Source organism: Cucumis melo, chromosome 4 (genome assembly GCF_025177605.1).
Source record: "Cucumis melo cultivar AY chromosome 4, USDA_Cmelo_AY_1.0, whole genome shotgun sequence".
In the NCBI taxonomy this organism is placed as follows: domain Eukaryota; kingdom Viridiplantae; phylum Streptophyta; class Magnoliopsida; order Cucurbitales; family Cucurbitaceae; genus Cucumis; species Cucumis melo.
Window position 1 is genome coordinate 15381495 of NC_066860.1, and position 70298 is coordinate 15451792.

Below are 70298 nucleotides of genomic sequence, written 5' to 3' on the forward strand. Positions count from 1 at the left end.
GGGCTACTTCATCTAATCTTGGTCGAGATTCATGATCATAATTGGCATAGTGGGATGGAGTTACCAGCTTTCATTGAATGAAACCAATCTACATAAGATAAAAACACAAAACATGAAAGGAAAAAAAACCCAACAATGTAGCCCATATTTCTCAAAATTCGCAAAAAAAAAACTCTAATTAACCATAACTCAAATGCAAACCAAATAAGTTAATTCTAAGTGGAATATCTCTATAAACTAAAGCTTAAAGGATGTACTACATTAATTCGTGCAAAAACAGTGGACTTGAGTGATTTTGTGAACAAATAAATGAAAAACTTGGTCGGAATGAGCACATTGATTAGTAAACTCGAAAATGAAAGGGTTTTAATTCAAAGGTAAATTTGTCAATTCATATAGGTAGTCGGTCATATATATCATTTTTTAGTTACATCGTAATTCCTATTGTTTTTAACCAGATATTCAAATTTAAATTTAACTTAATATTTATTTTATAACAAATCTTAAATTGTCGTATATTATTTTGTTGAGAAGAATACCGTATAAATTAAAAATAATATAAACTGTATTAATTTAAATTAAATTCAAATTGATAAAAAAAAGACAAATATGTTAGGACAATTGTAAAAAATGGCAAAATTGGCAAAACTTAATAGATACCGGTATGTTTCTATCAATCATATTGATAGACAATAATAGATGATTGGAGATACCAAACACTCTTGATTTAGATAATTGAAACATCCAATTATTAAAATCTTCTTTTAATCTCTTATCTTCGTACATCTTGGATTGATCTGGAAAAGAAATCTTTAGAGATTTACGGTTTAAAGGGATTTGTGGATTTGGTTTTTAAAGATTTTGGTCAAAGATGTTGAAAATATTCTTTGAAGAAGAAATTAAAATATCTTCTTGAAAAAATCTTTTAGTGAGAGAATAAGAATGGGGTCAAAACAATTGGATTGATACTTTTTTTCAAAAAAATAAACTAAATAAAATTTATTGCAAAAAAATAACAATATTCCACAACCAATGAAGGAAGACTACTTTTAATGGTTGACGAAATGGTGTATTTGTTTCACCTAGCTTGTTTACTCGTCAATGCAATAAGGATATTCATCCTATATCCACCAACAAAGTCCTCACCTCGCTATGAATGTAGAAGATGATGTCATACGGTTTGTTCTTCTGTTTTTCAATTCTTACCATGTATAGTTAGTTTTAGACCATTTTATCATTTTGGTTTGGTTTTGTGATTTGTGCTTGTGGGAGAGGAAACAAGTTACACCATTACCCTTTCTGACAAAAGGGTTCTAGTTTTTTTCTTTAGAATCTGAAAGGGAAGAAGTAAAGATTCAAAATTGGGTTTTCATATACATTTGTGTGCTATCCTCTTTGTTTGGGAATTTCTTAGGTTAATTGAGTTCATTAAGTAATACAGCTAAGTTTGTTTATGTTTGTTCATGTGTCTTTTAGACAGGGCATTTATAAATGATTATTTTACTTGTGTTTTTTTTTTAGGATTCAGTCTTTCTCTCATGAACATTGGGCTGAGAATCTTTCTTCCCATAGAGATATTCACTTGACGAATTCTGTGGGATCGGTGCCAATAAGACTTCAGTCTCCTAGTGATAAACTAACCAATTTTGCAAACATTCATTTTGATGAAGAAGTCAAGAGTAAAGGATTGAGCTCTATAAAAAAGTCTATCGAAGGAAATTTGCTATTCCTTCATGTGTGGAACGATGTGCTTGTGTTGTTGTGTGTAATTGCGACTTTAGTGGACACTTTGTTCTATTACATCCTAATAGTTGATAAAAAGAAAAGCTTTATAGAATTTGACAATAAGTTAATGGTCACGGTTGTAGTTTTAGTTCGCATGTTGATTTTGGTTACATACTTCTCATTGTTTTTCATTTTTGTATTGGTTATACTACCTCGAATGATGCAAATAGTGGAAGACTTTGCACATTAGCTATAAGATATATTTTATCTTACTTTACTGTTGACGTTTTTGTTGTTCTTCCTCTCCCACAGCTTTGGACTATTATTCTACCAAAGTATAGTATTCGGAACATTAAAGTTATATATGTTATCCAGTGATATGTGAGAAAACATGTGTACAGGTGGTGGTTCTATAAGGTCATTGAAATTTATCCTTATATTTTAGTATTTGCCAAGGGTGTCTCGAGTTTAGTTTTCTCATTCTTGAAGAAAGTTAGATGGAGTTCTGGAATTTTGTCCAACTCTGCTGAGGTCAAAGTTGTATTCAATCTCTTCCTGTATATGCTTACAAGTCAGTAAGTTCATCGCCAATCTTTATCTTGTTATTTTCTTGCATACCATTGTTTAATCTCTACTTATGTTTAAGGATGCATCTCATCTGTATTTAGTACAAAAACAACTTAAGTTGAGAGGCTTTCAAAGTGAGACTGGCATTATTCAAAACTAAAAAATTTGGAAAGCATTGATCTTATAAGTGGATATTTTTTTCTATTAGGTTAGTTAGGCGCTAAGTAGGAAAGTTTTGTGTTGAGTGATATAGTGTAGTTGGTTTTAACCTCTACTCTAGTAACAAGAGTTCATTATGTCTCAATAATGTTTGTTTCTTTTTCTCAAATTAGAGGATACTTATAAGTTTCTTTGGTGTTGGAAATAACGTGTCCTTGTACTTTTCCATCTTATCTTATCAACTTCGAATTTTTCAGTGAAAGTAATGTGGATTTCTGTTCGAAAGTGGAAAATCATTGGTTTTACAGTAGGTTCTAGCTAAAAACACTTTTTTTTTGCACTCGAACATATTTTTTAAGTACTTGGAAAATCATTCTAAACATGTTCTCATTATTCCAAACATGCCATCAAGTCTTCTAAACTTTTGTACCTTTGCCCATATCTTAGCATTAACTCAGTATCTATTTGTTCCTTCCAAGCCTTTGGAACCTTTTAGTACTTGTTTTCTGTTTCATTCTTTCAAGCGCAACTTCAATCTTTCACTATTCTCAGAAGAAAGGAATGGAAATGGTCAGGTCCTGCGGTCCAAGGGGGTCATCTAAAGAATTCTTAGTTTCAGATGTCATGGAAGAGAAGTAGAAAGATCATAATCAAGATAAAAGAGGTAGGGCTAGGCTCAGTTCGAGTTCTTTAATTAGACTATCAAGCTCAACCTCTTAGAAGTACAAAAGGAGAAGAAATTGATATGTATGGGCCTTGCTCGGTTGTTTTATTGTGGTCACGTTTATGTCTTAACCGTTAATAAGCCAACTCAGACTCTAATACCACGTGTCACAATTGCAATCTTTCAAACACGGGACGAGCGATTGTGCAGCACTTGTTTTACTCAGCCAACAAGTCAGCCATGTAAAATCCAAAAATCGCAGACAAACTTGTGGTATGATGTAGCCTTCCTTCACGGTTCTTGAGAATTTTTTTTTGAAACGTGAGAGAGAAATAAATTCATTGAAAATATCATTAAAGAACGAACAATAAATTTCATGTAGGAGTAATCACGGACGACGAAGGCTACTAGACAAAAATAGCCTTACAATCATAACAGTGGGTCCAAGTCGTCGTTTATACAATGACAACATGAGCTTGTTTAGCAACGAGGTCAACCAATCAATCATATGAAGTTATTCAAGCAAACACACGTTTGAGATGGCATGTCGTTTCGCAGGTCGCTGATGATGCGTATGTAAGTTCAAGCAATACTTTTGTCTTATTATGTACTTTTATTTATGTCTTACTAACTTAATTACGAAATTTGTTGCATAATCAAATGCCAGAACTTCAGTCTCAGCCTACCCTAGAGGGTTCTCAGCCACTCTTAGGGATGAGATATGTGAGACTATTTTGGATAGATGAACCGGTTACTTAAAAGGAATTGGTTGGGGACCTAAGCCCAAATCCCGCAAGACAGCCAGTCTAGCAGTTCTTCGACATTATTTTTGCAAGCTAGAGAGTACGAATTACAACAAGTCATGATTGAGTAGCAACGAGTCGAGCTTGATGAAACTAAATGCATGATTGAAGAATAGAGAAATACATCAGAGATGCTAACTTCACAAATGGTACAAATACATAAGCTTATAGAAGAAATGAGTCGGGCACAAAGGAAACCATGATCCCTTGCAATACATATATATTTTTACATTATTAAGTTTTTTACATTGCATTATTTAGTGATATGCATATCTAATAAACTTACTTTTGTGTCATTGTAGGTTTAGGGTTGGTGTAAGGCGGCTATTAGGAGACGTACGTAGTTTTTTTATTTCTATGCATTTTTTTCGAACATTTACTATATTATGTACTTTTTCGAATATTCGTAAACATATGAAAAAAAAGAATTTGGATTTGATATTTTATATAATTATTTACTAATTTATTGCTCATTTTCTATAATTTGATTCAATTTAAATCAAATTAGAATCCAAAAAGAATAAAACGATTGAACAAAAAAAAAAACAACTCAAAAAAAAAATATTTATTTTTAAAATATGCTTCGGCAATTGGAAGTCATTTCTGACACACTTAAAATAGTGTCAGGATAATAGTTTCTGACATTGCGTCAAAATGACGTCAAGGATAACAGTTTCTTTCAAAGATATCATTTTTATATGACTCAAATTAATTCTTGTTTGTTGAAATTATGAGATCACTTTTCAACTTCCAAAACTCTCATCTAGTACAAAATAACTTCCTAGTTTAGAAGATAATGAAATGTGATAGTATCATCTTTGATCAAATACAATTTCCAGCTTATTTGGGTCAAACCTGTTTCAAATAGCAATTCATCCGAAAACATCTTTGTGGCCCTCATTACCATTTTTGCGATACTTCTAGTTGTTTATCTTATCGGCAACTTGTAGGTTTGTTAAAAATCTTCTCATCCAATATGTCAACCTTTCATTTTCTAAATCAGTAACAAATAAGTGGCTGCATCACTAAACAATATATTTGTAGTCCTCAACTTTAAGATTAGAGGAGAAACGGAGGACGATGCAAAAGAAAGATGTTGAAATAGATTTATGGACAAATTATTATAGCTTCCAGAAGAAGAAGGAAATCAAGGAGTTTGTGAGAGACAAGTTTGAGTGGACAAATGATGTTAATTTGAAAACACTGCTCAACATGTTTTCGTCTCCATTCGTTGAGGAGATAAAGAAAGAACCTTGTAGGAATATCCTAAAGAGGGTGAGTTTTACTTGGTACATTTGTGAAGTAAATTGTTAGAATAGAAACAAATGACCTTGATCAATGTTTCATTGGCAGGTTCCAATGCTTAAAGTATTTGAAGAGGAGAAGTTAGAAGAGATGATGAAGGATATGAAGCCAATGGTTTTTAGAGAGCAGAGCTATATTATTCAAGAGGGGGAGCCTGTTGAGCAAATGCTATTGTTCACAAAAGGTATGATATTGGCATTTAGCAAGAGCACTAAAACTAGAATAATGATTAACGCTTTTGGAAAAGGTGATTTGTTTGGGGAGCAACTACTGAATTGGGCAACGGAAAATCTTCCTGTATCTGAAATTCCTTTGTCCAAATGTACTCTTAAGACACAGACCCAAATAGAAGCCTTCGTCTTAAGCCTATTGATCCACAATATCATACCAAGTGGGACACAAATATGTATAGGTTAAGTTAAAGTTTAATCTCCCTTGAACTTTATGTTTATGTTCCTATGTTATAAACTAACTTAAGACGACCGGGAAAAGTATTTATATGCATCTTGGACAATCCAACATCTATCTTTGGACATCTTATCAAATTGTTCAACTTTCTATGATACCAATTGAAAAAGTGAAATAAATTATTTTACTTTAGATTGTTATTTTAGTTAAATGTTAGATCATTAACTAAAGGAACAATAAGTAAAATGAACATTGATAATCCACTTCGATGAATATCAACTACTGCAGAGCTTTTAAGCTTAAATAAAGAGATTTATTAATCAAGATTCAAATGAGTACAATATTATAAGAGTGTTATATATATACATCTATATTAATTTAGATGACGCTCCCCTAGATTGGTACGCTCTTTAGTAATTATAAATACTAGCCCCTTGACAAAATAATGATATGATTTCTACATTTGTCTAGAATCATAATATTAACTAAATTGATAAATAATCAATAAGTTTTGCTAATTTATTTATAAATCTTTTATGAACCACATGAAACCTAATCAACACGTACACTTGAATCAAATAAACTCGAAAAACTAATTTTTTTTCTCACATCTCCTCCATCTTTATTTTAATTTTTAATGTAAGACCCGCACCTAAACTAAGAGAAAAGAAGTAAAATTTGGCTAAGTGTTTTAAAGTAAGAGTAGGCGAGAAAAAGGGAAGGACCAAGGTAGTTCGAGTAGAAGATTTTCGAAGTCTAAGTGTTTCTATGTGATCAAGGCATTACACGAGAAGAAGGACTAGGCGGGAAGAACTAAGGAAACTTCTCAGAAATTTTCTAAGTTATAGGCCACGTGCAGATATTAGGTTAAACATGTTTAGGATAACTCTTAAGCTTACACACGTGCACCATTATGTTTAGTAGCTGACAAAAGGACAAGAGTTTAAGGGTGACTAAGCTTGGTTGAGAAGTAGTATAAATAGGTTTGAGGTCAGAATATTGGTTATTGTTGTTATGCAAATTAAAGAGAAAAGTTAAAGTGTTGATGTGCTGCCCAAATAGCTACGCGAGAAGAGGAAGGAGTGAGGGTTTTGAAGCTTATTTGCAAAACTGGGTTGTGAATGTTTTCTTTTAAAATGTTTAAATGATTTCCAATTCTCATTAATGTTTGATATGAACTAATGGTTTTCATTGCAAATGTTTCTAAAGAGTTATGATTATGAAATGGTATTTAAACCATTAGTTACTTCCTTTTAAATGAGCTAACTTTTATGTGCACATAAAGAGTAATGGCCACCATGGGTGTACGGGTCTACATAGTTATGAGATGCTAGTTAATAGGTTGAAAGGAGCGTGTTACACTTAGCAGCCTAGGCAACAAGGACGAATCTGTAAATCCTCGGATACTATTGTTACAATAGTCTAAATGCGAAGTTATGTGACCTAGCGTAGAGGATGATTCGGGATCCTTGGCGAAAAGAATGTTGACAATTAATGAGTGTTATGCGAAATGAAAAGTTTAAATATGAAATTGTTATTTGATATGTTTGGCAAAATGATGTTTATACATGGTATTTCGTGAAAAGATTTTCATAAAACCTCACCGAGTCTTGTAGACTTGTGTTATAAAATCCATCTTCTACGAAACAGGCATTAAGGCCAAATAAGGAGGGTGGAGGGACTTGCTAGGCAAGAAGGCTGCCAAGGTGTTTTAGCTTAAGTTTAATTTGTTGTAATTATGTTTATGTATGTAAAACTGTTATATGTATTTGGACAAAGTTTAATAAAGATTAATTTGGTTTACCTTTTTTTTTGTTATGTTCCATATCGTCTAAAAATGTGTATTAAGTTATAATTTAAAATTAAGAAAGATCATGAGGTGATTAAGCAAAGCTTAAGGAACTCAAGATTAAGTGTCTTTGGTGTTTAGACGCATCAAGGATGCTCAAGTCACATCGCGTCTCGTATACCAAGCAAAGGCATGTGTGGGGTGGCGTGAAATATTTAATTTTTAATTTTCAAATTAGATAACATTGAGTAGAATAAAAAACAAAATAGAACTCACATCGTTGTTGAACATTCACGACAACGTAAAGTAAAGAAAGAAAATAAAATAAGTACTATAAAAATAAAATCTATAAAATTGTAGATAAACTATATTCTCACAGTCAATCACAAACCCTTCAAAAGAAAAAGAAGAAAGAATTGGAAATAAGACAAAAACTTCTAATTAACTTTTTTTAGTATTTTTGGTAAAAAAAATCAATTTACCAACTAACCTTTAATTAATAATTAAAATTCTAGATTTTTAAAAGTAATTATTTTATTTGTGATTTAAATATAGAAGTCATCCTATCATTATATTAAAGAATGAACACAATCCTAAAACAAAATATGCTCTTTTTAAAACTTCAAAGACAACCGGAAGTCGTTTTAAAAGTTTAAGGGACCAAAATATAACATGATACAAAGTTTAGGAATCAAAATAGGATTTAAACAAAAAAATAAAATAAGAACAACCCATATAGAAAATAAACTCTAAAATCGTTGATAAATATTTTTGCAATGAATTAATTTAATTAATATGATGAGTCTAGAGAATGATCATCCAAATATAAAAACCACATATTAAAGTAGTTAACCGAATATGTCAAAATAAGTTAAACTAAAACATATTTTTCTAAGGGTGTGTTTGGGCCTCGGGTTTAGGGGGAAAAGAAAAAAGAATTTGGGCCAAACAAGGTTTGGCCCAAGTATTTTGTTGAAAGGCCTAATCCCCCTTTTAACCTATCTTCTCTACTTCCTTACCCGTCGTACGCCTCTCCTAACCCTACCATTTTCCGATCTGATGTCGTCGTTCTTCTCGCGATTTTCGTGACGTTTTCCCCTCATTATCTTCCCTTTTTTTTCTCTGATTACTTCCCTTTTACCGATCTCTTCTCTTTCCCTCTTGAAATTAATTTACATCTCCTTCGTTGAATTCGAAGGAGATGTCCGTGTTCTTCGTCCTCCATTTTTTGCCCTACTCTTCCCGAAACCCTTCTTAATCTCTCTGTTTCGATGATCGGTTGCCACCAACGTGCGTGACCTTTGAAACGTTTCTCATCCTCTCTCCATATTTTCATACCCTTCGTATTCCGAACAAACCCTTGCCGCTCCCCACTCTTGCCAGTCCTAGAACGAGTTTACTACACTTTTTTTATACCGAACAGCCATTTATGGTAGATGCTACACTAAATCGGTGAAAGGAATTCGAGTACGGGCATGGCGGAGCACGGCAGGGGTCCTTGGTGTGCACCAAAGGTATGGTCAGCCTATGATGAGCATTGTGGTGGTCAATCTGATTGTTTTATGCAATTTTTGTTCTTATTGTCGGTCCAATATTCATTCTTGTTCGCGGTGATGAGTTTAATTTAGGCCTTATGTTGAAATTTTGTTTAATGCCTCGTCTGTGAAGTTCATTAATCATCTGCGCTCTCTGTTTTTCACATGTATTCCGAATTTCTTCTATCATCCGCACTCTCTGTTATTCACATGTATTCTGCATTTGTTTACTCATCCTGACTCTCTGTTTTTCACATGTATTCCTTTTTTGTTTTTGTCCATATGTGATCATAACTTCTTCTGCCTCCTAATGTGCTAACTTTTGTTGTAATTCCATATGTTGAACATGTTTTTATTTGTTTTACAACATCTTTCATTTCAATTGTTGTATTCAATTGCTCTCACATCCTCAATTATATCTATTCTTCTAGGCTATGTAATAAAATGTCATGCCTACTGTTCAAAAAAATGTCATGGCTACTGTGTACTTCTGTTGAAAAAAATTACCTACTTCCTTGAAGTTTGACTGAATTTGTGAAATCCCCTTTTTTATGGGATTCTTGTTCGGTTTCTTTACTGCTGGTTCATACTCCCTTTAGTATATAATGGAGCCTTCCTCCTTCCATTCCATATTTAACTAACTTTCCTTCTTGGTATACTTGCATTTGTCTTTGGTATGTTATTCAAATTCCATTGTTATACTTGCATTCCATTCTTTGTTCTATGGTATGTTTATCATGTTTCCAACGACAATTGATATTTTTTCAACTATGCTAATTTTTATTTTCAATTCAGCCCCTGTGTTTCGCCTTCTTTGCCTTTGTCTGTATTTTACAAAAGACTGCTTTTGTAAATTTGTTTCCTTCTGCACTGTCACAAGTAATGCTTTGTTTCCTTCTGCACTGTCACAAGTTAATGCTTGTTGTTTTCAATGCTCCATTTTGTTCCCGTACTATGTTGTGACACTGATGATTGTTTTCTAAATATGTCTCCATGAAACATATTAGAAGGATCTGTATTTTATGTTTGTATTTGGTTGCTTCTGTTTTACATATGATGTTATGAACTCCACCACAAAAAATGGTACCGTAAATGCGTTCTTCTTGAACGTCTTTGCGGTAATCAAATTAACTCTGAGGCTACCTTCTTTTACATACATTATGTACTCACACTTTGTTTGATTTTTTGACCCGTTCCATGGATTTGTGAAGTTTCGTTTCGGTTAAGGTATGTTTCATTTTCGTTTTGTCATTCATTTTTTTACAATACGTTATCCTTACCGGCACGCATATGTAATAACAAACTCATTTTTTGTCTATATCTTCAGGTTGTAAAGGTTGAAGCATTCGTAAACGAGGTACTACGGTTATAAAACTCCTTCTTTGACGAAGTCGATCTATATATTCGTGTACTTAGTTGTTTTATTACATTTTTGTTTGAGTTATAAATCCTCAGACGTTTACATTTGTTTAACTCTCTCTCTATATCTCTCTCTCTGTCTCTATATATATATATATATATATCCAATAAACCATCATACGGAATGTGTCATTTCTAGATTTTCAAATAGTCCTCTCTTTTCTTTTTTCTTGTGTTGGTGAGTGATCATGTCTTCCAACCACTGCATGTTTGGAAGTTTAAAATCATTTCTCATATTTTCAAAATCAGTACTTTTTAAATTTGTACTACAAATAAAATACATTTTAAATACTATAAATAAAATTGTTTTTAACTAATTAAAAAGCATTGCTCGAGTGTTTTTAAAAATCCACAAGAGTGTTAAAATTTTTAAAATCACAATCAACGTGCCCCTTCTTCATAAAGGATGAAGCAACAGGTAATAATTTCATTTTATTTAGGGTATGTTTCGACCAATAACAATTCTTCTAAAAAAAATAAGAAACCAACCACATAAGTATTTTCCATTTCTTTGTAATCTGTTTGTTTTTTTTCAACCTAAACTTGAAATTTTATTATTTTCGAAATAAAATATTAGTTTACTTTTGGAAAGAAAAAAACTATTATTTGTACAAGTTGTAGTCACATCTAATTTTGAGGTAGATTAAAATTTGCCTAATTTGACTAGTTTTCAATTTTGTGAATTTTTATAAAAAAAATGTTATTTAATTACTTTTGTAATTTTGAATTATTTAGAGTACATTAAAGAATATAGAAAAGTTCCAACAATGAGACGCTATAAAATACAAATTGAGTGGTCAAATTGGAGACATATGAGTGGATGATGCATAATAACGAGAATAAGGGAAAGTACAAAAAGAAAAAAGAATTGATTTCATGAATCCTACTATTTATATTAATTTTAGAAGCTTGTTTCCTACAAGCAATATAATTTATATTACTTTGAATTTTTTTTATATAAATGTCACGTTAGAAAAATTATATGGATGATACTATTTAGCAATATGTTTTATTTCGCAAACTAATTATCACGATAGATTTCAATTGATAATTAGCAATATGTTTTATTTCGCAAATTTAAATACGTATACTTCCATATATACATAAATCGAAACATAAACATAAATCAAGTTTGCACAAAAACGTATTTTCAAAAAAGTAGTAGAAGTCAATTACTTAATTTGTAAACATATTAACTTAGTTTACCTTTGAAGATATTTCCAACATTTCAAAACCAACATTGGTATTATGTGATTAGGTTAACAACATTCGAAATTAACGCGTTGTTAGGGTTATTTTCCAACAGGGTGTCAATCTATAATTTATAATGGACGAACACGAGTTGGCGTCTATTGTAAATGCGTTCATAGCATCCCAACGACAGTTGTTACTAATGTTGGAGCTCTTGAAGAACGATACAAAAAGGATAACGCACATCCCGTATGAAACTAGGCATAGGATTAGACAGTTAGCTTACTTTCGCATGATTCATGGCTCAGACCTAGTCTGTTGCCAAAGTACGAGAATGGACTGAAGATATTTCGCCATTCTCTGTCACCTACTAAGGACCATTGCTGGACTAACGTCGACGGAAGTCGTCGATGTTGAGGAGATGGTAGCAATGTTCCTCCACATTCTTGCGCACGATGTGAAAAATCGTGTCATTCAGTGAGACAATTTCCCGCCATTTCAACATGGTCTTGTTGGCCGTCATTCAACTTCATGAGGAGCTTTTGAAAAAACCACAGCCAGTGCCTAATGAATGCACAGATCAAAGATGGAGGTGGTTTGAGGTACACATTTATCTCGAACTACGTACTTCCAACACAACGACGTTAGTTCTTCTCAATAATTCGTAGTTATGCGTTGCAGAATTGCCTAGGTGCATTAGATGGAACGTACATAAAAGTCAACGTTCCAGCAAGTGACCGCGCTAGGTATAGAACACGCAAGGGGGAGGTGGCCACAAATGTACTTGGCGTGTGTGACAGGAAAGGAGATTTCGTTTACGTACTTGCCGGTTGGGAAGGATCAGCTGCGGACTCACGCATCCTCCGTGATGCCCTTTCAAGACCTAATGGGCTTAAGGTGCCCAAGGGTAAGTAACAACGACATTGTACCTATGAATGCAATTTTGCAAGTAATAGCTGTGACATTTTAATCGTGCATTGTGATCACAGGCTATTACTACTTGGTTGATGTCGGGTACCCAAATGCGGAGGGTTTCCTAGCACCATACAGAGGCCAACACTATCACTTACAAGAATGGCATGGCCCTGAAAATGCACCTTCAACGTCGAAAGAGTTCTTCAATATGAAACATTCTTCTGCTCGTAATGTAATCGAAAGAGCATTCAGTGTCTTGAAGGGTTGATGGGCGATACTGCAGGGAAAGTCATACTATCCTGTAGAAGTTCAATGTCGCACAATACTCGCATGTTGTCTCCTCCACAACCTTATCAATAGGGAGATGACAAACTTTGATATAGAAGACAACATAGATGAGGTTCATTCCACCCACGCGACTACTGCCGCGGATGACATACATTACATAGAGACGTCGAATGAGTGGAGTCAATGGAGGGACGACCTTGCAGAAGAAATGTTTACTGAATGGGAGTTGCGTAACCAATAGAAAAATTAATGTTCCCCGTTCATTTTCATACTTAAGTAGTGATTGCAATAAGTCTTATTTTGTCATAGTTTTTGTAACATGATTATTTTGAATGTATTGGTTACGCAAGTAACTTACTGTCAAACTGTTTTTCAGTAGGAGTTCATTGTACTATGAAACTAATCATATGTATGTTATCTAATCATACGAAACTTAATGAAACTAATATGTTTGCGTTTTACGTCTAGCATGACAAGTTCATCGAGACTACCTAAACATACTTGGACTAAAGAGGAAGAGGCAGGCCTCGTGGAGTGCCTCGTGGAGTTGGTCAATGCTGGTGGGTGGAGGTCCGACAATGGGACCTTTCGTCCCGGGTACTTAAATCAGCTGGCGAGAATGATGGCCTTCAAGATCCCAGGTTGTAATATCCATGCTTCAACCATCGATAACCGAATCAAATTGATGAAGAGAATGTTTCATGCACTTGCGGATATGCGTGGCCCAAACTGTAGTGGTTTTGGGTGGAATGATGAAAAAAAAATGCATCATCGCTGAGAAAGAAGTCTTTGACGATTGGGTAAAGGTGCGTTACTAGATATTTGAACACTTGTTTGATTATTTCAATACATGGACTAATAATTTATTATTGCACTTATACAGAGTCATTCGGCGGCGAAAGGCCTCCTTAATAAGTCGTTTGTCCACTATGACGAACTGTCGTACGTGTTTGGCAAAGATCGTGCAACAGAAGGCCGGGCTGAGAGTTTTGCTGACATTCACTACAAGAGATGTGGGTACTCCCGACGCACAAATACGTCGGCGAAAATGCAAAGTACGTCGGGAAAGGATATCCCGACGTACAAAACGGCGTCGGGAAGAACGTCGGGAGAAATGCGTCGCGAGAGGCTTTCCCGACGCCGCACCAAATCGGCGTCGGGAAAGGCTTTCCCGACGCTGGGAGGTGCGTCGGCATCGACGGCGTCGGGAAAACCTTATTCCCGACGCCGTCTATGCCGACGCATCTCCCGGCGTCGGGAAAACCTATTTTTTTGACGTTTTTTTCCCGACGTTCATATTTTTATATCGACACTAAAGGCAACATCTTTGCCTTGTTCTGGGCCCATTTTTTTAATTTTATTTTTATTAAAATGTTTCATTATTGTCCATTTTTTATAAACCGACATTGAGTCCATGTAGATAAATATTTTTTTACCCCAATAAATCAATAAAATTAATATTATTTTAGAAACTATAATATTTGTCTTTTACATTTGTATACACAAAATGGAATCTTATATTATGTTTATATATTCTACAATGGTACATGAAACAAGATCCTAATACAAAACTTAAATAAGAAATCTTAAACGCCTTCTCAAACCTTCAACGATCGTCTGACTTTCTACACAATCGCTTAGCTTTCAGTTTGATATGACTTCAATCATTCTACAAGCAATATCAAGAACACCCAACACGTGGATTTTGAATCTTCAACTGGCGCAACTATGATCAGCCCTGTTGTGGAACTTGGTTCAGTTCGTAATAATTGCAATTTCCCCGACTACTGTATCAAACACCTACAACACCATTCAAACATTTTCTTTCATCAAACTGAATTCTCCTACTTAAACCATTAAAATCAGTTTGCATAAGTAAATCTCACCCTCTATCAAACACTTTTAACTTTACCCAATTGAATTCCACTTTCATTAGAGCCAAACACTTTACCTATGGGTGAAAATGTAATGATATTCCCATTTTCTTTAAGAAATTATTCACTGCCTTTCCAACAATCCATACTGAATCATAGCCAAAAATCAAGGCAAATATTTAAAATAATGCAAGGAAATAACAGGAACCTTAAATTTTGCAACAAACTTAATCCAAAAGAAGTAAAACTTGCAGAAACTATAATCGACAATGAAAAGAAAAGAAAGAAAGAAGAAATTGCTCACCGCTCCAAGAACAAACCGAAGCAAACATAGAACCAGAACCAATATTTCCCGATACTTCATCTTCCTTTCCTATTTCTGCAACATTAACCACATAAATCTCAACCAGAAACAACATCCATGCAAACAATAAAATCATCAACAACGAAATAGAAAATCAAGCCAATTTTATAGCAATTGCAACAGAATAAAGAAGAGAAACTGCAGACCCTACTCACATTTTTTATTTGAACAATGTAAAACAGAGTTAATCCGATCATAGTATTTTTTGGTCAGCATGATCTAGCACACACCTAAACTAATTTTCATAAAAAAAAACCCTAAACTAATTTTTATAAAAAAAAACCTTAAAACATAAACTTAAACTAAATAAATTTACATATTTCACTTACCTAAAGTGGCAGACGGCGACGAGGAACAACGGCGAGGGCGGTCGGTGACAGACGGCGGCGGAACAAAAGGATTATGAACGGCGGCGACTTCTTCTTCTTCTCCTTTCTTTTTCTCCTCCTCTCGGTTTCGGTTCTGTGAATACAGAACTGAAACGAATTTAAAGGGGATTTCCCGACCCAGTGACGTGGCGTCGGGGAATCCCTCAAAATGCGTCGGGAAAAGGGGAATTCCCGACGCTCATTAAACCCCTTTTCCCGACGTTTCACGCGGCGTCGGGAAAAACCCCTATTCCCGACGCCTCTCCCGACGCACTGTTCACGGCGTCGGGAAAAGGGGTTTTTCCCGACGTATTCTTGCCGACGCCTTCGTGGTGCGTCGGGAAAGATGGTTTTCCCGACGCAGCTCCCGACGCGTTGTTGAGGGCGTCGGGAAAGCCCTTATTCCCGACGTTCTTTATGCCGACGTGATTTTCAGCGTCGGGAATGCTCCATTTTCTTGTAGTGATTGGGTCAAACGATCCTGCTGGGTATGACGCATTTGCTGCTGATGCTGTGCCAGATACAGACTTTCCGCCAATGTACAGTCCGGGATTGAACATGTCGCCTGATGATTTGATGGAAACAAGAACCGCTAGGGTCAGTGAACGTAGGAATGTTTCAAGCGGGTCTAAGCGGAAACGTCCAGGACATGCCACAGATAGTGGGGACATAGTTCGTACTGCCATTGAGTACGGAAATGAACAACTTCATCGCATTGCTGAATGACCTATCCTACAACGTCAAGATGCTACCCAAACACGTCAAGAGATTGTTCGACAGTTGGAGGCCATCCCTGAGCTCACACCGATGGATAGGTGTCGCTTAATGCGTATAATTATGCGTAACGTCGATGACATGAAAGCTTTCCTTGAAGTTCCCGACAATATGAAGTACCCGTACTGCAGCATCATTCTTCAAGAAAACCGATGACTAGTTTGTTTGTTGTATTTGTATTAATTAAACTTTTCTTACTTGGACTATATGTTCTTCTTCTAACTTGTTATGTCTTATTATATAACGAACTTGAAATTCTGTTGAAGTTAATTAGTTTGTATTTTCGTTTCGCTTTCAAATGTAATGGTATGAATTGTTGTATTATCCTATTAATGTAGTGTTTTCGTTGAAGTTTTTTTTTTACAATATTTATAAGTTGCGTATACGTGGAAATAATTTGGTTTAAATACGCTAATGAATTTACGGATTTACGAATTAATTTTGGACGACATAACGTAAGAGAATTATATTTTCAAAAACTATTTACAAAATTATGTTTAGGTTATTCTAATTACATAATTGAATATTGACATTGAAAAAAAATTATATATTTTTTATTCTTATATTAACATTCCTTATTTAAAAAAAATAACATAAATCTAATTAACGTAATCTTTGCCCCAAACAAGTTTTATAATAATACTACAATCATAACTCTTACTCCAAACACATTTTATAATAATACTATAATAATAATCTTTCCCCCAAACACATATTATAATAATACTACTATAATAATTCTTTCCCCAAACACATATTATTATAACACCACTATAATAATCCCTTTCCCAAACACATACTATTATAACACTACATTTCATATTTCTTCCCCCAAACACATATTATAATAACACTACCAATATTAACTCTTCCCCCAAACACATATTATCATAACACTACCAATAATAACTCTTCCCCCAAACACATATTATCATAATCCTAGGATTATATAATCCTTTTCTCCCATAACTCTTTCCCTCCCCCAAACACACCCTTAAAGTTTGAGAACCAAAATAAAATGAGATAAAAAAATTTAGAGAAAAAGTAAGATTTAAACTTAAAAAATTAAAAAGCAATCTAAAGATTAAAGCAATTTTTTTAGGGTTGTTTGGGACAAAGATTATTAGGACTATAATAATCATCTTGACGTTATTTCAAAACTTTTAATTTACTACTCAATTTTACTTTATTAACATTTTTACGATTTGACATTCATCCTTTTTTTTAATTATTATTTGCTCGAGTGTTTATATTTTCTTCTCAAACTAAAATAGTTTAAATACCAAATGCATACTATTATAATCTAAACTAAAATAATCTAGACCTTGAACATAAATTATTCTAATCAAATTATAATATTATAAGATTATTGTTGAACAGGAAATTTTGACCAATTAAATCACGCCACGTCATCACAGCAAAATTGAGATAATTATAATTTGATTGGATTTGAGTCGTCAAGTTTTCTCATACCCAACCTAGTTCAAGGCCCTAAAAAAAATTGGGCCAAAGAAATAATGGACCCGAGCTTGCGCAAATAAGTGGGCCGAGTTCGAGCCCACCAAGCAAATGGATCCAAGCCCAAATCGATCGAGCAAATGGGTCCGAGCCCAAGCCTGTCAAGAAAACAGGTCCAAGCTCAAGCCCAACAAGCAGATGGGTCCAAGCCCAAACCCAACAAGCAGATGGGCCCAGGCCTAAGCCCGCCCAACAAGCAAATGGGCCCAAGCCCACCTAAAGCCCATCGAGATTCTCTATAAATAGAGACCTTCTCATTCATCTTGAGGGGACCTTTGATTGAAGAGAAGAATCGAAACTCTGAAGAATCTTCTGCAAGTTATCATCAACCTTGAAATCAACCTATCAAACTTTCCTTGAATTCCAAAAAATCGAAGATTTGGAAGATCAAACTTTCCTTGAATTCCAAAAAATCGAAGACTTTGAGGGAAATTCCAAAAAATCGTGACGAATTCCAGAAGATTGAAGCTCGAACTGACTTGTAGTTACAACTTCTTGAAGATCGAAGACCACGAAGTTTTAAATTTTACTTTTTGTATCCGAGAGAAAGAATCAAAGGAGTAAATATTAGAGATTGTATCCGCAATACATCAATCAATACAAAGTTCGATTCCACGAATTAAATTTCTCCTGAAATCTCGTGTGAACAATTATATTAACTTACTCGTGGTTTCAAATACATAAGGAAATATGTAATTAAGAGATCGCGAGTTCGATTTATTTTTACCAATTTTTTTTAAACCGTAAGTTACAACTTACAAAGATTAAGTTTATGGGGAAGACACGTGATTCCTCACGATTAAAGTCTTTTGGCGATCAATAATCAGACGGTAGTTATTTGTTTCCTCCAAAGCTTGAGTTTGACGGCTACCCTTTCTGAAATCCTCTTCGTCTTTGCCTCCATCCACCACTCCTAAAACCCAAGCTGATTTCTGTACCCTAAATTTCAGCTTCTTACTCCTCTCCTTTTCTAATTTATCTTTCTCCTCCCTTCTGAAATTAAGGGTATTCAGGTTGCGATTTGGATACGAGGGTTTTGTTTGTATGTTTTCTTCTATTTTTGCTTATTTATGGTTTGATCAAGAGGTTTTCAAAGATTGACAAATGCTTGTATGTTGATGTTTTTAGGTCACTGAGAAGTTAATTTTTGGCACCATTTGATTAAATGGGAGACCCAACAGTTTTAGATACTATACTCCGTCATCTTCGTTCGACATGCAAGTATGTGATTTTTTTGTTATTTGTCAATATTTCGCTTCATTTTTCTTTCTTTGAAAACAACCCTTTGTTTATGTAAGTTTGGATCATTTCATCTATTAGTTTCTGTTGGAGGAGGCTATTTGGAGTTCCATATCCATATGTTCAATGAAGAGCATTTTTGTTCATTTTAGGCCAGAGCAATTTTCTGAGTGGTGTTAGGCATTATATAATGGTCGAAGGTTCACGTTTAGGATCAAGTTTCCTCTCAAACTGGGTTTTACTTTTGTGATTTATGACTCTTTGTGGTCTGCTTTTTTCCCCACTGTTTTGCTTATTCCACGTTTCTGTACTTGTTACAGGTATTATACCGGGTTCCCAAAAGATCTTGGGCCTTCCAGGGTCATACATTTTACATCTGAACGTGAGTTTGTCCAGCTCCTTCATGAAGGCTATCCAGTTGTGGTTGCTTTTACGATCAGGTACATTAATATTGTGCTAATTATCTATAACCTAGGATGCACAAATACAGATACAAGACACAAATACACAGGACACGAACACGGTGACAATTATATTTTAAAATCTAGGACACAACAGGAAAAGGACAGACAAATTTGTTTAATATACATTTTAAAAAATGTCATTTTTTCTTCTCTAAAAAGTATATATATCATTTTTCTACCAATAAAAACTTGTAAGCGAATGAGTTTAAGTGTTCGTGATTTTTACTCTATAACCTTCCTTTTGTTCTCTAGTTTTGACTGCTCATGTTTAATTCTATAGGAGTAACTACTCAAAGCATCTTGACAAAGTATTGGAGGAAGCTGCGGTAGAGTTTTATCCGAATGTGAAATTTATGCGTGTAAGTCATTTTCTTGTAATAGGAACACCTGATATGTCATAATTTATTGGCCTTTTCCTTTTCTCATCTTTTAACAGTTTCATTTCTTTTGAAGTATAATTTAGCTATAGAACTTCTATAACGTTTTGTTGTTTTGTTTTAATTTTTATAATTATTTTAACCGCACAGTTGGTCATTTGCATTGGTTTTTTCTTTTCTTTTTCTTTTCACTCTTATTTTTTTGTTTTACTTCAGAGATTAGAATTGTAATAAAAGGAAACTTGCACTCTGTTTTTTCTTGTTTGACATGTCTCTGGAGCATGCTTGTGTCTGGTGGTACGTCTCAAACAATGCTTCCTCTAAATTGATCACCTTCTTGGTGCTGTTTAACATACATTTTCTTTAAAAATGTATGATCTGAGGTTTCTATCCAAATTAATGATTTAAGAATGAACAAATTCATATTTTCTTAAAATCGGATCACCTGTGAGAACTCATTTAAAAGAAAAATGATCATTTAGGTTTCTATCCAAATACTTTTTACCACTTCTGCTTTGAGAATGGAATTTTCTTTTGATCGGTTTCTTGACAACTGTAAGCCTTTCACTGTACAAGATATCCGTATAAGTTCCTTAGTCTCCTTTAAGGAAACATTTTCATATTCCAAAGGTTGTTTTGTTAGTTCCATTTTAACACGTCCTTTTATCATTGTGCTTCTATGATCCATGGGAATCCTTATTTCGGGCCAATGGACAATTTCATAAAAAGCCACTGGCCCACTGTATTTTTTCGATTACTTTCTTGTGATTTCTGTCTCATGATTAAATGCCAGGTTGAGTGCCCAAAGTATCCCGGTTTCTGCATTTCACGGCAGAGGAAGGAATATCCATTTATCGAGATGTTTCATAGCCCAAAACAAGTAGGACCACCATCCAATCGTGTTTGGTCTTGGTTTGATTTCCAGTATAACCGTCTTTGATCATGTTATTAATTCTTGATTTCTGGGAAAATAAGCTATTATGTCTTCAGCTATGTTGTGCTTGGTTTTGTCAATACTTATACAATTAACTAGAATATTAATTGGTCGCAAAATGTGATAATCTATTATATATATGAAACAGACAGAAGCATATTCGTATTGGCAAAAGAGTTCAAGGGTAAGGGGTAAAATGCGATGATGTAGGCTGTCATTGTTTTTTTTGCCTTGATGGTTGATTTATTAATTTTTGCTTTTGGTGCAAATCTCAGAATTTACTCAACTTAGGTTTGAAGCTGCTGATTGTCATTGCTTCTGATTATATTCTTTTTTATTGGGAAAGGCAGTGAAGATTTCTTGTTTTTTCACATTTTATTGTCTGAAGTATCAAAGATTTTTTTTTTGTTTGGTAAAAGTAACGAGGTAATTCGTGCTGGTTTGGTGGCTTTTGGCTGCCTTTTTTTTTTTTTTTTTCATGTTTGTATTCAGAACGGAACAGGTGGCTTTAATCCAAGAACATATTGACGTTTTTCAATATAGAAGATGTATTTGTCCCATTTTAACATTGTATTTACAATAAAAAAAATTGTACTGCAAACAACAAGCTGATGGGATTTAAGAGTTTAAATGCAGGCGAGGTGAACTCTATCAATGTCAGTAAATATTAAGAGAAATATTGATGGGGCTTTCAATCCAATTACCATGAAAACTACTTATCCATATGTTAGAGTAACATGTGGTTACTTTACCATTATCATTACATTTATTAATGGTTGGAACTTAACAATTTATTTGCAGGCATCCAGCCAGGGAAAGATTGCTGATTCTAATGTGACAAAGTACTCAGTGAAGGTTATACCTGTAAGTTTTCAAGCTTTTTTAACCACAGCTGAGTCCATTTATCAGTTCAGTTTTCATTACTGATGCTTTCACTTATGGTTATCTTCTTTTCTCGATTTTCCAGAACATTTCATCCCAGCGACAATAAAAGAAGTTTATGTAAAAGAACCTAACATATTTCTTTCTGTTTCGTTGATTTTTTTTTTTTTTGTCCAGTTTAACTATGACACCAGTGCCTACGGATTCAGGGAGTTTTTTAAGCGTCATGGGATATATGGTCGTTGAATCAAAAGTAACACCAACACGTGGGTAAAGCGCATTAAGCCTTTTTAATTTATTATATGTAATTTGAACTGGTGTATGCTGTACATGGTGAGATGGAAACTCCATGTCTTTACGCCCGATGAAAAAGTAGATCCCATACAGTGTAGTATTTTATGTGTTGGAATATACAATCACAAGACTCTCCTGGCCTTGAAGATGCCGGAGAACAGCTTGCTTATGCTGCCGTCCTGTAGCCGACTGTGCTTCACCTGCAGAGCTGGGAACGCACACAAGAAGGCTACTGGGTTGTCACCGCTGTGTGCATTTGCAGCATCGGCAAAACCAGGTGAGGAAGGGGGTCGGCGGCTGTGAGATTAATCGGAGGGGCAGAAGAGGAAACCTTTTTTTTATATCTTTCTTTTTACGTGTCTTTTTGGTTAAATTACATTTTTAGGCCAACACACTCTTACATCATTGTGTACTAGATATGATGTGATAAGGAAAATTAGTTAGACATGGAAACTCCTATTTTGACACTGTCCCTCGCATTTTTTTTTTTTTGCAACATAATTAGGGAAAACGTTACAAGCTCGAGGGACATGACAGTCGACAGATACCAACAATATCACAAAGCTTCCTCCCTAGATTTTGGTTCTTCAACCCATTTGATGATTTCACATTCAGATGAAGTGAGGTTCTGAATAAGATTGATTACGGTCGGACAATCGGATTTCACAATGATCTGAGTGCCTTCAATAATGGCTAGCATCTGTGTAGCAAAATCGATCTCATAATGAATACAAACAACACTTACGAGGTTGTTTGGAGCAAAAATGATCTAGGATAATGATAATTGTCTATAGTTACAATAAATATTATTTCCAAATACGAGTTTACCTTTTATTTTTATCAAATATAACAAAAAAAAAAAAAAAACTTAAATGAATTATAAAAATTTTAATGGATTTTGCTATAATTTAGTTTTACGAAGTTAATTACAATTACAAAATATTCACAAAACACAGAACTACAATTATATAATATCCACAACACGTATCTTAATTCTTCTCTACTTCTTTGTTTGAACATTTATTTATTAAAAAAAAAACCCCCAAGACAATTACAAAAAGACAAATTTAAACAGTATCACTACTACCAAATTAACCCATATAACGATAGCAACCACTTACTTTAATTTCAAACTTAAATTTAGAAACTATACTTTACAAATCCATCAAGTGTACTACAAATTAAACTCAAACTTAAACGTTGATTCTTAAAAGTCATATAAAACTTTAAATTAAACCAAATAACATTAATAACTTCAAATAATACCTAAAAGTCTGAGTTAAAAGATGACTTTAATAGCAATTACATGATACGAATCCACCCCAAAAAAAAAAAAGAAGAAAATATTTGTGGATAATAAGTTCATAGACCCCCAAACAAAATTATGTAAAGGAAAGATGGGAGAAAGAGAGTGTTACTTTGTGGATATGCAGATGAATCTCTGTAAATTTAAGGGATTTATGAGAAAGGCCTACATTAAATGGCAACATAATTAGTTTTAATTGAAAAACTAATAATATAAATCTAAAGTTACACATAATAGAACACAGAACATGTATTCGAACTTCAACTTGGCTCTAGCTGACATAATTTCAAGCTAGAATAATGAGAACGTTATCAAACGAGCTTTTAAAGTTTTAGAAAACTCTTTTCTAACGTCATTTAGGACATCCGGATATTTAGTTTCTTCCGACATTTTTTTAAAAACTAGTATGGAAAGCTATGACAAATTTAGATGAGACTCTTTACACTATTATGAAGCTTAAAAACCAATGTCTGCTAATGTGACTTATCCCTGTCATGTGTATAGTGTCGAGATAGCTAGCTCTCAAATAAAGTTTCTCACCGTATTTTCTTTTCCAACGCCTACGAAAATTTGATAAAAAATGCCACACTAGTACGATGGTAAAAAAGCATCGAAAAAGTATCTTCTCTCGATGCTTTTAAAAGCATCTAGAGAAATTTGATCGAAAAAGACAAATATTATTACTGTATTCTTCTAAATTAAATTACTATCAAACTTAAAAGAATAATGATAACCACAAACTATTATAACTCACTCTACGCTCCATATGCCGGTCGGTTTTTTCATGTTATGTAAGTTTTTTTAGATAAGGTTGATACAAGATGATGTGAAAGCAAAACTTATAATATATGGAAAAATATAAAGCAAAAATTTCCAATTTCAGTTTGTACGATAATTTCTAGTTGGGCTTTTTCGTGTGCATTGGGAGGCCCATTCACAGCCTCAAAAACCCAAATCTTTCCAGACCAACCCGATCCACTACAGAAGTCTCGGGTAGGTCAAAGAAAAACGGGTCGGGTTTTTTTGCTACCAAAATTTCTTCAAACCCTAAACCCTCGCAATATAAACTCTGCCGCCTGATTCTTCTTCCTCTTTGGACAGTAGAGGAATCCAAAGGCTTCATCCTCCAATTCGATTAAATGGTAATCACTCTCTTCCATTTTTACATGATTGCTCGTTGAATTCAAAATTAAGTGCGTTAATCGTCTTGTTTGTTGATCGGTAATTAGGGTAAGGGAACGGGAAGTTTCGGTAAACGGAGGAACAAGACCCACACCCTCTGTGTTAGGTGTGGCCGTCGTAGCTTCCATCTCCAGAAGAGTCGATGCTCCGCTTGTGCATTTCCAGCTGCCCGTAAGCGTACATGTAAGTTCACTTAATCACTTTGTACTTTGAGTTGTTGGTTGTTTCATCATTTTACGATTAAATCGTGGTAACTCTAGATCTCCCATAATCGACCTAGGTAGTAGTAGATTCGTTCTCGGTGTCCTAATCTGTTTGAATGAATTTCTTTTACTTTCGGGTCGTCAGTTTTGGTTTAGTTTTTCGTTTCTCTTATGGTGGTTTTTGGATTTAGATAACTGGAGCGTCAAGGCGATCCGAAGGAAGACCACTGGAACTGGGCGGATGAGATATTTGCGCCATGTTCCTCGCAGATTCAAGAGTGGTTTCAGAGAAGGTAGAGGTTTAAGTTGTCGTGTAATTCTTGCATTTTTACTTATTAATTAACGTGATTTTTTTTGGGGGGGAGGGGGGGGGGGGTGAAATTTTGTGATTTTAATTACGTTCGGGTTCTGTGGTTAGGTACTGAAGCAGCGCCAAGGAGCAAAGGAGCCTCATCATCAGCCTAAAGACATTGAAGGTTAATTGTGGCACAACTTGGTACCTTTCTAGGTTCTAGGAGGATTTTATCATTTTTGAGACTAGAGTTTATAAGAATTTTGTTTGATGATGTTATTGCCTTCAATACTGAAGCTTGTTTTTATTTCTTACTCTTTCGTTTATTGAATTTCTGATCGTTGTTTTTAGACCACTGTCACCTCTTGTTAATCTATGTCTTGAGTTATATACTTCTAAGTTCCAACCATTTTAGGAGGTTTTTGCTGGTAGATACTGTTACTCTGAATGCCAGGGTAGAATCTATTAGCGAGAAATTTGTGTGTTGGGATCGTGTGTTGATGTTTGACAGTTTGAGTTTCTTATTTTGGGTCGCAGCCTCATTCCTACTGTGTTGATAATCCAGATTAAACAGAGATATTGTGCTTCACTCGTCAATAGGGTATGGTATAATTACCATGTAACAAAGTGGGAACCTATGATTAAGAAAATATGGTTCAACATCAAAACTACTGGAAAGGGCTGGCATCTTTTGGGATCATGGTTTTGGAAAATTACAAAGAAGGCTTTAGGAACAAGGAACTAAATAAAGAATGTTCAAATGATTGAAATTCCAAACACTCGTATCTAGATCCTTATCAAAGCCATCTAAACCACTGCCCTCTAGAAGAATACAACTTTTAGTAATTTACAGAATCACCCATCAAATCTCCGAGTGTCAATAGTAAGTTGTTGATTGAAAATTTCTTTTACCTGCTTGCACAGAACACACCAATGAGGTTTGAGTAATGAGTAGCAAAAGGAAGATCTCTGTTCTGTAACTATATTCGTGTATAGATTTGGTTGAGAGCCTCATGCAAGCTATATGCCAACTGGAAAACCTTACCTTAACGGGGATGCAGAAATTTCAGAAGGAGAGGGTGGGCAACTAAACAAGGGTTTAAATTTCAAAAGGATTGGAAATAATTCCTTAAATATGGCTGCTTTTTTACAGATCTTTGTTGTGTTGATTTCTTATGATCCTTTTGAATCACTTCTGAACTAACTTATTCTCTTGGTTACATTTTTGGTGTGTTGATTTTCTATCATTCTTGACAAGAGCATGAACATATCAGGAATTTCATTGGAATGAAAAGCATTATTGTAGTCTACACCCTAGACCATAAACACTTGAAGGAAATAATCTTCATCTTTCCTGATATGCTACTTTGTTGATTTTGTCGCCACTTTGTGGATACATAATGTAGAATTTTGAAGTTTTTGTATTTGTTAAGCAACCAAATGTAAGAAAGTATAGTTAGAAGAATGTGTATATGCAAGAGGTATGTTAAAATCACTTTTGTATCACTTTGAAACATATCTTAAAATAAACGATTGATGTAATCAAAGTAGATTTTGAATTATTATAAACAAAGTGAACAGATTCACGATCACTCTAACTATGGTTTCTGATTCACCATCAAAATTTTGACCTTTTCACTCCCCCCTCACTTCTCTTTAAATAAAACCATCAATTTTTTTAATTATGCTCTTCTCTCTAATGGTAAATATGAGCTGGGTATGACTTTGAATACAACTCTCAATTAAGAGTGCAATTTGCTTGCAGTTTTTCGTCTGTCTTTATTTTGTTGCTTATATTTTCTGTGTTGCTTTTGATAATAGAGGTGGTTCTTTCACTCTCCAACACTTATTTACGTTCAACATATCTAAATATGTAACACCATATTTGTTGACAACAATCAACTTTTTAGTTTTAGATCTTATTTTATGTTGGCTGTTGGATGAATTTTTTTTTTTGATTCAGCAATAGTCAGTTTTTCTTTCATCTACATCGCCAATCATTAAGGCTCAAATTCTTCCCATGTCATATATGTTGATTGGTTCATAAAATAGACACCAAAAATTATGGAAACAAAAATAATTAGGAAATTTTGAGAAGTAACTTATTTGGTTTTATATTTCATAAGTAACACAATTTTAGAAAACTTTAACTTTTTTAGAAAAGATACTAGTGAAGGGAGCTAGAGAAGAGCTGTCCTATTACAAATTTTATTGCCATAAAGAAAGTACAAAGTATTGTCCCCTTTACACAGGTAGACTACAGAAAGCATTTATGTTTAATGCGATTGAGGCTTGACTGTAGTTTTTTAAAATTTTGCTTTTTGAGGACCAGTTTCCAGTGAGAGAGCAGATATCTTTCCATGAGTTTCGCTAGGTTGTATCTTTCTCTGTGAAAATAAGTTTGTTTCTCCCTGTCCATATTGTCCATAAGGTAGCTATGGTCGCATTGAAGCTAATGATGTTCTTTGCACTGCTACCTTTTAATTTGTACAAGCTCAGACAGAGGTCTTTGATATTTGTACTAGTCACAGGAATACTCGTTTCTGTACTCCATAGTTGCCAAAGCTTGTAGGCTTTGGGACAATGGATGAATAGATGATTCATGTCTTCATTTGAGGATCGATAGGAAATGTACCAATTTAGGCTTAGGCACATGTTCGAGTTCCTTCTTTGGATAATGTCCATTGTATTGAGTTTCTGGTGTATCATGGTCCAGATGAAGAATTTACATTTTTGTGGAATGTGAGACCTCTAAAGGTTATTGAATTTATTTTCCCAATTAATCTCCCATAAGCTTGAGTTTTCCTTGAAAGTTAAATCTTTAGCTAATGCTATTGTGTACAGATTGTTGCTGCTTGGTCTCCAAGAAGGTTTGCTTTATCCTATGTCATTGCATATCTGAGGCAGACTAATTGTTATGGGCTGCCAAACTTGGTTTTCCCTATCGTTTAATGGTCTTCTTGGATTGATGTTCCACCCGCCTGTACTTTGATCCCAAACTTCCTTAATGGTGACATTTTGTAGTTTCGAAAGAGCAAACAGTCTAGGGACTTGGTGGGGCAGAGGTATGTTATTGTACAAGTTGTTGTGCCAGAAGGATAGAAAGGAGCCATCATCGAGATTCTATTTGATTTTTGATTCAAACCAGTCATTCCATTTTTTAATGGCATTCCAAGGCGTCTTTGCACTGCAGACCTTCTATTGGAATATCGCCTTGATGGTTTTTTTGAGTATTTTGCATCTATACATTTTTTCCAAAGGGAGTAAGGCTTATCATGATATCTCCACAACCATTTGCAAAGGAGAGCTTGATTTGTGTCTTTTAGCTTGCTTATTCCCAGGCCTCCCAGTCCTTTTGGGGAAGTGCAAATATTCCAATTGATTATATGAGCATTTTGTTTGTCCTTGCTACCTCCACACAGTAAATCCCTCCAGTGTTTTTCAATTTCTTTGTAAACAGAGGCAGGAGCTTTAAAGGTAGAGAGTTGATACGTGGGGATGCTTGATAACGAAGATTTGATAAGGGTAAGTCTTCCTCCTTTGGAGATTTGAGAGTATTTCTAACCATTTAGTTTTTCGTGGATACTCTCAATTGTTTGACCCCAAAATGACTTGGAATTTGGGTTTCCTCCCAATAGAACTCCTAATTAGTTGACTGGTAGGATTTTAGTCGGAAAGCTGAATTTTCTAGCCACTTGATCTGTTCTATCAGCAGACATGTTTATAGGGCTTATAGTAGACTTTGAGTGGTTGAACTTTAGCCCAGAAGCTCTTTCAAGGAGGAATAGCGCTATTTGCAGGTTGTTTAAGTACTTATAATTGTTCTCGATAAAAATGAGAATGTCGTCTGCAAAAAGAATGTAACGACCCAATTTCTTATACTAAGTCGAAGCCATTACTAATTTAAAAGATAAATAAAATTTGTAAAGTTTGGATAAAAATAAAATAAAACCTCAAAATTTTCATTTAAAAGCATAAACAAATGTGACTAGAGATAAGTATAAAAAAAAATCCTAACTCGGGCCCTATCTAATTTTAAAGAAATAAAATAACAAATAAAGAATGAAATAAAATGCAAACATAAAAATCTGAACTAGGACAGGAAGCGGAAGAAAAAGATCCCTATGGCTCGCCACGGTCACTTCTGGTCACTCGCCAGCTTGCCTTTGTCCTTACCTCTGCCCCTGCCTGAAAAATGTAAATGGAAAGAGTGAGTATAAAATACTTAGTAAGGGACCCACTACTAGTCCTGTTAGGTGCCTGTTAACTTTCTATTAGAGTCCTGAAAGTGGTACCCAAGAACTGACACGTTCCCGAATACGTGCAACATATGATCCCGGAGGAACATAACTGGTCTTTGGTGAACCCAAAGGAACACCTAGGACAAACTGGTCTGTAGTGTACCCGGAGGAAACACTAAGACAATCGGGCTGCAAGCGATCCCGTCGAATCAGTCGAATCATGTCTATGTCAATGCTAGGCTGACGATCACGTCGGACTGTGCAGTCCTAAAAAGGTGGTGATCCCGAAGGACACCCATGCAGGTACGACTCTAACTAACATACACCATAGCCATAACATGCACGTAACAAACCATCATCACATCATCAAGTCATATCATGTCATCATATCATATCATCATTAATTGTCATGTCATTATGCAATCTAGTCATGCGATCTCTTAATTTCATTCGTAGGTCTAGTAGTAGAATCTCATACCTGGAGATTTGCTCAAACGAGTTCTAACAGCAAAAATCACGCTTTCCAAGCAGCGAAGTCTTAAATGGTTAGAAAACACCAATTTTCATAACTTAATCATCAAACAACCAAGGACCCAAAAATCGGTGGAAATAACTTACCCTAGGTCGAGGTTGCAACACTTGAGCCCTTAACTGGAGAAATCCCACGCTCCAAAATCACTTGGTCCAAACTGTCCTTTAAGAAAAATAATTTAATTTAACCCAAAATTAAATTACTTAAGGTCCAAAAATTTTAAATCTTAGTTGGGTATTCCAAAACTCAATCAAAGCATATCAAAACGGGTGAAAAGGACCCAAAATAGGCTGGTGGCTCACAGTTAGCTGGACGGCTCGACTGGGAAGGTAAGCGCGGCTCGATTGGGAGCGGGCGCGGTTGGCGTTCGACTCACGGAGTAGGGCGCGAGGCGGGTCGGTTTGCGGTGCGGAGCGACTAGAGGCGCGAATCGGGTTGCAGAGAAGAGACGTGGGTTAGGTCTGGTTTAGCGGAGAAGGGCGTGGGCGCGGCTGTTCGGGTCGGGTGTGCGTGCGACTCAGGCTGCGGCGGTCTTCGATGAACGACGACAGACGAAGCGGCAGTGCTTTGGGCGACGACGAAACGACAGTGCTTTGGGCGACGGCGAAACAACTCGCATTGAAGGAAATCCGACGAAGAGGCGTGACGATCGGCGTGGCTTGGGTAACAAAATCGGATGACGAACGAAGGGGTTCGACGGCAGCTGACGGCTGAGCTACGATGGGGCGGAAACGGACGACTGCCACGACGAGGGTCAGGTCGGGTTGCGGATGAGATCGACGGTGGCGTGGCGGATGGGCGGCTAGAGAACGAAGGATGGAGGCGGCGCACGGTGGACTGCGGGTCGATGGCAGTGATGGAGTGGCGGTGGTGGCGGGTAGGGTTTAAATGGGGAAATTAAGGTTTCTTTTCTTTCTTTTTTTTCCTTTTGTGCACGGGTCCCTATGCCTATTTAAACACCAAAATCAATATTAATTTTTCTTTCCTTTTCCTTATTTTAAACCAACAAAACAAATCTTTTATCTCCTCAATTAAAACCCACCAAATCTCCCTTTTTAAATTCAAAATCAACCAATCACATCAACCTCTTTATTTTTTTTCAAATAAAATATCACCATTAGATATTTTCTTAATGTTTAATAAAATCAATTATTCAAAAATCACTTAATTCAAAACATCCAAAATTTCACTAACCACACTTAAAGATAATAAAATTTAAATTCCAAATTTTGGGGCGTTACAAATAAGGTGAGAGATGTTGCAATTGTCGCTAAGAGATACCCCTTTGACAGCTCCTCTTGCTTCTAAGTGGAACAGTAGTATGCTTAAGTAGTCCATGGCCAAAACGAAAATGAAAGGAGAAATTGGATCACTCTATCTTATGCCTCTTTCTGCCTTGATTCTTCCTTTTGGAGACCCATTTATAAGGATAGAGTATTGAACATTGCTGATACATGCATTAACCCATTTTCTCCATTTGATGGGAAAAATTTTCTTTGCAAGCATGAAGTCAATGAATCTCCAGCTGATTTTATCAAACGCCTTTTCTATGTCTAGCTTTAGGACAAAACCTTTTGTTTTCTTTTGCTTCCATGTGTCAATTGCTTCATTAGCAATGAGGATTGCGTCGGTAATTTGTCTTCCTTTAATGAAAGCCTTTTGATTTTCGACCACAGTATCAGCTAGGGTGACTTTGAGTCTGTTTGCTAAAGCTTTAGCCATAATCTTGTAAAGGGATGTTAGGCTAATGGGCCTGTAGTACGAAGGCATGCTACAATTGTCTTTTTTGTTGATGAGAGCTATATATGTGTTGTTGACGTTGTTGTTAATAATGCCTTTCTTGTGGAAATCTTGGAAAATATTCAACAAGTCTCCTTAAGATTGTTCCAATGTTTTTTGTAGAATAGCATGGTGAAACCATCCGGTCCAGGGGCTTTTTCATTGCTGATGGACATGATTGTACTCTTGATTTCTTTCTCATCGAAAGGGCTTGCATAGCTCAGTTTGGTGAGAGCAGAAGATTGGCTTTCAATCCAAATTGTCAACGAGGATTTCTTCGTAATCCTTTTTTGAAAAGAGATTCTGGTAGCGAGAAATGAAGTCCCTTGCGAAAACTCTAGCTTTGGTTTTCTAGGGTCAATCTTGACCGAGTTCAACCATAAGATTCTTTCTAAATAGAAAAATGTTTTTGTAGAAAATTTGTTGATCTCTCTTGGTCAAATGCACCACCAAGAGAGTCCTTTTTTACTAAAACTTTAAAGTTTTTTTAATACTTCTCCCCAAATTTGTCATGAGAGTTTCCGAGTTGAAAATAAAAGCATTCAGGATAATTGCTTCCGTCCCGGGCCATTAAGGCCTTGAGATGCACTGAGTTGAAAGAGTGATAATCAAAGTTGTTTGTCTTTAAGATGGAAAATTCGATTCGAGAAGCGTTTAATAAACATCAAATTTGTAATAAAAAGCACTCTCACTTGATCGATAGAACCGAGAAATTTCCTTTATAGAGTGTTTTTAAATTTGAGAAGAATCTCTACCTAGATTTACCTTTAAAAAAAAGCAAAATTACGAGTTTTTTTTTTTAATTTTAAAATAGTGCTATTTTTGAAATATTAAAACATAAAATAATTATGTTGTGAGTTTAGAAAATCTGGTAGTAAATTGCCAAAAGAAGAAAATAAAAATAAAAATGTTTTATTAAAGGTGTTTTAAGAGGTAAATATGGGGTCCAAATCGTTGGTGTCCCCCTAAATCATTGCTTATTAATATTCTATAATATAGATAAAGATTGGTTTACTGATTTAATTTCATAACATAATATAAATTAATAATAATAATAATAATAGTTTTGTTTAACAATCCACGGACAATTCTAAGTTTTCATATTTAGTATCACAAATAGTTCACTTCATTTACTCTTCATAATTTAAATCCCTATGAGATTTAATTTACTTTTGTTATTTAAAATAAAAGAGTTAAATACCAATTTAAATAAAATTGAACTTCATCACACGCGTGTCCGCTCATCGTAGCCACGTGGCTCCGTCCTCTTTAAATAAATAAATTCCCAATTCTTTTCTTCTCTATTTCCAAAATTAGGGTTTCTCATTCTTCATTATCGTCATGGATGCAGCGGAACACCACAATCCCCAACCACCTTTCTTCGATCAAATCCTCCCTCCACGTCTCGAAGACGCCGGCCTCGAGGATCCTGCCCTTCCTCCCGATTCCATTCGCGAAGCCTTCTTCAAGGCCGCTTCCGCCGTCAAATCCAGGGCCACCGCCCTTCTTTCTCCCTCCGACGACGATGAAGATGACTCATGGTCCCCTACTTCCACACTACCAACCGATATCGTCACCGGAATCTTGCCGGACGAGGACGCTCCGGCGATACGCGCGACGAGGAAGGGATTGAAATTGCCCGAATTTGGTAAAGACGAGGTGGTTATTGGGGGAATGGAGGAAAGGAGAGGGAAGGCTTGTGTGGTAGATGGATTGGAAGGGTTGGAGATTGGCGATGAAGCCGAGAAGGAGAAGAAGAGCGGCAAAGAGGAGGAGAAACCTATCTTAGGTGAAGGTTTTGCTTGAAATTGTGTAGATGAATTTAGGTCAAAACTAGAACGGGGGTGGGTTGGTGCTTGAAAATTTCTTGTTTTCACGTTGTTTGTGAATAGAGATGAGTTATTGATTTTGTTTTTCCGATCATAGACCATAGTGAGGTTTAGTAATTTCTTAGGTTTCAAATCAAAATTTGAACATTCCTAACAATAATAATCACCTAAATAAATATTTAAAAATTACATTCATAATCTTTTGCTATTTTAAATTCGTAATTTTATTTTTTTTAAAAATGCGAGGTTTATTCAAAACACTCTATGGGACTAAATAGACAAAATAAATAGGGCAATGATCTATTTGTAATATAAGAAGAAAATTAGTAAACATTAGTGATAAGCAGTAAGGAATCATGATTAACATTGATGTGTTTTACATGAATCATAGATTAGTAAAACCTTACATTCAAATAAGAAAATGTGATATTGTTTTAAATTAAAATTCCAACAAGTGTGTATGCCCTTTGCCTCTGTATCTTTAACTGAGACCTCAGAAAGTTTCTTAAAATCCAATTTCCTTTGTCCCATTTTTGTCTCAACTCTAAAAGCTTGTATTCTATAGTTCATCTTTGCTACTGGCCTGCTCTTCAGATTTCAGCAATTTAGAAACATTTTTGGCCAAATCCTTCAAACTTCCCTTGCTCGAAAGCTTAATCTGCAAACATATATTCACCAGAAGAAATATAACGCCGTTATCTTCATGTCTTCGAACAAAAGATCAAAAATTTAAATCTCTGCATGAGCTGGAAAGACTTTGGATTTTTAAATACGTGAGAAGTTATTTGAAACAGGTCTTCAGGAAAAAAAAAAAAAAAACACACGACGGTTTTGTTACCAACCGGATTCGATTTATCTGCTGCAGGGTAAAACAAGAGGGTTGGGTAATCATCTACCTGCTCAATCACAAACAGATATCAAGTTGTTATGATTTGATTTGTGGAGTTGAAGTGGTGGATTAGTAATAATGATAAAAAAAAAGTTGTAGACTGACTGACTTGTAGTTTTGGATGTTCATTTGCGGAAGCATCAATTCTGGCAAAAACAATGTTATCAAAATCTTTGAAATGCTTAGCCAACTTCTCCACATTCTTGGTTGTTGTCTCACAGGTAATGCACCATGGGGTATGCACCTGTTTCATAATATTTTCAACTCAACAATCTCAATCGGTTTAGTTAAAATCAATCGGACAACGAACTAAAGCGGTTTGGTTTTCTGGTCTAGTGTTCCTTACCCCCCTAATAAAAATAACCCACAAACAAGATCACATGCACAAACCTCAGAGGCTAACTTTAAGAAAGAAAGGGATTTATTCCGATTAACTCATTAATTACCTCCAAAAATACATTTTTGGGATTCTTCAAAACCAACTCATCAAATGTCCTTCCAACAACTACTTCGATGCTTGCTCCATCCTTTAAATCACACAAGCAACAGAATTATCAAGAGAGTAGCCATCTCGTATTTGAATGTCTCAAAATCAAACTCATACAACTATATTGGAAATGAGCAAATTTATGGTCCAAAACAAGTTCACAAGGAACTCACATTATTTGGTATTGACTGTGATCTGAAGTACGGAGACAGGGTACCATCATAAAGGCCTCTAGCAAACTCCTACATTAGATGGGAATTCACAGAACCTTATGAGCTGGCTGTTTAAAAACAAATTTGACTGGAGAAAAAAATATATACATACAGAACGATAGTGTTACCTCTATGTTGCTTGGACTCAAATCTGATTCTAACAAAAACTTTGAGCTCATTCCGTTGTCAAAAGCAGCAACCTGACAGATGCATATCAAATATAAAGTGCATTAGGAGATGTAGATTTGGCTAAAAGTATGATTCTCACTAGTTTTCACATTTTTCGGTTGGCAAAAAGATGGCTGAAATAAAATACGAACCACTGTTCTATCTGAGTCTTCTAGACCAAATAATGACAAGAAGGGCTTCGCAAGATTTTCATTCGCAATGTCGATGGAGATAAACATCACCTGTTGTCAGAAGATATTAATATTCATCTAGACAATGTGATGTCTGATGAGTGACTTCTTCGATAATCAAAAAATAGATAATTTGTTTACCTTTGACTTGAACTTTTTGGCAACATTCTGAAGGGGATCAAGAAGATTCTGGAGTTCATCATCATCAGCAAAAATGAGAACCTGCGAAGTATATGAAAATTAGACCATTTGTATAGAGCAGATACTGCCCACGTACTTTATTTTCATCAAGCTAATAGACTTGATGATAACCTTGAACACTTCACGTGTATGTTAATTGGCCACATTATGAGGAAATCCTCAGAATTTTACTAAAAAAGTTCTAAAAATTGGAAAAAAAAAAATCTAATCAAAATGGAAAAGAAATATCGGGCAAATTTTAGAAGAGGCAGAGGGGAAATTTCTTAGGTTTCTTGATGTGAGAACGAACATTTTATGAAAAGAAAAGAAAAAAATATATGAGGTAGCTCCTTTCTGTTCTTATTAGCTTTTTGATACATGCATCAAGCTTTTTTTATGGTGACCAACTTCTAACCTCTACATGAAATGTCTCTTTTTGACTAACTTCGTACTGTACCAGGACTTAATTCTTCTCTTCGTACTGTACCAGGACTTAATTCTTCTTCATTCTCAAACAAAAGTTTAGGAGGTAAGAAGTGCTGTCTGATTACAGAAACCGAGAAATTAGAAAAGTGCACAATTTTAGGTGGTCATTGGTACATTTTTTAATCATTTTTTTAGAAATTAAAAAAGAAATAAAACAAATTCAGATGCAAAGAATCTATGGATCTTCATGAAGAGATGCAATTCAAAGGGATAGTGAAGATGAGAAATATGACCAACCTGGCGTTTAACCGGGCTCGAGTAAACTCGAATAGAATTCATTTCTGTCAGTTTAGTGACTAATGGAAACTTGTTGTGCTCCAAAAAATGCAATATATTTTCCCTTTCAAAGGTTCCTTCTGGAAAATATGAAATGAATGATATTAACGTCCACTTTACTGTCAATCTGAGGTTCATGCCAGCAGCTCATATACTCCTCTATATATCAAACATAAAATAAACTATAAATCGACTTACCATATGTTGTATATCTTTCCTCCTCATCTTTAACCAGTCCAAGGAAATTGTTTGTGGGTTTAATATCTGGGAAGAGGATCTTTGCAGCTTCGATGTCGCTCACCGCAACAAACTGGAATTCATTGTCATCTGAGGCTGCTTTCCAAAACTCTTCATATGCAGGTCCCTTGAGAAAAGAAAACCCACAATCCTCCATGATTGGCATAAATAGAAGTAAATAAAGGAAAACATTTTTAAGCACTATACAGTTTTCCAAGGGTGCATGGCAAACCATCAACTTGATCACAACTAACAAGAACAATCAATGTTTTAAATAGCTAGTGAGAATTATAGTTTGAGGCTCACCTCGAGGCAGGACTCTAACTTTTAGCCTCGAGACTTACGCCTTCACAAAATCATAAGAGGTTAAGCTTTTGTGAAATGTATTAAGGCTTAGAGATAAATAATAATGATTTGTCTAATTCTTCAGAACACGTTAGGTTTGAACTGTGACAAGTGGACTACTTTTAGTTTTACCGTGATTTTAAAAGCATTGAAGGTAGAAATTTATAGTAGTGAATCTAGTGGTTTGGTGATGATAAAGGTATTATTTTAGAATTTTTTATGACATAAAGATTGCAGGGGTGGATCTTTTTCTTACAATGTTATACAACCATCACGTTTAGCTACTTGGCCATACCAATTTAGGATTTGTAAAATGTTTCTAATCCACTATTCAAGGCTTACACCTCATACTGGCTCCAAGCTTATGCCTTCCCTCTTCAAGAGGAAAAGCCTCGGGGCCGTCTTGAGCCTTTTAAAACTTCGGGAACAGTTAAGACACCAGTCTTTCATTGAGCATATATAAGAATATACAGTAGCATAAGAAATAAACCAACCAACCAAAAGCCCCTTAACAGATTACAAAACGGATCCCAATTTAGTAGAATGGTGCCAAGCTCACAATTTCCAAATAAGAAAGATCCACAAAAATGGCAGAATCTATTTGCCTCGGCCTCCCAAGTCTCCTAATTGTACCTCTCCACTAATCTAAAGACTCTGCTATTCCTTTCAAGAGAAATGAGATCGTCATGGACCCTTCCTTTGTATTCAGGCAACGAAGTTGTGAGGACTTCGGGACCAAGATGTTATATTGATTCGATCCCAAAACATGCAGTGTAACACTCAAATTGGCTTTTTGGGGTCTAAGGTGCCAGTGGAGAGCTTGGCTCATTACGCTCAAAATTATAACCTAAGAACTCTCCCTTTTTGAGTATGGCAGTTAACTGCCTATAGCATGATTTGCTATTTTTGCCTACGATATGCAAAATTTTGTGCTCAGGGCAGTTTGTTTTTTATTCTTGTCCGAATTTTCCAAACAAAGAATAAATACAAAAGATGTACAGAAAAAGAACAAACCTCAAATTTCTCAAACCGACCAACAACAAACATGTGGTGCTTCTTAAGAAATTCTTTGGCTTCGTTCAAAGAGTTTGTATTAATAACAGGCACACCAGTCTTTTTCTGAACCCAGATCACAATCTCTTCCCTGAATACATGGCAAGACAACGTGAATTCAAACAAATAAAGAGAGGTTTCAATCACAAAACTAGATAATAAGATCAATTTCCATTCGCAATCTACCATTCCATTTTATCAACTGTGGTATTAACAGAGCAAAAATCTACTTACGCAGTGAATCCACCAGTGTAAGCTTGAGAAGTCCCATTAACAAAGAGAAGCAGTGTAGGGAATCCCTTAATTTGGAGGGCAGAGGCTGGCTTCGGATAACGATCAGCATCAAGCTTCGCCATCAAAATGGGGCTACCCAATTCCTTAAGTGAATTGGCTGCCTCAGCGAATTGAGGCATAAGCTCTGCACTCCTAGCACACCAAGGAGCATAACCCAGAAGCAAAACGTACTCATTTTGTTCAATTACTCTCTCACTATTATCATTGCTAAGCTCAAGAACTATCCTCTGTGCTTTACTCAATACCTTTGCTTCTGAGGTCCTCAAATTATCCCCATCCTGCTGCTCATTTTCCTCTTCTTCATCCAATGCCAACAATTCCTCGAGACCCTCTAAATCTTCGTCGCCGTTTTCAACTGGGTTGGTCTCAGATGAGTTAACAATGGCGAAGAATCCGAATAACAGGAGAAGGGTGAAGGCGAGAAGGATGAATCTGGAAGTGGGTTTTCTTAAAATCATGGTGAAGGGGTTTGTAGCGAGAGTTTTTTTGGATTTGAAGGAAGGAAATGATAGAAAATGGATCGGTGGGGAAGAGAGAAGAATTCAGAAATGGGTTTTTGAGGGTTTTTTTTTCTTCTTCTTCTTCTTTTGATTGCTGTAAAAAGGGCGCTAATTGAGAAGGGAGGAGGAATGAATTGAGATGGATTTGGCTGATTTGGTGTAATGTGAAAATGAGAGTGAACACTGAGCCCTCAAAATTAAAACTGTCGGTTCTTTGGTCAAACAAACTAGAACGTGACTGGGACAACCATTGCTCCCTTTTCATTTAATATTTCTTCTTCTTCTTCTTCTCCTCCTTCTTCATTTTTTTTTTTAATTTAATTTTCTCGCCAAATAAATAAAAATATTAGATATTTTTAGATCAAATATTAAAATACCAATTTGATCCTTGTGTTGAAGTTTGTTCGATTTTAATCTCTATAAATTTTTTATATAAATTTTAAGTTTAGTTCCTAAATTTAATTTTTATTAAATAATAACATGTAAATATGTTTTTATATTTGGTAACAATATTAAAAAAGTAATTGTATTATATATAGATAATTAGTATTGATGGCTAAATTTAACTTCTATCGAAAGTATATGGATTAAAAATGAAAATACAAGTTACAAATATAGCAATTAGATTCAAAGTATTGATATATAATAATATTTTATAAAGTTATAAATATAGCAAAGTTTATTATATAACTAATATCACTAATAAATCATAGTGTAAATATTGGTTTACTACTAATAGATCATTAAATTTTATTAACAATAGAAGTCCATCAACTTTGTTATAGTTACGATTTTAATTTATTTTCTCTATAATTGTTATTCATTACGGTGACCAAAATTAAACAATTTTCAAAGATAAGAGAAAGAAAGTAGGTAATGTTTGATGAATTACTCTCCTTGATACACATTAGAGCCAATTCATAATTTGTTAGATGGTAAATTATTAATTTAGCTTGACAGTAGTGGACATAAATTTTCTTTAAAGGGATTAAAGCTTTGACCCTTATTCCAAACAAGGTTGTATATAAAAAATGTTATAAACTACTAATTATCGTTTTAACCGTCGAAGATATACTCCATCGTTATTAGAACTTTTAAAATGGTGATCAAATTCGTTATATAGTCATAATGGAATATTTGAACGTGAATTCCCAGTTCATTTTATTGTTAAAATTCTATTAAAGAACAAGGTCTAATATATATAATAATCTTTAACATACCTAACTACTTTATTATAAAATAATGATGATAGAAAAATGATTTCAACAAAGCTGGGAGACTATGTCTAAATACATATTTTAAAAATCAAATTTAACCTTTTCAATTTCATCAAATTGAACTCAACTTAGAAAAGTGTCCCAATGAATACTCTGGATTCATTTTTTCATTAATTTCCCCATTGATTTTAACAAAAAAATCAATAAACTTTATAATGATACCACAATGGAGCAAAGTGGATGAACTTGATGAGTTTGATACAAGCTTCTTGTTGAACAAAGGATAAATTGATGAGTCTCAAAGTTATATAGTAACGTAAAACAGTATATGAATTCTCAAATATTGAACAAAGTAGTTGGCATCATGTACTCAGAATGTCATGTTTGGTGGAATTTTATTTAATATGCAATATTCACTCAAAAGACCTTGTACGATAGATATATTGCCTTTTACTTATTTTTTCACGATTTTTTTATCTAGTCAAATATATATTATCAAAAACATTTAGGACATATATTTTAAAATCTATTACTAAACACATATATGAAAACATATCATACAACTCGATTTCTATTAAACTCCTCGTTTTTAAATTTATGTTTTCGGGTTACCTAATACCAAAGTATATTATTAAGTCTTCAATAACATGCAACATGCTAGATCAAATGTCGTAGTCTCATCTAAAACTCCTCATAAGTTTGATTTTAGAACTTAAATAAAAGATAAAATGAGAAATAAATCTTTTGAATGACATGAATAATGTGTGGACAAAACTTCTTTTCAAGTAAATCCATCATTCCTTTTAGCCTAATGTTCATCAAATATGGTCAAGGAAGTTTCAACCCAATCAATGGTATGATTTTCTAATTCCCACAATTTGAGGACAAATGTTGTCAAATCCCCTTCAAACTAAGGTCAAACAGGAAATTACCATCCAACCCAAAACCAAACAGATAATGATTAGTTACAACAGAAAAACAAATATATTTAGCAAAAACAAGTACATAATTTTGTACAATGTCGTGAAAATAGAAGAGGAAACAAGAAGTTACCATTGGTTCTTAAGATCTGAGCTGTGAGTTTTAGAGAAAAAAATGGTGGTTAGGCATGCAAGCATGTCTGTCTTCTCCTGTTTTTAGGAACCTTTGACCTTCCAATGAAAAACCACAACCATCCATAATCCCACCAACAACAATAATTAACAAAAAGATCTAAAAAAAAAAAAAAAAAAACTAACAAACAAACACCAATCATCAATTCCCTTCTCTATTTTCTCTCGATTCTTAAACCATCTCTCAACAAATCTATCAAACCTTGCATGTAACCCACTTTCTTCCATTTCAGTTCAAAAACAAAAAACCCCCACAAAACCAAAACCGAATCCAACTTATTCTTTGTTTTTTTTTTATGTTCTAATTGTGGAAATTTGATTAAGCTTAAGGCTCTTTTTGTCCTTTGTTCTTTTTCTATGAACTTTGTTTTTTCAGGTCAGTCAAGATTGCTGGTTTGTTCTCTCTCGTTTATTCTATCAAAAGATTCATCAAAAAGCTGAAGATGGTACGAGAAATGGAACAAGATGAAGAGAATTACAGGTCCAAATTGTTCCATTTCAAAGCAATGCAGGAGAATAATAATGCAACCAAACACTCCAAAAGCTTGAGCATGGAGAGTGCAAGTGTCCTGTTTTCTTCAGATAATAATGATTTGTTTTCCAACAGAAGTCAGGGATCGACTCCGATAAGTGATAACATTGCAGAAAAACCTCCTATGAGTCGACAAGACAAAGGGCCTAAAGCTAAGCTTTCCAGAGATGATGCTGCAATCAAACAGCCTAAAGATCAGCCACCAACAGGTTCTCAAATAAATATTTTTTTTTTTCTGTTTTTGGAATGTTCGATGATGTTTGGAGTGGAGATTTTGATTGAAATGATTTTGAGAAAAGGATAATGGGCGTCCTAGAGAAGTATTTGAATTAATAAACCATAGCTTTTTACTACTCAAATGAGTTGTGAACATCATTATTGATATTTTTATTCATATGGTTGACATTTTCATTACATCTTGGAAAGAAAATTTTCTCAACATTTCGATGTCGAATCCTAAACTTAAACTCAGAAATGGATTTGAGCCATTTAATTGCATATGAAAAGTCAACCTGTATTATTGTTTTGTATGAATTAAAAGACCATTCTTGAGCTTGGTTTGAAAATTTTCTGTTCTTGGATATGATCAGAAATAGAACAGATGAAGGAGCGGTTTGCTAAGTTGCTTTTGGGTGAAGATATGTCTGGTGGAGGAAAGGGTGTTTCATCAGCTTTAGCTTTGTCGAATGCAATTACAAATCTTGCAGGTACGTCATCGTGTATTGATCTTCTGGTTTCTAACGAGAATTAAAACGACGTTGGTTTTACTGTGTTTTCGTCTAGATGTGGTTAAAGGAAGAAACCCTGTAATTAGAAACAGAATTCAGGGCAAAATCTTAACAATTTTTCTAGTTTAATCTAGGGAGATTGTCAAGAGATGATCTTTTTTTCATTTTTCTCCTATCATTTTGTAGCTTCTGTGTTTGGGGAACAATGGCGTCTTGAGCCGATGTCAGTAGAGCGAAAAGCAAGGTGGAGAAAAGAGATTGATTTGCTATTATCAGTAACTGATTACATAGTTGAATTTGTTCCTTCCCAACAGAAATCTAAGGATGGAACAAACATGGAGGCAATAATCTCTCTCTCTCTCTCTGATCTTCAAAACAAAAACAAGCAGAAGTGCGAGAAAATGAAATTACTGACCATAATACACTTCACGTTCTTTGATTTAACAGATAATGGTTACCCGTCAACGCAACGATCTTCACATGAACATCCCAGCACTGCGGAAGCTTGATGCCATGCTTATTGTAGGAAAAGATTGCTAATCTTGCTCTACTTTCTTTATTTCCTGTTTTATAAGATTTCTTGGTTTTCTTTGGAAATGATACATGAATCTCTCTAATGGTTTCGCATGATGCGTAGGATTGTTTGGATAATTTTAAGGACCAATCCGAGTTCTACTATGTATCCAGAGATTCTAATGAATCAAATAAAGACAACGCTTCCAAACGAAAAGATGACAAATGGTGGCTACCTACTCCTAAAGTTCCTACAAATGGTTTATCTGAAAACTCAAGGAAATTTATGCAGTATCAAAAGGATTGTGTAAACCAAGTCCTTAAAGCAGCCATGGCTATAAATGCACAAGTTCTATCAGAAATGGAGATCCCAGAAAACTACATTGAATCATTGCCTAAGGTGAACAAAATTTTACCCGAACAAGTACTTGATATCGCGAATGCTCTTATTTTTCTGATTGAATATTCATTTGCAGAATGGAAGGGAAAGCCTTGGAGACTCTATCTACAGAAACATAACGGTTGAATTCTTTGACCCGGATCAGTTTCTGTCTACCATGGATTTATCTTCAGAGCACAAAATCCTAGATCTAAAGGATAGAATTGAGGCTTCCATTGTGATATGGAAGAGGAAAATGAACCAGAAAGATGGAAAATCTGCTTGGGGCTCAGCTGTAAGCTTGGAGAAGCGAGAGCTTTTCGAGGAGAGAGCGGAAACAATTTTACTCATCCTCAAACATCGTTTCCCAGGCACTCCTCAATCAGCATTAGACATTAGCAAAATCCAATACAATCGGGTACAAAACATGTTTTTTTGGAAAGTCCTTTGTTTAAAATCTTGAGGAGGCTGAAATCCGAGAACAGTTCTGTTTGTATTTGCTCTATTCTCTAATTTTATGTTATTGTGTAAATTTGAACTATTGCAAGACTGCTTCTCTGTATTTACAGGATGTTGGACAAGCTGTTCTAGAGAGTTACTCCAGAATCCTTGAAAGCTTGGCCTTCACAGTGATGTCAAGGATTGAGGATGTACTCTATGCAGATTACGTTGCTCAAAATCCATCACAAGCATCAGGTAAGAAGAACCCTTCACGGGAAAACCCAGTATCGTCGGGGACGGATAAGTTTCCACCCGGAGAAGAAACACAAAATGCTGCAGAGACACCTACTTCAATGACACTATTGGATTTCATGAATTGGGGTCCAGATATTGCTGATAATGAGGTAAAGAAGGAGTCACCACCAGCGAATTCCGATAACTTATCAACAGAAGGTGAAGTGAAGCATGTGCACAAGCTTCAAAACATAGTGACCAATAACAAATTGGTCTCCTACCTTGAGAACATAGGTGGCTTGAAAAGCCCCACGGCACGACATTGACTCGAGAAGAGAGGGCATAACAGAAGAACACAGTTAAAAGCTCAACCTCCTTTTGACCGAGTTTTTCTTTAGAACTGTAATTACCAAGTCCATTCAATTCATTCGTGTTGTAAATATGAAGGATGAGCACAATTCATTTGGTTTTGGAGTATTTTTAATATGGTTCTTCTGCAACAGGGGTATCTATAAGTCAATTTTGTTAGAAAGAGAGAAGTCTTTTTAACCCATATCTTTATCAGTCTTTTAAAGAAACTGGCAAGACCACTTTGTAAAAGTACATTCATCACATAATAACAATTGCTCAAATAACACTCCTATACGGTATATTTGAAACATACTGGGAAGGAGAGTTAAGAGAGAAGATTTACATACAACAAAAACCCCAGAAAACGAGAAGATTCAAAAGCGGATTAGATCTTGCCACGTGGCCCAAGTTTCGGTGGAAGTTGAGGTCCTTTCTTAATGGGAAGAACATCATCTGGGGCAGTAGCACTGTAATAAGCTAAAGTAGCACCGCCACCTAGTAGCAAGAACTTGAGCAACAATCCTCTCTTGGTGAATGGAGCAGCAAAGGTCTCAAAGAATTTGCTCTACAAAATGTACCGAAATAAGTCAGTCGCAATATAAACCTTTACTTCAACCCCTGCCAAATCACTTGTGCCTTACTCAAAAGTACTTCCCCCCTCAAAATCATTATATATAATTGAACTGAATTGTGTTAAAAATGCTAATACAAGATATTCTTTATGAAGAGCTTATAAAGAACTTTTCACATGTCAGGAAAGCACTAAAAAAGTGATTATAATGAAAGTATTTTTACTTAAACTACTAAGTAGGTGTTTGCTATTATAACTCAATCCATGTTTCCGACTCCAATTTTAATAATAATGAATTTTTTAGACGATTATAACTTGCATTTAACTACAATGTTTCTATTTCATGTTGATATTTCGTGCGGTGTTCACTATTTTTTACTCATCCTTTGTTTCTCTCTTACTTACTATGTTTACTATTTTCTACAGCACTTAACACTAACTATTAAAATCGACCTACTATAATAAGCAACTCAGTTTTCAAAACGCTCTTTGATTTAAAATCACTTCCATACACAATGAAAATGATTAGAGTTCATTAAAGCAATACAATGAGTTAGAAACCTGAAGAGAATTGTATGGTGAAGGAGCATCAGATCCATACAAATCCCACTGTCCAGTAGTGTTGCCCAAGTCCTCCAAATCAAAGTAAACACTTTTGTCACCATACTTAGCAACAACAGCACCAGCCCTGAAACAGAGAGTAACAGAAACAAGAAAAATAAAAAACCCTCCACAATTTTATAAATAAAAAAAAAATAAAAAAACAGAAATAGAGAGGTTTTTGGTACTTGAAGTTTTTTGGTCTGAAGCTCTGGCGAGATGGTCTGAGAGGGAGCTTGGCTCCGGCAAGGGAGCTTCCACCAAGACCCTTTACGGTGGCCGGTTGAACGGCAGCTAATGTTGCTAAGGAAGCCATTGTTGCCTGCCTTTGGTTTGGAAAGGAACAAATTTGGAGTAGCAAAGTGAGGCTGAGGGAGGAAGTGAGGCTTCAAATGGGATTTTCGATTTTGTTGATTGGATTTTCCATCGACACGTGGCGAAATAGGATCTTGGAAGACAATTTGAAGTGTCACTTAGGAGGTGCCATGTAGGAAGGGGGTGGATAAGGCTATCCTTGTTGATGATATGGATTATGGGGGATGATTTTGGACCTTGTCTTGGAGTTTGGAGGTCTTTTTTTCTTAAAGAAGATTGGAGAGTATGTATGTGTAGATTATGATGCTTTTGTGACGATTTAAATTGCAATTATGTATATTGATATGGAGCTTTTTCTCTCTAAACAAAAATCCACTAGTGGAATATCTAAATTTTAGATTCACTTTTTAATCTTAAACTAAGTTTAAATAATTATAGAAATTAAATAATCCAATTTTATATGTGGTAAAAAAGTACGAATTATCGAAATGAGAATTATAGGTCATTTTATTTCAAATATTTAAAAATTAAGTTTGTTTGTTATTATTTTTTTTTAACTAAAATAGTACAATTATTAGTTAAATTTTAAAAACAATATATATGTTAATGTTTTAATTGGCCGTAAAAATATTCTTTTATTTGTTACCTTATTGTCTCGATCATGGTTTTTTTTTTTATCATTATGGCAGTTTGATTGTCTTTAGCCGTTGAGTCTCTTTTTCATTAAGTCGCATGCTCTTCTTTTTGTGGTTAAGCAAAAAAGTTTCTAACCTAGTGTGATGTGCAGTTGTACAAGTTTTGGTGTTTATGATCTAAACATGTGTGCTCACGAACGGATCGTTTTGTTGTTATTCTCTATGAAGACAGTTTACTATTGACATTTTGTTCAACATTGATTGAAAAAGTGGAGTTATAGTGCTTAGAGGAGTCTAATTACACTATGTTGTTGGAGTTGAATAAACCAATGTGAGCCTGGTGTTAGCAAGGAGAATCAATCAAGTTTAGGTGGAGTCTAAGTGGTTGTCTAGCATAATCTTGTCGTTTATCAAGATTGCATATTAAAGATATGTTGAACACTTGTAATTCAATTTATATACTCTAGATGTAGGTGTTTCACCGAATTGGAGCTACCAAGTCTCTTTGTGTTATTTTCTCTCCTTAATGGTGCATGTGTTAATTGTTTTGTCATAACATTAGATCCAACATTGTTCTATCAATCAACTCCTATTGGTTTTTTTTTTGCAATATATATATTTTAGAAAAAAATATAATAGATAAGAAAACAAAAATTTTAAGCTCAAATGAAGTGTTGTTTTTGAATAATTAAATTGTATCGAATAATCCGCTCATATTGGAATACATTGAAAAAAAAAGTCTCCAACATACACTATAAAGAAAGGAAATATAAAAGGAAAAGTATTGATATGAAAAATATTAAATAGAAATAAATCCAACAAATCTCAGTCAATTTTAACATGAAGTTTATAAGCTTACTTTTCAAAATTAAAAAAAAAAAACTAAGATCTCGATGACTAACCACTTGTTTTCTTGTTTTTGTTTTTAAAATTAAATTTATAGACATTACTTCCAACTTCAAATTTGTTTGGTTTGTTATCTGTATTTTATTGATGGTTTAAAAAATTAAACCAAATTCTAAAAACTAAATATACTAGTTTTTAATTTTTTTTTTGTTTTTGAAATTTTGGTAAGAACTCAACTATTGTATTTAATAAAGATGCCAACTATTGTAAGAATAAATAAGAAGAAAATATACTAATTTTCTTTTTTTTTTTAAAGAAAGAAAAGAATAGTTACTAAACGGGACCTAAATGATTATCAGTTGAACTTTACCTTTGAAGAAATTACAACTACATATCAAACTGACTTAAACGGGACCTCACATCATGTCATTGTCCCAACCCAACCACACCACACCACACCTTATTAACAGAATTTCTCAATGCCTCCTCACCACCACCACCACCATCACCACCTCCACATGCCCCTTTTCCTATACAACAAAACAAAACAAAACACAACCCCATATGATAATCCCTATTTCTCTCTTACCACTCTTATTCTAAACTCTCTCTTTCCTTTTAAGCCAACTTAATTACATTTTTTTAGTCAAATCTTCCACCTTAAACTTTAAGTTTGGTATCTTTTATTTAAGAATTTATAGATACTATATATATATATATATATATATATATATATATATATATATACACACACATATGATCATCTCAAAAACACACAAATTCGAGTTGGTGATTGGTGTGTATAACCAAAATAAAAAATGACAAATGATCTCTGATAGAACATAAACAACATCACATAAAAATATACATTAAACTAAATTATCTACTAACATCCCAATGCAAACAAACTAAACATCCCTCAAGACTATGAGTGATACAAATATATCACCGATAGACCCTAATCCTATACACTAACACACAAACCTAAAACATATCAGCATGTTAAACATTTCAACATAAACAAGTTAAACATCCTCTAAATCTGTCAATCAGTGATAGAAACACATCATTGATAGACACAAACTGAAAAATAGAGCACAACCAAACCGAAAATGAAGGAATCAATTTCAAACAAATAGAACAAGAAGAAAATCTTCTTCAAACAGGTTAATCTTCTTCAACAATATAGAACGTAACGCGGCGGAAGGAAAACAAAATAGAAGAAAGTAGTACCGGCACCGGAAAATTAAATCGGAGTACAAAGAAAGTAGAAGGAAATAGAAAATAGGAGGAAAACGTGAAGAATCTGCTTGAAATCGTATTTTAGAAGCTTTGTGTATATGTAGGGGTAATTTCATCTTTTTTGTTAAAATTGCCACATTTGCAAATTTTTTTAACTTTTGCTATATCCTTAATTAATTTAGGGCCCAGTGCTATATCCCCACTTAACCCTTTTTTTTTTCTTGGGTAATTATAATGGGTAGCAATTTTTAGAATAATTATTATGTAGCAATATTTTAAAAAAATTACAAATATAGCAAAATCTATCAGTGATAGGCTTCTATATAGACTCTTATGGTTTATCAGTGATAGACCAACATTTGCTACATGGTTTATCAGTGATAGACTCCTAACATTGATAGATTTTGACAGATTTTGCTATATTTGCAATTTTTTTAAAATTTTGCTATGTACTTAATTATTTTGAATATAATTGTTACATTTACAACTATCCCCTTTTTCTTTGTGGATAATGGTAACACCTATTGTATTTAGGTTCTTTGTAAACAACTTAACCAAAATTTGATTATTAGTTTTTGTTGTATATAATTTCCTTGTATTAATGTTAAAAAGTTATTATTAGTTTGAGTTAGTACTGGTTACCATGTGAAAATGTCAAAAAAAAAAAAAAAAAAATGTTCAGAGGACATGTGAAAATGTCAAAAAAATTATAATAACCAACCAAGACTTTTTGTACATAATTTGAGTCCGAGTTGGAGGAGTGGGTTTACAATAGGTATGCAAATTATAAAGTCGTGATTGTGATTTTTTTTTTTCATTTTCACATGTCATGAAAATTGAAAATTATCTATTTGCTATTGACATACGATCCTTCTTCTACTTCCTAATGGCAAATGAACACCACAACCACAACCACAACAATAAAATAATGATGACCCATGCTCTCCCATATTAATATACAATTGTTTCTCAAAATTCACCGCCTAAGTCTTATTTTTGGCTTAGTGTCATACCGCTGAGCGCTGGATGATGAACAATTCCCTCTTTTAACATCAAAACATTTCTTGGATTTTAATTCATACAAAATTTCAAATGAATTATTTGTTTGTTATCGAAGAAAAGGGAATGACTATTCCATTTTTACTTAAAAGAATTTGGTAGTTAAAATAAAGGTTGGATTTCATAGAATTTAAAAATAAATTACATAACTGATCTTAATGTTTTTTAATTTTCCATTAATACATCATAAATAAAAAATCTATATCAGTAAATCCTTTTAACTTTTTTTTTTCCTTTTCAATTATCATATATTCATGCCAAACTTTGATCAAACAAGTACATCATCTTTAGGGACAACAACAATAAATTTGTATTTTAAGGGAAGAGAACTCACTCGCAAGCAAAGAAAAACCAAGACACCGTTGTGGTGTACACCACAACCACTCCAAATAATGTTGTTGACAGGAGAAGAGAGTATTTGGAATTGGTCGGAGATTAACTTAGTCCCTTTTTATGCTTCCCTCATTTCTTATTTATAGCTTTTGTTGATTATCCTCCTCCTTTTTGGATTTCTCTTCCTTTTCTTTATTGAAATACGGTTCGTGAGAAGTTTGGTTCGAATTCGTGTGGGTTGGATCTCTTGGTGGGATATCCTCCTAGGCTGCCTTGGTAGGCTAAGCCTCAAATGGGTTGAGGCCGACCAAGCCCTCTTTGACCTCTTTGGCATCTCTTTCCTTATTTTCTTGTAATTTTTTCTTTTTCATTCTATTTTTTTACTAAGACAGAGAATCTAAACATGGAATTTTAAATATATTCGTTTTAAATCTTTCTTATTCCAAACAAAATAATTAATTTAAAATCAATTTCAAGACTTCAAATGAAACGATCTAAAATCATATTTTTTTTAAGTTTCTTGAATCCAATCACTTGTGGATTGGAACGAAATAATAAGAATTAAAAAAAAAAGATAAAAGATTAAAAAACATTAAATGGACCTTTCCCAAAATAATAATAATAATAATAATAATAATAAGTAAACAAATAAGTAGATAGTTGGATGTTTTAAAATATGTATTTTACAAAACGTAACCATTATGTATAATATTTAAGACAATGGGTAACACAAATGCGCTCTTCATTCCAAAATGGGTAACCTTTCCTCCCCCTCGGGACCAGACTCACCATGTCGGATCCACGTCAGAGACACAAGCCATACGCATTCTTTTAGTTTCTATTTTTAATTGTGCAAAAACGAATTTGTACTTTAATTAAATAAATTTAGTCTCTAACGTTATTTATTTACAACCCTTTTGGCATTTCTACTTTCAATTTTGTATATGTATGTAACATTTCGTCAAAATCTGATACCAATTTTATTTGTAAGAGTTATATATATTGGAATGTTAGCTTCAAAACTTTAAGGTTTGTATCTGATTAACTACCAAAAATAACTTTTAAAAGCATATGAGCGTGCAGGGTTTCATGTTTAGATATGGTCGACCACAATCGATCATCTTTCTTTGGTCATATTTTGAGTCTAAAGTGATCTCTTGCTCGGGTTAGGGCGCCCTTGTTGGGCATTTGGTAAGATTCGACCTCAATCGGTCGAGGGCAAGCAAGCTGGCTTGGGTCAAGGCTAAAGCCAAACCCTTTGCCTAGGCCCATTAATTTATGTAGTTATCGTTTTTGACACGTATATCACATCCTTTGCTTGATTTGTCATGTTTAATTGTGCTAATGTCAATTGTATCTTTTGGTCCAAAATCATCCATAACATTAACCTTCATTCTCACATTGGATCTTGAGGTTTGATTATAAGCAAAATATTCCTGGGCCTGACTTGAGAGAAATAATTTCTTCCTAATTTGTGTTGTTTCAACAACACTCTCAATTAAGTCTCAATTATAAAGCTAATTAGTTCCTCATGGTGAGACCATGTGAAGTGCCTGCATATTGACCTGCAGTTGATATTAGGTACTTCTTTGGATAGTGCTTTAGACCCTAAAGTTATATTGACAATTTAAATATTATATTCAATTTGTTTTTACTTACTAGTTTGGTGATTTGTGAATTGGTGATTCAAGATGGTACTAGAGCAGGTGGTTAAAAAAGGTCTTGTATTCAAGCTCTTGCATTGTTGTTTTCTCTTCAATTAAATTTAATTTCTACTTGTTGGACTTTTCAAATATTTGAAGTGTACAAGTGAAAGAGAGTGTTGGTAATATATAATTAAATTGGTAATTATGATGGTAGGAGAGCAACATGGATTAGGGTTGAATTTGGGATTGCCACATTACAAAATTAAATTTAATTTGGGGGGATTGCAACATGGATTAGGGTTGAATTTGGGGTTGCAACATGGATTAGGGTCTTTGCTATGATTACAAAAGTCAATTTATTCAAGAAAAGAAACTAATGCACCAAAAAGATCGAGGGAGGGAGGGCGGGCGGGAAAAGGGGGAGGAAAAATTAATTATTTTTCATTTATAGAAAATTTAAAAAAAAAAAAAAGAAAGAAAGAAGAAAAAAGAATAGATATAAATAATGGAAAGGGCGGGCGGTTCTAACGCCCACAAATGAATATATATAAACTATAAAGGGCTATTTGTCTCTCAATTGACCAACCAATCTCATCTTGTGTGTTTTTCTTCTTCATGACAAAAATAATGGAATTTGAAGAGTTGGAGAAGAGAATGGAAGAATTGAAAGCTATGAGCGAGAAGCAAGAAGCGACAACAAACTACTACGACACCAAGTTACACACCATCATTGTCGCTTATTTCATTTGGGAACGCGCTTTCTTTTTTGCCATCTCCAACAAAACTAATTCTCCTAATTATTTCTCCTCCTTCATCTGCCATACCAGCTGGCGGCTGATTCTTGCTCTAAGTTGTTTATACAGCCTTGTTTACATGTTGCTTTATCTCGATGCTGCGTTGATGCTCTACCGATCGGAACTAAAACTAAATTTGATTCTCAAGAAACATGCTCAACTTTATCAACAAATTTTGAGAATCAAACAAGAATTAATCAACTCCATTGATTCTTCATCCATGGAGGTTGAAGAGGATGTAATACTCCTAATAAACTCAAGTTCAACCTTTAGGAGGAGGGAAGAGAGAATATTTTATATGTCCACCATTTTCTGTGCTTTGGTTTGTGTTGCTTCTCTAGAATTATATGCTTGCAAGACAATTCTTTGTTCATAAGTTTCATTAATCTTTTCGCCGTTCATATATAGTGGTTTTACATATTAAGGTTTTGTTAAGAGTGGGAGGTGGCACCTAGCTAGTTTCCGATGTGACAAATAATGCTTTTGTGTACTATTTCATATAGTTCTTTTTCTTCTACATGAATCTTCTCAGTTTAAAATTATAAGGTTAAAATATGGTTTGTATAATTTAAGTTTTGTTTTTCTTTTGTTTCATCTACTTTTGTTTGTCCCACTCCAATATATATATGTATATATATATATATATATATATCATAGTTTCAACTGAAGTTTCTTCAATAAAATTTAATCTTGGACAACTATTTTTGGTTTTTACTTTTTCTTATCGTTAATTAAACATATACATATACATATACATATAAACATTTATTTAAGAGGTCTTTTTACAAATAAAACAAAGCGGCAAAATATTTACATTGTATAGAATAATTTCGAAAATGAAAAAAGCTCACAGACCCACCGTGTAAAATACAAAAAATGTAACGGTCTCCCAATACCCGAATTGAAGAGATCGGGTAGAAGCTTCTTTCTTGGAGAGATTAGATAATAGGTTTCAATATATCTCTTGATTAATAAAAAGGAACGATTCTTGATGATAGGGATCGTATGCGAAGAAGCATAACAAAAATAGGAATCCGTCTCGGTAGGAGAAGAGTCGGGGAAGAGACACGCCCGTTGCTCTTTCTCTTAATCTTTCCGCGGCGTCAACAACACGCGCATAATATATTTGGTACAAAACGGGCGCATAATATATTTGGTACACGATCATTTAGATTTGGCTATTGTTTGGTTCGTTTAGATTTAATCGTTTAGATTTGGGTAGGCAAATCGTTTTTTTATACAATTGTTTAGATTTGGTTAAACGATTTTTTAAAATTTTCTTTGTACGCGATCATTTACTTCTTTTTTACACAATCGTTTAGATTATTTTTTTATACGATCATTTATTTTTTCAAGATTCTTTAGTACACGATCGTTTAGATTTGGATAAACGATTTTTTTTAATTATTTTGGTACGCGATCGTTTAGATTTATTTACACGATGGTTTGTCTTTTTACACGATCGTTTACATTTTGCTATTCCAATCTAAATGATTTTTTTTCAAGATTCTTTATATATGATCTTTTAGATTTTTCTATTTTTTGTACACGATAGTTTAGATTTGGTTATCCAAATTTAAATGACGTAAAAAAGAAGAAGAAGAAAAGAAGAAAGACGATGAAAAGAAATCGTAGAGGAAAAAAAAAGGAAAAGAAGAAAGACGATGGAAAAATTAAACGATGTATAAAAAGAAGAGGAAAAGAAGAAAGACGATGAAAAAAATCGCAACAGAAAGAAAGAAAAAAAAAACGATGGAATGAAATCGTAGTGGAAAAAAAGAAGAGGAACAGAAGAAAAACGACAAAAGAAATCGCATCGAGGAGGAGAAGAAAGACGGAAGGATAAACTTGAAATATTTAAAAAATGACTAATTTTACAGGAATTTGTTACACGACCTGTAAATAGTTTGGTATTTTTGTTATGTTCATGAAAATTTTCCATTCATTTTTAACCCTTAATTTTCTTATTGTTATTTATTTCTTTTTTATCAACGTGCTTTTAAAACAAAAGTTTTATGATCAAAATTAAATTTTTAACTTAAAAAAGACGCAAACTATTCTATAAAATTGATAGAAAATAGATTTAATTAAAAAAATTAAAATAAAATGATTAGAAAACCAGACTTAAAACTTTTAATAATAATAATAATAATAATAATAATAATAATAATAATAATAATAGTAATAATAATAATAATAATAATAATAATTATTATTATTATTATTATTATAGTATTCCTTTTTATATAATATGTGAAATTATATTGGAAGGGTATGTTATATTTAACCAAATACGTTATAAATTAGATTAATTTTGAAAGATTTGAATTTGGTACATATCTAAATTAATAATTAGCTGGGATGAAAATATTATATGAGCTGGGAAAAAGTAGTTAACATATATGGGTTAATTGGAAGTGGATTTCAGGCCCTATATTTGATTAAACATACAAGAGTTTGATTTTCGAATTTCAGGTATTCGTACACTAGTCAAATATGAAAAATGAAATCCGTAGCGTTCGTTTTTCATTTTTTCTTTTATGTTTATTTCTCCTCTTCATATATCTATGTTGTGGTTTGAGTTTGCTATCAAATTTTGATTCTTTTTCGTGTGAAGTCATATACAGATAAATGTTGACTATAACGATAAGTTATCACATCGTCACAACAAAAGAAATAAATGAGAATCAAATAAATAGAAAACTGGTTTGTCTTATTTTCGAGTATTTGATCTTAATGACGTGGTTATCATATCTAATATTGATTAAGGAAGGATAAATTTGACTAAAAATCAGGTATCAAATAATAAATTGAATTGGAATGATGAGTAGGTAATCAATTTTGGGGGCAAAAGAAAGGTAGGCCCAAGCCCAAAATAAATTGGGTCAAGCCCATGCAAAGGCTCATGGAAAGCTTGCTCTGAAGTTATAACACCCAAGCTCTCGATCTCACCAGCTCTAAATTTTCTTTACAACCTCTGAATCTCCAAACTTTTAAAGATTGAAAGGTGGAAGTTCTGAAGTTCTAAGAACTCAATTCTCCAAATTTTTTCAACATCAAAACACTTAAAATTCTATAAAGTCTTGAAAAGTGTAATAACGTTTTTTAAGATCTAAAATCTAAAGCTTAACAAATTTCTATCTCCTTTGAGTTAGAAACTCTATAAACGATCTAAAGTAGAAATAAGAAATTAAAAAAAAAATCTTTTAGAGAGAATTCAAAAGACGAAACAAATTCGTATATGAGTTTATATTGTTCACTCTAAAAATACTAGTTTGATACTAGGCGAATTGCACGTGTTCAATAAATTTTTTTTTTTTTTAAAAAATAACTTACTTATTAAAGTTTTAAAAATTCAATGTGCTAATGGATTTGTTTTTAAAAAGGTGAAGTGTAACAAATAATAAATAATAAAATCCAATACAATATATATATATATATATATATATATATATATATATATATATATATATATATATATTAAAAATTATAAATTATAAAAGGTAATAATTTTTATAATAATTATTAAGTATGTAGCAATATTTTAAAAAAAATTGTAAATTTAACAAAGTCTATTAGTGATAGACTTCTATCGTTGATAGACCCTTATGTTTTATCAGTGATAGACCAATATTTGCTACATGGTCTATCAGTGATAGACTCCTATCATCGATAGATTTTGACATATTTTAAATATAATTGTTATATACTTAATTATTTTAAATATAATTGCTACATTTGCAACTATCCCTAATTTAAATATGAAATTACAAAAATAAAAAGTTTCTCTCTCTCTCTCATAACTACTCTTTAGATGAGTATAGATAGATGATTTGATTACCCTCTTACAAATTTAAATTAAATAAAAACATGTTTTTGTTTAAATTTAAATAAAGAACCAAAGACTAAATAAGAACACAAGAGAAGAATAGAGAAGAGAGGGAGAAGAGAAAACAATTAAACTCAATTATGGTGTATCTTACAAAGGCACTATACTCCTCTATTTATAGGACATATCATGATATAGGTTACATTATGAAATTCAATGGAATGAATGTTACAATATGGAATTGAATGAGGGAGTTATATGAAAATTGTAACCTATGTAAGTTATGGATATCTACATTTATAATATATCATTATATTTACAATACTCCCCCTTAGATATTCATATTATATAAAAATAAATGTCTCGTTAAAACCTTACTGAGAAAAAATCCTAGTGAAGGAAAAATAGTACATCATTTTCATACATTAATAACTGCCTCATTAAAAACCTTACTAGGAAAACCCAATGAAAAAAAATCATAGTCAAGGAAAAAAGAGTGTAGTATTCCTATTCCTTGAAGACAATATTTCTACTCCCTCTTATGGATACATTACTTGAGTTCTCTGAGTCGTCGCATTCCAATGTTGTGCACCAGCTTTTCAAATGTTGATGTGGGTAATGCTTTTGTGAATAAGTCTGCCAAGTTGTCTTTTGAAGAAATTTGTTGAACACTGATATCACCATTTTCTTCCAAGGTCATGTGTATAGAAGAGTTTTGGTGAGATATGCTTTGTTCTATCTCCTTTTATATACCCTCATTTGATTTGTGCTATACATGTGGTATTATCTTCAAATAATATTGTTGGTAAACTTTTACTGAAAGACAAACCACATGTTTCTCAAATATGATGAGTCATTGACCTCAACCATACACATTCTCTACTAACTTCATGAATTGTAAGAATTTCTGCATGATTCGATGAAGTGGCCGTCATGGTTTGCTTTACAAACCGCCAAGATATAGCCGTTCCTCCACATGTAAACAGATAACCTTTTTGAGATCTTTCTTTGTGTGGGTCAAATAAATATCCAGCATTCGCATAACCAACTATATCAAATTTTGATTTATTTGAATAAAACAAACTCATATCAATTGTCCCTCGAAGATAACGAAGTATATGCTTAACTACATTCCAATGTCTTTTTGTTGGAGAAGAACTATATCTTGCTAATAAATTTACTGAAAATGTTATATCTGGTCTTGTGTTATTAGTAAGATACATTAGTGCATCTATTGCACTAAGATACGGTACTTCAGGACCAAGTAATTCTTCATTATCTTCTCGAGGTCGAAAGATATCTTTTTTTACATCTAGTGATCGAACCACCATTAGAATGTTCAATGGATGTGCTTTGTCCATGTAGAATCTTTTTAAAATCTTTTCTGTATATGTCAATTGATGAATAAAAATTCAATCGGCTAAATGCTCGATTTGCAAGCCAAGGCAAAATTTTGTCTTACCAAGATCTTTCATTTCAAATTCCTTTTTGAGATATTCTATTGCCTTTGAAAGCTCTTCAAGAGTTCCAATTATATTTAAATCATCAACATATACAGCTATAATCGCAAATCCTGACCGTGATTTCTTAATAAAAACACATGGACAAATTGGATTATTTTGATAACCTTCTTTCAATAAATATTCACTTAAACGATTGTACCACATTCGTACTTATTGTTTCAATCCATATAATGATCTTGGTAATTTGATTGAACATAATTCTCTAGAGTTTGAATTATATGATTTAGGTATCTTAAATCCTTTAGGGATTTTCATATAGATTTCATTTTCCAAATATCCACATAAGTATGCTGTAACTACATCCATAAGATACATATAAAGATTTTCACATACAGTTAGACTAATTAAATATCTTAATGTAATAGCATCCATCACAGGAGAATATGTTTCTTCATAATCAATGCCTAGTCTTTGAGAAAATCCTTGTGCAACAAGTCGTGCTTTATATCTAGTGACCTCATTATTTTCATTTTGTTTACGCACAAATACCCATTTAAATCCCACAGGCTTTACACTTTAGGTGTATGAACTATAGGTCCAAAAACTTCACGTTTCGTGAGTGAGTTTAGTTTTGCTTGGATGACTTATTTACACTTGGGCGAATTCTTTCTATTACGACATTCGTCAACAGATTTAGGTTCATAATCCTCATTTTCATGAATGATATTATGTGCAACATTATACGCAAAAATGTTGTCCACAACTACATTAGTTCTATTCCACATTTTTCCTGTCATGATATAATTTATCGAGATCTCATTGTTATCTTCATATACTTGAGTCTCTTCAACATTTTTACCATTAGTCGTGTCCATGACATTTTCTTGAATGTTTCTATTGTCAATTAAGTCATTTCGACTATTGGTCACTTTTCTTTTTCGAGGATTTTTATCCTTTGAACCCATCGGTCTACCACGCTTTTGGTGCAGCGCTGATTCATTAATTGTATCAACTTGCTGAGTTAGGATTTCAATTCTAGATGGAGCATTTGCAGCTGGAATATATGACTTGGTCCTTTTCTTAGTATCTGTAAATGCATCTGGCATTTGGTTTGCTACACTTTGTAAATGAATTATCTTTTGAACTTCTAGTTCACATTGCTTTGTACGAGGATCTAAATGAGACAATAACGATATATTCCAGGCAATTTCATTTTCCAACTTCTTAATTCCTCCCCCTAATGTTGAAAAATTTGTCTCATTAAAATGACAATCAGCGAATCGTGCAGTAAATACATCCCCCGTCAAGGTTCAAGATATCTAATAATTGATGGGGATTCAAATCTGACATATATTCCTAACCTTCTTTGAGGTCCCATTTTAGTACGTTGTGGTAGGAAAATTTGAACATATACCGCACAACCAAAAATTCGCAAATGAGAAATATTTAGTTCCTGGCCATAAGCTAATTGTGTTGGGGATTACTTATGATAAGATGTCGGTCTTATGCATATAAGTGACGCTGCATGCAGAATAGCATGACCCCATATAGACAATGAAAGTTTTGCTCTCATAAGTAATGGTCTGGCAATCAATTGTAAATGCTTGATAAATGATTCTGCCAAACCATTTTGTGTATGAACATGAGCTACAGGATGTTCAATATTTATCCCATTTGACATGCAATAATTATTAAATGCTTGGGATATAAATTCACCACCATTATTAAGTTGAATGTTTTTTATTGTATAATCAGGAAACTGTGCTCTTAATTTGATTATTTGAGCAAGTAATCTTGCAAATGCAAGGTTTCGACTTGATAATAAACACACATGTGACCATCTACTTGATGCGTCAATTAAAGCCATGAAGTATCTAAATGGTCCACTTGGTGGATTGATTGGTCCACATATGTCACCATGAATCCGTTCTAAAAATGTAGGTGACTTAACTCCCACTTTGGTTGGTGATGGCCTAATAATTAATTTTCCTTAAGAGCAAGCAATGCATGATAATTCATTGGATTGAAGAATCATCTAGTTCTTTAGTGGATGTCCATGAGAATTTTCAATAATTCTTCTCATCATTATTGACTCGGGATGATCCAATCGATCATGCCAAACAGTAAACATATTTAAATTCATGAACTTCGGGTTCATGGTGGCATATGTTTCAATTACTTCGGGTTCATGAGTATAATATAATCCACAAGAAAAGGCAGACAGTGTTCCAATATACGCTTCTTATGTGAAACAATAAATGTAATATAAAGATATTCTATATTATTTTTATTGTTAGTTTCAACATTATAATCATTTTGACGTATATCTTTGAAACTCAATAAGTTTATTTTTGACTTACTAGAGAACAAAGTATTATTAATTGTGAATTTTATTCCTCTAGGCAAAATAAGGTTTGCTCTACCAAAACCTTCAATCAAGTATGTAGAACCTGATATTGTATTGACATTTGCTTCAAGCATTGTCAATGTAGAAAAATATTTTTTACTTTTAAGTATTGTGTGCGTAGTTGCACTATCTGCCAAACATAAGTCTTCATTATTCATCTTTGAGTCAACCAAAATATGAGAAATGTCCATAACTCTTCATTAAAAAAAACGATTATGATAAGTCTCTTGGGAAAAAGAAAAAAAAAACTAAACCTTGAAATATAAATAATGTAAATAAACTGGTAAATGTTAAATAGAGAAAACATAATGCAAATATTAGTTTTGGACATTATAATGATTGAAGGAAGTATTTGCTACTCATTCATTAACATCATTTTTCTCTTCAGAAGACTCAAAGAAGTCCGTCACATCCAAATGGGTCATGTTGAAAGGGTCAAATACATCATTTTGATAGACAAAGTTTACTTCCACGTTCTTCCCTTTTTCCTTCAATGAGGCTTGATAGAGGTCGACTAAGTGCTTGGATGTACGACAAGTATGAGTCTAATGACCATTCATATCACAACAGCATTGATTTTCACCACTTTTAATTTTCTTATTTTGTTGAGTCTTCCTTTTATGATCATCATTTGTGGTTTTCTTGAAATCTAAATGATTATTACCACGTAAAGTATAATTACTTCTTCATCTACCACGGTCACGACCTCGACCTCGACGATTAATATTATTTAAAAATACAACATTCGCTTCAGGGAATGGTGTTGCTCGATCCAATTGGTCGATATTCATGGTTTTTCATTAATAACTCATTATTTTGTTCAGCCACAAGAAGACATGATATGAGTTCAGAATACTTTTTAAAACCTCTTTCTCGATATTGCTGCTGCAGGAGCATATTCGAGACATGAAATGTTGAAAAGGTTTTCTCTAACATATCTTCATCAGTAAATGATTATAATTTCGCATAACAATAATTTTGAACAAATTTTAAATAATGCGAAATTATAATCATTTATTGATTTAAAATCTTGCAACCTTAAGTGCATCCAATCATATCGAGCTTTAGGAAGAATCACACTTTTTTTTTTATGATCATACCTTTCTTTTAAACTTTGTCATAGTTCATAGGGATCTTTTATCGTAAGAAATTCAATATTTAGTCCCTTATGAAGATGATGTCGAAGGAAAATCATGGCTTTCGTCTTTTCTTGACTTGAAGTGGTGTTTCCTTCTTTAATCGTTTCTCCAAGATTCATGGCATCCAAATGAATTTCAATATCAAGCACTCATGATAAATAATTATCATCATTGATATCAAGAGCTAGAAATTCTAATTTCGTAAGACTTGACATGGTAAAACTTTTGTAAATGATAAAATTGTAGAGTGTTGTGCTGATAACGTGTTATGAAATAAAGAACAAAAAACTAAACAAGAATACAAAAGAAGAATAGATAAGAGAGAGAGAAGAGAAGACAATTAAACTCAATTGTGGAAAGATATGTTTAAAAATTGGAATTTGGAGATCTAAATATTTAATAACATATTTTGTTAATATATATATATATTTTTTTTAAAAAAAAATTGGAGATTGAAATTTGAAAATATATTTAATAAGAAAATGTATTTTTAAAAATTAGAAATTGGAAATTGGAATATATATATATATATATATATATATATATATATATATATATATATTAAACATATTAAAAAAGAAGAAAGATTGAGGTCCAGGACTTCAATGCGTGGACCTTGTCTATGACTTTGGACTTCGTTCAAATTATCTTATTTTTGTGTGATTCTATCCTATTTTTGACATTATTTTTAAAAAACACATTATTTTAAAGAAAAAATCACGTAAAAAATTGGAATAGATATGATCTTTTTTAATTTGCTAAAAAGAAGTATCAAAGTACCATCTTTTAAAATTTTCAGGTGATTTTTTTTTTTGAATTAGATATAAATTTTTATTTTTTCTTAATTTGTACGTGTGATGCTTAGAATTAACTAAAAAATTATTTAACAATTTAATAAATATACTATAAAAGATTTAATATAACTTTTCAAACCGTTGTCGAAAAGGGACAAAGAGAAAAACAAATGTTTCTCCTTTTAGTCTTTTTAGATAATATAGATAGATCATTACATGATCCCAATATTATACCAATCCATCTAAAATTATACTATATGAATTTGAGCATCTTACATGAAATTTAAAATTATACTATATGAAGATTTGTGCATCAGCTTACATAAAATTATGGATCCTAAAAAGAACTTCCAATTTGATAGTTGCACTAGAACTCAAATGGATTACAAGGAAAAAGGCACCAAAAATGAATATATGTACACAAAAAGAAAGTCATATATATTTCATACATCAAATTGGCAACTGACATAATGCCCTTTACTTCAACATAAAGCCACCCTCCCACCCACCAACCCTTTTAATTTCCACTCAAACAAATTCATAAAAAACCTAGCGTGGAAAAAACAAAAACCTTTACTAACAATTATATATATATATATATATATATATATTGCTTAATAACATTATAACCTAAGTTTAATTTCAATTAATCCTCCTCACAACACATGCTGGTTCTAATATTTTTTAACGTACAACAAATGATGCTTTTAACGTACTCAACCGATTCCAAGGTGGGTTTTGCAGCCGGAGATGTGTCGGTTAGGATTTGGACTGCGGCGGTCAGTAGAGCCCCACCGTGAGTGTCGGAAGTTTTGTCGTCTTTACGACGAGTGATGAGGAGGGGTGGTCGGGAATCGGCACCGTCAGGGAGAATTGAAAAACCTGAAGGGAGAATGGTGACGCTGCCGGAATCACAACCTGACATAACTGACTGCATGCTGGTAACGTCTACTCCGGAGTAAACCACCATGGATTCCGAGGAGTTTGTGGAGCTGTCTTGTAGGATCCACATGTTGTTGTTGTTGTTCTCTTTTGATCCTATTGTCTGTAAATATCATTCTTCTAATTAGTTTAGGGTTTTTTTCTTTTCAATAATTAACTTTTGTTTTCTAAATAACCTTCACTTATTTTAACTGCTGTGAGAAAAAGTCAAAATATTTAAAAAACAAAAGAGAGAGGAGAGAGAATACATTTGTAGTTTTGTTTGGAGGTGTTATATGTTGAAAATAATGTTTAACATTAGGTTGAAATTTGGTTCCTATTATTGACTCGAAAAATAATTGCCTACTTTAAATTAAAAATTTTAAATAAGAAAAATTTAGGTAATAACCTCGCTATACAACTCATATCGTATCGAATTTAAAAATTTCACGTGACAACTTTTTTTTTAAATTATTCTCTTTTGTGTTGGAAAAAGAAGAGTATGGACTTAAGAATTCCTTTTGTTTCATTTCATAAAATTGTCTAATCATAATAGGTGGACTTTTAATTTAATTTGTCTACACCGCATTGTCAAATCCTTTACCTATACATCTTGAAATGCATATATCTAAGTAGGATTAATTAAGTGTTACAATTTTTTTATCACCATTTAAATTAATTTGAAAATCTCATTTTATATTTTAAATTAAAGTAAGGTTTTCAATAATAAAAAACAAACTATTTAATCTTTCGGATAAAAAACCACCAAAAGAACATAGAGCGTAAATATTTTATTCACCCTCGTATTTTACTTTCCTCTTGACATTAAATAATATAATAGAAAGCAATTATTTAATTAAAAATTGAGATTTAGAAGGTAAAGCTTCAAAAAAGTTTGGGAGAGGGAACTTAGGTTCCAAACTAAACTTGGTGGTTAAAACTTTTTTCCTTTAAAGGAATTTTGTTTTGTTTTTGTTTTTGTTTTTTTTTTTTTTTTTTTTTTTTACTTTTAGTTATGATTTTAACTAACATATGATTTGTGAAATTTCATTTTCAATTATTTTTTGAAAAAAAAATCTCAAACATTTCCAAAGATTTATTCTTTTAGAAAAAATTGTTAGATATAAGTTGACACATGCTTAAGCAATTTCTTCTTGCCTATATCCAATCGAGAATATTTTTAAAGTTAAAAGATGTCTAAATAAAATAAGTGTATATATATATATAAATAAATAAAGAGAGAGGAAGAAAAGAAAGAGAGTGAATTTACTTGAATAGTAACTGAGTTGCCTCGATCTTGTCCTTTAGCCAAATTTGCAATGGTTTTAGCTTTATCTCCTCCAAACATAGCGTCCCACTATAACATTCATCATCATCATAAACATATGAGAGATTGGGTCATATATATATATATATATATATATGTTGTGCAACATCCAATTGCCTCAAATTATTTACTTTTCTACAAAGTGATACATTCAATGACCACAAATTGCCCTCAAACAAAATATTCTCAAGTATTTTTAAAAGTTAATATTATTTAAGACATACTTCTTAGTAATTTTGAAATTCGTTTACTATTTGATTGTTTTATGCTTTTAAATCAAATTTGGTTTCGAATGTTAAAAGCATATTTTATATATTCATTTTCAAAATGACAAAAGTTATTTTGATCATTTTATAATTATTCTTCAAACATGTAGTCCTTAAAATCATTTTCTAACAAGTTTTTAATCATATATAGTGTATGAAGATTAAAATTTCCGACGTCTCAAAGAAAATAATACTATATGTCAATTACGAGTGATTAGCCTACACTCGGGCATGTTGGCTTTCACACTTCAATAATTACCCAAGCATATGAGTTACGACAAATTGAATATACATGAAAATTTACTTACTTGACTTCGACGAGATTCATCTCGAAAGAAATCAAAGAGAAGATGAGGAGAAAGAGGCAACCAGAGAGAAGAAACAGCACACAAAATAACTCCAATGGGTTCACCAGGGTCACTAAGATTCTTCCTAGAAGAAACCCTAATGTCTTCCCCTGTTTTCCCCACAACTTTGGTCCATGTTTGATAACTTGAAGCTGCAACTGCTTGGGAGAAGCTACAACTCATTCTCTGTGCCAACTTTAATGTGCTTTTTCTTCCCACTAGTGTTGACACTCCTAATTTACGTCATGAGCATTTGATCAATACAACCGATGATTTTCATGTATTTTCTCAGAGTCTCGTGTCTATGTATACACTTCTAAATATCTAATATAATATACTTTTTGAACTTTTTAGAAGTATCTAAATAAAATTTTAAACTGTCTAATCAATTCTCACGTTATTGCGTATTTCATGTACTTTGACAACTTTTCGATATGATAAAAAAAATTTGTGTATTATCTTGTTCCATTCATTAGATTAATACTTTTGAATTTGCTATATAATTATGCTATATATATATATATATATATATATATACAAAATCTAGTGGGCCCTATTTTTACATCTTTTTATATATTTATACAGTACCCTTGGTTCCATATATGGGATAAAAGGTGGTGGAAAATTCGACCATTTATTTAAACACTTCTTACAATATATAACTACCCTTGATAGATAACACACAACTCTCAAAATTTATAGACCAAACTTATCGTTCAACCTTTTTCATATCTAAAATAATCTTTTAATAGGTAAATTGCAAATTTAGAAAGTACAGTTCAATTTTTTATGTAATTAATTTCTTTTTTTTTTTTTTTGGTAACACACAACGATTGGTTAAAATTTATTTGATTAAGTTACTGTCTCTTAATAATGGTTGGATATAGATAAAAAAAGTCTACATTTTTCTAATAACTATTAGATACAAATTCGAAGCATCGTTTTTTTTTCTTTTATTTAATAATAAAGAAAACCTGGGTTTCGGTTATTAACTTTTTACAATGTGTGAAGTTTTGTTTTGAAGTTTAGTTATGGAATTAGGAAGAAGAGAAAAGCTAACCAGTTGAGTCTTTCATGGGGATGTTTGTTGCCATGAAGAAAGCAAAGCGTTCACATTGGAGTTGGAGAGTTGCCATCCAATGTCTTGCCCCAAAGGCTGTGCCACTGTTCACTATGCTTCTGTACAAGTTGTGAACTTTGTTTTTTTCACATTCCAAATGTTCCACCATTGTTACCTGTAACTTCAAACTATATTCATCTATTTAACTGTCAAATCTAAATATAACTCAATCAAAGGTTAAGATATATATCTTGTAAATCATACCTTGCAATGGCCATTAGATTCGTCCTTAATGATGCAACCAGATGGACGTTTTCTATATTTTACTAACGATGCATCGATATTGTTATCTTCAACGTTTTCGATTGAAACATCAACGATTGCCCACTGTTCTGCATCGAGCTGCTTGCAATGGCGAATGAAATACATTTCTCTTGTGGGGACTAACGGTGTAAGCATTTGCACTTCCGCAAACATCTGCAGATAGGGCGACAATGAAAGAGATCATTTTTTTCTTTTTTTTTTTTAAACTCATCCTTTAGTTTAAGTGCAATTTTTAAGCCTTGTTTGATAAGTAGCTACTTGTGCCTTTTACTTTTTATTATTAAAGTTTTGTTTGCATTAAAAACCAAGTTAAATTTTAAAAACTAAAAGAAAAATAATTCTTAATAATTTTTATTAGGATTTCGCTAAAAATTCAATTTTTTACTTGAAATAAAAGTACTTGACATAAACATAAAATTACATTATTTCAAAATGTTTTACACGATCATAAATAGATTTAATTTTAAATAACAAAAGAGGAACTACCATTTTTGATAACTATTTGGTTGTTTTGGGGTTTTGAAAATTAAGCCACAAACACTATTGACCTCTAAATTTCTTACTTTGCTATCTTGTTTTCAAAAACCAAATCAACTTTTGAAACTAATTAAAAGAATAGTTTTTAAAAATTTATTTTTGTTTTTAAAATTTGGCTAAAAATTTAATTATTTTTTTATTAAAAGAAGAAGAAAATTATACTTCATATATTTTTTAAACAAAAAACTAAACGGTTACCAAACAAGCATAGTAATTAATCACGAATATAATATGAAAGAAAAAAGTAAAGTTTTTTTTTTTTTTTTTTTTTTTTTTTTTTTTTTTTTTTATGGGGTCTTACCAATTGCACTGCTCCATTGTTCCAATTGGCAGCTTCTCCATTACAAATAACATCAACTGTAGCTGCCTTTGATATCATAAAAGGAAACATTTCCTTCCATTGATTCTATACCAACACAGTTATTAGTGACAATTGAAAAATACATCACAAAAATGCATAATTAATATTAACATTACATAATTGTTAAATTAACTACAACTACTAAACTCTAAACTCTAGCTAATTTTATAGGATTAATTACTATATTTTTCATATTATTTATTCCTATTTTTTACCGTAAAAGAATAATTTAAACCTCTCTACTTATAATATTATATAAACTTCATAATATCTATTTTAGTCTATCAATATGCATCAACTTGAACGACAAAGACTTTTAACATCCTTTCTGCATTATTTTTTTCTACATCAACTGCTCACGTGTGACTCTAAATTATATTGCTATATTGATCGTAACATGTTAGTACACTATTACCTAACATTAATTTTGAGCACTTCAAAAACAAAAAATGGGAAAGGAAAAATAATTGATGAAGGCACAATTGATATAACCTTTTGGTTTTTGAAATCTAACTCCTAACTCCTATTCGGTAACTATTTGATTTTTTATTTTTAGTTTTTTAAAATTAAGTATAAATACTTCTTTTTACTCTTTTAATTTTCTCGTTTTTTCATGTACTTTAATTTTTTTCATTATACAAAACAATAAAAATCAAACGTAGATCACATGGAAAAGTTTAGAAGAATTAGGTTTTAAAAACGAAAAAAACAACTATCAAAATAGTTACCAAACAAACAATAGAACGTAGCTTTTAGAAATTTATGTCCCATTTTTCGAATTTGATTAAGTATTTAAATGTTTATTCGAAAACCAAAATTATAAGAAAATAAACACAATTTAAAAAAAAAAAAAACAAAATATTTATCAAACAATCTCAAACATTTGAGAGTAGAGAAATGGTAATTAATTACCTCATCCATGAAGCTTTGAACCAACCTAGATGGCTCCATGAAAACAAGAGCCGTCTCTCTCGAGGCCTCAATGTGCGTTTTGAGGCAATTACGTGTGTTTGAATTATTATTATTATTGAATCTAAAGGTTTTCAAATACTCATCGTAGTTTAAAATCTCTCTTCCCGTCTCCACGCTCCGGACCCAAAGTGGGTCGCCGGCTCCAGCCATTGTTTTCAGCTCTTCAACAGCTTCATCAACTTTCTCCATGATTCTTGACTTTTCAAGCCCAAAAATTCCCGTGTAAAAATCTAAGCAGCTTCTGTTCGTCGTCTCTTGCTCGTTCCCAGACGAGTATGTCGATGGAGACGCTGCCGCTTGTGGGTATTTTCCCAGCGCTGCTCGTAGTTTCTCGACCTGTGAAGATTACAGTAAAGTACGTTTGAAAAATTATTCTCGACCTGACTATCTAATGACAATCATTGGATAAAAAGTTTTATTTATATTTTCTTAAATAATCCCAAAAGCAAAAAGATTAAGTAGATGCACTGAAATATCTCAGCTAGAATGAAACAGTTGCAGCATTTTCAATGCATCCGAGAACAAAAAATATCATTGATTAGCAAAGTGGAAATAGAGGTAGGGATAGTAGAGAATAACTTAAAGTTCGAACAGTATAAAGTAGTATGATTCTCTACGCAAATGATAATATGGAGTATTTGGTAAGGACAAAACGAACCTCTACCCATATAATTAACTCTGTAATTGTATGATATTGTCTAACATAAACTTCCTTAGATTTTGCTTTTGAAATCATCCAAAAGAGTATTTTTTCAAAAACAAATACTTGGATGTATACTGTGAATTTCGTGTAGGATAAATTTTCTATTTTTGGAAAAAGATATTTATTTATTTAGTTTTGTTGTTACATGATGATGGTTTAAGCAGATAGAGTTAGGGTAAATTGAATATTTACCTCGGCTTTGAGCTTGGCATTCTTGATACGTAATTGCTCGGTAGTTGTGAAAACGATGTCGTCTTGGGTAGCGTCTGCAGTTCCGCAATTGGGACAACCAATTTTTTTCTTAGAAATTTCTCTCATGGCTTTATTTTCTTCTCGAAGTTTCTCCATTTCAGCTTTTAACAATGTGTTTTCATGCCGCTCTTGAATAGCCTGCTCCAACCAAATCCAATAAACACATACCACCATATATCACACATTGTTAATTATCATCTACTAAAAATGTTTGAATTTATTTCATTTCTCACTCCACTCGTTTATTTGAAATGAAAAGATGATTAATTTACGGGTGCATAGTCCTTAATCTTTCATATTTATAGAGTTAGGATTTTTGTCTTTGATAGATACAACTTGGACCTTAAAAATGTTATATAGTTTCGTGAATTTTCAATTTTGTGTTTCATAACATCTTTGCATATTCAATCTTTTCTAAATTTGATGAATAAGGTGAATTTTAAATTTATTAACTCATTGAACTTTACGGTAGATACAAACTTAAACATTTAGATCATGTTTGATAATCATTTTGTTTTTTAAAATTAAGTCTATAGATACTCCTTTCACCACTACATCTTTAAGAAACATGTAAATTATTCTAAGTCGTACATAAAGAGAAAATATACTTAATTTTAAAAGAAGAGGGAAAAAAAAAAACGAAATCACCTTACCAGACTCGACTACAATGATTTTAGTAGGTATAAATGAGTCACTAGATATTTTCTAAAACGAAGAGAAAGGTGATACAAAATTGAAAGTTTGTCATGAACCTATGAGCTTAGAAACTAATAGATATTAAACTATAAACAATAAAACTCCACAAATTTAATTTTGTACCATAATAATAGGATTGTTGACTACTTATTTCTAGTAAGGGTTTGTTTTAATTTGTTTACTAAAAATGCTTAAGACTAAAAGGGTTGAAGAATTCCTCCTCAAAAGAAAATCAAGAAAACTAGCATTATTCTTTTATAACATAAAATGAATTACGTACTATCTTAATTTTCAATTGATTTTAAGAAGTATCCATCTATATATCTATATCTAACAAGAAATTTAAAACAAAACAGCTAGAAGGATCAGGTTGTTACTTTGATTTGGGTTCGACGATTTTGAAACCAAAACTTGACCTGCCTTGGTGAAAGTCCTAATCGCTTGCTAAGTTGCTGCCTTTGTTTCTCATCTGGATGTGGCGACTCTTTAAACAACCTATATACACATAAAATTAAACCCCAGCAAAAAGAAAAGAAAAATGGATAAAAGGAATCGTGGATTGGAATAATATTAAAATTAATTATATTACGCCTCCATTCCTCTGATCTGCTCGGTGGTATGGCGATGATATTTCTTCCTTCTCTTTACATGACACCCATGATCTACTAATTCATTCTCCTGATCATCCTGCCCTCCTCCCTCCTCCTCTTCCTCCTCTTCCTCCTCCGATCTAGACCTCACCACCGCTCCCGAATTCTCACTACTAACTTCCGCTGTCATCGTATCATGATGATGATTATTATTATCTCTCCTC

At 33.1% G+C, this 70298-nt stretch overlaps 8 protein-coding genes across 15 annotated transcripts in view; 4 read left to right on the plus strand and 4 right to left on the minus strand.

Annotated features, from left to right (window-relative positions):
* Positions 1-14211: 14211 nt before the first annotated feature.
* On the minus strand, positions 14212-16060 carry LOC127148936 (uncharacterized). The gene is made up of 4 exons (XM_051083372.1): positions 15899-16060; positions 15336-15447; positions 14947-15021; positions 14212-14790 (listed from the first exon to the last, which is right to left on the minus strand). The coding sequence occupies exons 1-4, from the start codon at positions 16058-16060 to the stop codon at positions 14720-14722; spliced, it is 420 nt and encodes a 139-aa protein (XP_050939329.1). The 3' UTR covers positions 14212-14719.
* Positions 16061-18504: 2444 nt separating this feature from the next.
* Positions 18505-22673, plus strand: LOC103489940 (uncharacterized). 5 transcript variants are annotated; one of them, XM_017044886.2, is made up of 8 exons: positions 18509-18708; positions 18795-18887; positions 19226-19345; positions 19650-19728; positions 20540-20626; positions 21482-21544; positions 21740-21832; positions 22362-22673. In XM_017044886.2, the coding sequence occupies exons 2-7, from the start codon at positions 18832-18834 to the stop codon at positions 21806-21808; spliced, it is 474 nt and encodes a 157-aa protein (XP_016900375.1). In that variant the 5' UTR covers positions 18509-18708; positions 18795-18831; the 3' UTR covers positions 21809-21832; positions 22362-22673. The 5 variants fall into 5 exon arrangements, with proteins under 5 accessions (XP_008447507.1, XP_016900375.1, XP_016900376.1 ...); XM_017044887.2 differs by having other exon boundaries at positions 21740-21828; XM_008449287.3 differs by lacking the exon at positions 22362-22673 and adding an exon at positions 22004-22323.
* Positions 22674-24154: 1481 nt separating this feature from the next.
* Positions 24155-25231, plus strand: LOC103489942 (60S ribosomal protein L37-3). Of its 2 annotated transcripts, none has more exons than XM_008449289.2 (4): positions 24155-24304; positions 24392-24527; positions 24739-24840; positions 24966-25231. In XM_008449289.2, the coding sequence occupies exons 1-4, from the start codon at positions 24302-24304 to the stop codon at positions 25010-25012; spliced, it is 288 nt and encodes a 95-aa protein (XP_008447511.1). In that variant the 5' UTR covers positions 24155-24301; the 3' UTR covers positions 25013-25231. The 2 variants fall into 2 exon arrangements, with proteins under 2 accessions (XP_008447511.1, XP_050940308.1); XM_051084351.1 differs by having other exon boundaries at positions 24392-24521.
* A 7425-nt stretch (positions 25232-32656) lies between these two features.
* On the plus strand, positions 32657-33314 carry LOC103489947 (uncharacterized). Its single transcript, XM_008449295.3, has one exon. The coding sequence runs from the start codon at positions 32733-32735 to the stop codon at positions 33195-33197; it is 465 nt and encodes a 154-aa protein (XP_008447517.2). The 5' UTR covers positions 32657-32732; the 3' UTR covers positions 33198-33314.
* Positions 33315-33532: 218 nt separating this feature from the next.
* LOC103489946 (protein disulfide isomerase-like 1-6) lies at positions 33533-38832 on the minus strand. The gene is made up of 12 exons (XM_008449293.3): positions 37979-38832; positions 37706-37835; positions 36308-36473; positions 36071-36189; positions 35309-35389; positions 35129-35218; positions 34937-35008; positions 34770-34838; positions 34556-34636; positions 34219-34353; positions 34063-34116; positions 33533-33878 (listed from the first exon to the last, which is right to left on the minus strand). Exons 1-12 carry the CDS (start codon positions 38494-38496, stop codon positions 33780-33782), a joined length of 1614 nt encoding a protein of 537 aa, XP_008447515.2. The 5' UTR covers positions 38497-38832; the 3' UTR covers positions 33533-33779.
* Positions 38833-40435: 1603 nt separating this feature from the next.
* On the plus strand, positions 40436-45386 carry LOC103489945 (rop guanine nucleotide exchange factor 12-like). 2 transcript variants are annotated; one of them, XM_008449292.3, is made up of 8 exons: positions 40998-41348; positions 41475-41608; positions 41990-42106; positions 42314-42468; positions 42575-42649; positions 42765-43040; positions 43117-43437; positions 43589-45386. In XM_008449292.3, the coding sequence occupies exons 1-8, from the start codon at positions 41311-41313 to the stop codon at positions 44018-44020; spliced, it is 1548 nt and encodes a 515-aa protein (XP_008447514.2). In that variant the 5' UTR covers positions 40998-41310; the 3' UTR covers positions 44021-45386. The 2 variants fall into 2 exon arrangements, with proteins under 2 accessions (XP_008447513.2, XP_008447514.2); XM_008449291.3 differs by having other exon boundaries at positions 40436-41608.
* Positions 44286-45821, minus strand: LOC103489943 (photosystem I reaction center subunit VI, chloroplastic). The gene is made up of 3 exons (XM_008449290.3): positions 45405-45821; positions 45178-45304; positions 44286-44610 (listed from the first exon to the last, which is right to left on the minus strand). Exons 1-3 carry the CDS (start codon positions 45530-45532, stop codon positions 44431-44433), a joined length of 435 nt encoding a protein of 144 aa, XP_008447512.1. The 5' UTR covers positions 45533-45821; the 3' UTR covers positions 44286-44430.
* Positions 45822-62023: 16202 nt separating this feature from the next.
* LOC103489948 (homeobox-leucine zipper protein GLABRA 2-like) overlaps positions 62024-70298 on the minus strand; it is an 8705-nt gene continuing 430 nt past the window's right edge. The window contains exons 2-11 of one of the 2 annotated variants that reach the window (XM_051084352.1): positions 70074-70298; positions 69862-69979; positions 68729-68926; positions 67774-68169; positions 66802-66906; positions 65904-66116; positions 65640-65814; positions 64541-64812; positions 63910-63996; positions 62024-62763 (exon numbers count right to left, since the gene is read on the minus strand). The exon at positions 70074-70298 is cut by the window's right edge and continues 86 nt beyond it. In XM_051084352.1, the coding sequence (XP_050940309.1) occupies positions 62365-62763; positions 63910-63996; positions 64541-64812; positions 65640-65814; positions 65904-66116; positions 66802-66906; positions 67774-68169; positions 68729-68926; positions 69862-69979; positions 70074-70298 (2188 nt within the window). In that variant the 3' untranslated portion in view covers positions 62024-62364. The remainder of the gene's footprint in view (positions 62764-63909; positions 63997-64540; positions 64813-65639; positions 65815-65903; positions 66117-66801; positions 66907-67773; positions 68170-68728; positions 68927-69861; positions 69980-70073) is intronic. The other variant, XM_051084353.1, reaches the window with a different exon arrangement.

Coding starts and splice junctions, on each gene's coding strand:
- LOC103489940 (XM_008449285.3), top strand. CDS start 18,832: ATGGGAGACCCAACAGTTTTAGATACTATACTCCGTCATCTTCGTTCG. Junction 19,346..19,649: donor GTGGTTGCTTTTACGATCAG/GTACATTAATAT, acceptor TTAATTCTATAG/GAGTAACTACTCAAAGCATC. Junction 19,729..20,539: donor CGAATGTGAAATTTATGCGT/GTAAGTCATTTT, acceptor ATTAAATGCCAG/GTTGAGTGCCCAAAGTATCC.
- LOC103489942 (XM_008449289.2), top strand. Junction 24,528..24,738: donor AGCTGCCCGTAAGCGTACAT/GTAAGTTCACTT, acceptor TTTTGGATTTAG/ATAACTGGAGCGTCAAGGCG. Junction 24,841..24,965: donor CAAGAGTGGTTTCAGAGAAG/GTAGAGGTTTAA, acceptor TTCTGTGGTTAG/GTACTGAAGCAGCGCCAAGG.
- LOC103489946 (XM_008449293.3), bottom strand. CDS start 38,496: ATGATTTTAAGAAAACCCACTTCCAGATTCATCCTTCTCGCCTTCACC. Junction 37,836..37,978: donor TACACTGGTGGATTCACTGC/GTAAGTAGATTT, acceptor CCATGTATTCAG/GGAAGAGATTGTGATCTGGG. Junction 36,474..37,705: donor GTCGGTTTGAGAAATTTGAG/GTTTGTTCTTTT, acceptor TCTTTTCTCAAG/GGACCTGCATATGAAGAGTT.
- LOC103489945 (XM_008449291.3), top strand. CDS start 41,311: ATGGTACGAGAAATGGAACAAGATGAAGAGAATTACAGGTCCAAATTG. Junction 42,107..42,313: donor TGCAATTACAAATCTTGCAG/GTACGTCATCGT, acceptor ATCATTTTGTAG/CTTCTGTGTTTGGGGAACAA. Junction 42,469..42,574: donor AGGATGGAACAAACATGGAG/GCAATAATCTCT, acceptor TTGATTTAACAG/ATAATGGTTACCCGTCAACG.
- LOC103489943 (XM_008449290.3), bottom strand. CDS start 45,532: ATGGCTTCCTTAGCAACATTAGCTGCCGTTCAACCGGCCACCGTAAAG. Junction 45,305..45,404: donor TTCAGACCAAAAAACTTCAA/GTACCAAAAACC, acceptor TCTCTGTTTCAG/GGCTGGTGCTGTTGTTGCTA. Junction 44,611..45,177: donor CACCATACAATTCTCTTCAG/GTTTCTAACTCA, acceptor TACATTTTGTAG/AGCAAATTCTTTGAGACCTT.
- LOC103489947 (XM_008449295.3), top strand. CDS start 32,733: ATGGATGCAGCGGAACACCACAATCCCCAACCACCTTTCTTCGATCAA.
- LOC127148936 (XM_051083372.1), bottom strand. CDS start 16,060: ATGGCAGTACGAACTATGTCCCCACTATCTGTGGCATGTCCTGGACGT. Junction 15,448..15,898: donor TGTACATTGGCGGAAAGTCT/GTATCTGGCACA, acceptor CGAGAGGAGGAG/AAAAAGAAAGGAGAAGAAGA. Junction 14,791..14,946: donor TTCGGTTTGTTCTTGGAGCG/GTGAGCAATTTC, acceptor GCTATGATTCAG/TATGGATTGTTGGAAAGGCA.